The sequence below is a fragment of the Nycticebus coucang genome, chromosome 3 (assembly GCF_027406575.1).
Source record: "Nycticebus coucang isolate mNycCou1 chromosome 3, mNycCou1.pri, whole genome shotgun sequence".
NCBI classification, from domain to species: Eukaryota; Metazoa; Chordata; class Mammalia; order Primates; family Lorisidae; genus Nycticebus; species Nycticebus coucang.
In genome coordinates this window covers 33744016-33816104 of record NC_069782.1, presented here as the reverse complement: position 1 = coordinate 33816104, position 72089 = coordinate 33744016, and positions in this window count along the sequence as shown.

Sequence of the window (72089 nt, the reverse complement as noted above, 5' to 3'; positions counted from 1 at the left end):
TTCTAGCCTTGACTACATTACAGTGCATATATAAGTAAAACTTAAGTTGCTTTTCTGGTAGATTAAAGATGGACCTGTATCTCTCATTTCCCCCCTTGCGGAGGGCAGTCCACTTTGCCTCCCTCAGCCCTAGGACTGCATATCCCATAAAATGCAATACAGATGACACTGTACCAGGTCCCTGTCTAGCCATTAAGAGTAGAAGTTACTGGCTCCTCTCACTTGGAAGGCTCAATATTGGAATGCTCTCTCTCTGAATTCAGCCACCATGGTGTGAGAAGCCCAAGTCCCAAGGAGAGGCCACAGTTCCCAGCCAACAACCCACAGCTTCTCGCAGCCATTTGAGTGAGCTCCTTGGGACTTCTAGCCCCAGTGACTCTCCAGATGACTGAAGCCCCAGTTAACATGATGGGGTACAGCAGCTGAGCCAGTTAACACAGAATAATAAGGCATTATCAAATAGTTATTTTTTTAAGCCAGAATCTTTGAGATCTTTTGTTATAATAAAAACTGTTTCCTAATAGATTGCAATGACATGGGGAAATGTTGATTTTAAGTTATAATAGATGCAAAAAGCAACGTGTGGTTATTGCTTAACAACATAATAAAAAGATAAAGATAATATAATTGAATACTTCATTTATACATGTAGAACCTTAAATAATCATCTTGTTATTTCATAATTTTATGATTAGAAGAATATACCATATGCTACTAGTAGTTAACTAATTCATTTCCTTAGATTTCTATTTTTATTTTTTGCAATTAACAGGTAGTGCTAGTTGTAAAAAAATCCTTTAAACAGATAGAATGAATCTGGTGTTTTAAAAATAAGCAATATGCGTAATAATAATTTATCTCAGTTTGGAAGATAAATTTAGAGTACTGTATCATGTGATGCAGTAATGTAATTCAGACAAATAAAAATTATTAGAGGAGTCAACCAAGTTGTAAGTAATATTAATTCTAATTTAGCTTTGCATGGTACCAAGTGTTTTTTTTTTAATATATGGAAAGTATTAGTAAATCAATAAATATTTGATTTTAATGGCAAATCATATTTCTGATTTTAAGACAAAATTACATCTGTTTTAAAGTTAAAATTGTTAATAGAAACAAGTTATAAATTTAAAAAAGTTGGCAGGTATTAGTCCTCTCTTATACATAGTACTATTCAGAATTTCCAAGAGATGTGTCATATGAAATAACAGAACTCCTAGAACGGAGTTTTGTTAACTTCTTCTTCTTCTTCTTTTTTTTTTTTTTTGTTGCGATTTGGCTGGGTTCAAACCTGCCACCCTCCGTGGTATATGAGGCTGGCACCCGACCCATTGAGCCACAGGTGCCGCCCCATTTGTTAACTTCTTATAGAGAGAATAATTTCGTCTATGAAATGAATCAGATCCATATCACAAAATAGAAATGGGGAAGGAGCGGCAGAAGTAAAATTTGATGATTGATGTTGGATCATGGAACACGATCCAGACTTCCTGAGGTCTTGAATTGGTAGGGGGTGGAGTTGGTGCTGTGAGATTAGATGCAGCTGATACCCACTAAGGACGAGGTTCAGTTTAGAGGCAAAATAAAACATGGAGGAAATAGCAACAAGTATAGATTTACTCACGGTAGGTTTTTCACCTGGAAAACCACTTTAATTTTGGAGAATTTTGAATATTACAATACTTTAGATACAGTATATCTAAACCAAATGTATAGCTTTTTAGAGAGTGGGAACTCTAAATATGTTCTATGTATGCCACACTATCTTCTTGAGCACTCCCAGAACTTTTCTAGCATTCAATTAAAATTCGTTAGTTCTCTATTACAGCCTATCATGTACAAGGCATCATATTTGTTGGAGAATGAGAATATTCTGGCCCTCCACAACTACTTCCACTAGGAAAGGCAAACCATACTGCAGGCATGTGTGGGAGTACTTAAGGGAAGAGTCATATTTTGATGTGCTTGAATTGTTAGTAATAATGATTTAATATGCTTAAAACCAATATTCAATTATTAGTTATGAGTAGATTAGGAATTAAATTAGGAAAATGATCGCAGATGATGGGCAAAAGGGAACAGAGTCAGGAGAGAAGTGGATTCAAGAGACTGTAAGCCTAGAGCAAAAGGCACTGTGAGCCCTTTAAGAAACTTAAGAAACTTTTAGTTCCTTGAAAATTGTCCAAACTTCTTTCCAAAAAGGCTGTATTAGCTTGCAATCCCACCAGCAATGTGGAGGTGTTCCCTTCTCTCCACATTGATGCCAACATCTGTAGTTTTGGGATTTTGTGATGTGGGCTAATCTTACTGGAGTTAGGTGATATCTCAAAGTGGTTTTGATTTGCATTTCTCTGATGTTTAAAGATGTTGAGCATTTTTTCATGGTATCTACCCAATCATAAATCATTTTACAACAAAGACATTTGCACCAGAATGTTTATTGCAGCCCAATTCATAATTGCCTAGTCATGGAAGTACCCAAAATGCACATCAACCCATGAATGGATTAACAAATTGTGGTATATGTATACCATGGAATACTTTGCAGCCATAAAAAGGATGGAGACTTTACAACTTTTATGTTTACCTGGATGGAACTGAAGCATATTCTTTTTAGTAAAGTATCTCAAGAATGGAAAACAAAGTATCCAATGTACTCAATACTATTATGAAATCAATATATCATCACCTACACATTTATGTAATGATAAAACACAACTATAGTCCAGAAAGAAAGAGGGGAGAGGAGAGGGGAGGGGAGAGGACAGGAAGAGGGAGGATAGTTGGTGGGACCTCACCTATTGTGCACAATGCAATGGTATATTTCAAAACTTCAAAGAGTAGAGTATAGGGCGGTGCCTGTGGCTCAGTGAGCAGGGCGCCGGCCCCATATACCGAGGGTGGCGGGTTCAAACCCAGCCCCGGCCAAACTGCAACAAAAAAATAGCCGGGCGTTGTGGCGGGCGCCTGTAGTCCCAGCTACTCGGGAGGCTGAGGCAAGAGACTTGCTTAAGCCCAGGAGTTGGAGGTTGCTGTGAGCTGTGTGACTCCACGGCACTCTACTGAGGGCAATAAAGTGAAACTCTGTCTCTACAAAAAAAAAAAAAAAAAAAAGAGTAGAGTATAAATGTCTTACCACAATAAATTTTAAAAAAAGAAAGTAAAAAACTGTCTTGCTGGAAGTGCACCCTTCCCCCAGCATGACTTTGCTGCAGAGGTCACTGAGCAGGTAACAGGGAGAGTGAGTGCTTTGGGGGAGTTAGGGAAAGCAGAATGTTTAAATCTCAGTAAAGACAGCCAGAGTTGCTCTGGACCAGAGAGAGAAAAATATCTTTTCTTCCATCACGTTGGTACATCCAAAAACACTGGTCTGTCTGAGCACAAGGCTTCCTGAGTGTTAACTGTCACTCCCGTGATATGTGTGTGTGGCCTAACTGGGATCTTCTCTGATACCTTGCTCCAGATTATGTTTACAGTCCCATGTTCTGTCTGTGTTATGATCACAAATACCTGAAAGCAATAAAAGTAAAAAGTAAATGCATCCAATTAAAATAGTTAAAGAAATAGTTTAGTTAGAGAAATGCAAGCGCAGCAAGAGCTAATAATGTAATTGTTTACCTTTCCTTCAAGAGATTTTATGATTAAAACAATGGTGTATGAAATAAAAACGGAGCTAGCCAGGAGCTCCAGGCTGATTTGTTGGTCCTCACTGCCGAAGGCAAAACAGCCTCCTGACCTGGCTTTAAAGCTTTCTCTGTGTCTTGTCTTTTCATTTTTCCTTCATCCTCTCATCTCCACCAGCCTCCCACTAAGCATAGTTTGGGGCTGGTCCCCATCATCATAATTCATTAATTTAGTCAACAAATATTTTTTGCTGAGAACTTTCATGTTTTAGTCACCTTAATAGATTCTGGGGATACACCAGTCTGTAAAATACAAAGTCCCAACTCTCTAGAGAGGAAGACAGATTAAAACACAAATACAGTGATGTGGTGCCTAATGGTATTTGGTCAATGTTGGACCACATAGACCACAGAGTCCCTTAAGATTATAATACTATATTATTATTGTATCTTTTCTTTGTCTAGACATATTTAGATACTCAAATGTTTACCACTGTGTTACAATGGTAACGCAGTCATGTGAATGGTACTTGGCGCTGTAGATTGCTATACAGATTTGTAGCCTGGGAGCAATAGGCTATAGCATTTATCCTGGGTGAGTAGTAGGCTGTACCATCGAGGTCTGTGTACATACATTCTGTGATGTTTATGCAATGATGAAATCATCTGAGGACACATTTTTCAAAACATAGTCCCATTTTTAAGAGATGTATGACTATATATAATAAAGTATCAGACAGTGGTAAATGCTAACAAAAATAAGGTTAAGGTGAGGGGGCTACTTTAAACAGAACTAATTAGGGAAATCCTGATGTTTATATTTAAGCAAAAGCTAAAATGAAGTGAGAAACATATAGTTAGTAAATAAATAAATAATAAATATGACACTATTGCAGTTTTTTTAGAAGAAAAGTGATCAGACCCGTTATTTGTATTGTGAATATACTTTTTCATGTAAGAATAAAAAAATAAGAGCAGAGAGTTCGGAGTTATTACAAACAGGAGTAAATGGTGATGTTGGATAGAGTGAGAAGAAATGGGCTTTGCAGATGTAGAATTGATAAGCCTTTCATGCTAATGAGGACTTAAATTTGATTCATAATTACTGTCTTAATCTTTACTAATAGTCTGAATAGCATCATTTTAGCAGGTACTTTACACTGTGCTACTCAATTTACAAGTGGTTTTTCACCTAATGACAAGTGCAGAATGGCTATTTATATTATCCTTATTTTTTAAATAAAGAAACTAGAATTTAGAAAAGCATGAAGACTCTCTTTAAACAGTGAGTCTTATAGTGGGATTCAACTTCCAGAGTCCATACTCCTAATATTTTGTCCTGATGTTCCTCTATTAGACCAAATTCTTAATAGTCTGAGTATTTCTCTGACTAATATTATAAGAAACCCTGAAACTAACTTTCTTCCCCTGTGTCTTTCTGCCTTAAAATATTTCATAGGCTATATATTGGTTAACAAATCCTACCTGTGAGGTTGGGTATTTTCACTAAAATAATTTAAGCAACATCACCATTTACTCCTGTCTTGTAATAAACTCCTAACTCTCTGCTTTTATTTTTTTATTCTTACATGAAAAGTATATTCGTCACATAAATCCCACAAAAACACACCCCCCTCTCAAAATACAAATCAAACAGTCTGTCATTTATTTGACATAAATATTTCCAAAGATTTGTATTTTGTGGCCAACCTCAGAAACTTAGTCTAGTGCCAATTCTCTTTCAGTCAGTAGATAAAATCTGTGTAAAGTTTAGCAAATTTTACATGAGACGAATTAATTTTCTTGTACTTATATTTGTTATTCCCAAATGACTTACCAATTTTAATTATAAATTAAGATATTTTCATTGACAAATAATAGACAATTAGAAATGCATTATTGTTAAGAAAAAGAAATTCATTTGGTAAAATAATATTTAAAGGTGTAGTACAATTTTATAAAATGATACAAGTATTTTATGACAAAAATTATTCATTTCTATTGTAACGTGTTTCCTTTTATTTTGTGACTTTAAAAACAATAATAGCATTAATACGATATTAAAATTTTCAATTATACATCACATTTTCAAACTGCCTTCCCATGAAAGGTACTTCACATTGGAAGAGGAAATGTAAGACATGAATATTTCTAAACATTTTCCAAGAAATTAGATTATCTTTCCCCCCCACAGATTTTATGCTACATTCCAAGTAAATATACATTTAAAAACTCCAAGTCAGAAATAGTGGTGTGTCTTCCTTTTATTATCTGTTAACTTTCAGTTTGCATTTAGTTTGTATTTTAAAACAATCTGCTCTAGATTTGTTTGAGACAATGCTATGTTTTTATTGGTTTTCCTGAGTCATTTTTTAAGTTGTAAAGTTTTTTTCTTCATATAGTTAGAATATATTTTTTCAATTATTGTTGAGAGCAGATATACCTGTTCTAGTAATTTAGTGAAACCTATTCAATGACATATAGTATTTTAGTTTTTTAAAAGTCAAGGCTTCACGAGGCAATTCTCTGAAAGAATTGTTTTATATCAGATTTTATAAATAATTACTCTAAAAATTCTCAAATAGTAGGCCAGTACAATGTCAAAACAAGTTTCAATTGTGATGATACATATAAACTATTTAAATTTGTGTGAATCAACTCGTGTGTTCCAGATAAAGTTCAAATGCTTAAAAAAATGTTATTTTGTGGCTCTTTGTTTCCCCAAACATAATGGCTTACACAAGAGTGTTTTGTCAACTATGCTTTTTCTCTCAAGTATGGAAGAAAGTTAGGTTCTTGCCATTTGGTGTAATTTTTTGCCTTCCAGATATAATTGATGATCCATTAATTTTATATCACATAGAAAGGGTGTAGTGTATTTGAATCATAGCATATGAGAAAATTCTATCCAAGTAACTGCAATGATCCAAGTCTGCTAGACAGAACATTATATAAACTGGGGAAGCAACTCTCTTACTCATGGGTTTGATTTTTCCTGTGAATTGTCAGATGAACTAGGAAGCTGGACTGAGGAAAGGAATCATCATCACCATTTACCTTTGGGTGAGGGCGTAGTTTGTGCCAGACCTTGATCTCACAATATTGTTTTGATTAATTCACTTACTCCTCACGAGCACCCCATAAGGTAAGCTGCTATCATTATTCCAGTCTTATAGAGGAGATATCTGAGGCTTCAAAAGATTGAGTTCCCAGTTCCCCAGGGACTGAGCTGACAGCTAATTGCCTAGATATGTTTGAAGTCAGAGCTTTAATTAGAATAATTTAGAGCCAATTATTTTTTCTCCCTCTTATCTCATTTTTTCGGTTAGTTGTGTTTGAACTATAGATACTGTTTTTCTTCTTAAATCCAAAATGGTTGGATTTGTCATTTTAGTCACACTTAGTTTCTAAGTGTCACATTTGTTCATTATTTTGTTTCATTTTTTCCCCCAGAAAGGTCAGGACTTGGTATTTAACTTTTTTGTGTTTGATTATTTTAGTCAATTTTTATTTTGAGATAATAATTGGCTAATGCAGCAAAGTCATAGCCATACACTTAACTTTTTCTTTAATACTTAGGATCCTGAGGAGGAAGAGTGAGCCACTTTTATTAATACATTTTTACTGCTCTAAAAACTCTCTTACCTTATCTGACAGCAGAAATTCTGGAGACTTGCTGCTTACTGGATATAGTTTTATGTGTCTCGTATATCAACACAAATTTCATTAAAGCATATTTAAGAATGTTTAACCAGATGAGTTGTTTTGAGGAATAAATAAAAATAATTTTTCAAAATACCGAAGAAACTAAGCCATATTCTGAATGTTTTTAAGTGAGCTTTCATGCTGCCTACCAACCATGTAAATTCTTGAGATCACACGTCTCTCCCTCCTGTTTTTCTCTATTCCAGTTCAACTTTTAGAGAGAATAGGCTGTAACTGCTCTTTCTAATATTCCTTTCTGTATGTGGATGCATGTATTATGTATTTATCTTTTAATACTAACCAACTCCTATCTGGCTTCATCTTCTGATACACTGAAACTTTTGTCAGCATCAATAAGCTTAGAATATCCAAACACGAGGGCCCCTCGCTGTTGTTGTCGTTTTTCCCTCCTTGCTTTCTGCCCTTTGACATGGTTGAGCACGACTAATTTTGAGCATCCCTGAATAACTTTGTTCTAGGAAGTCTGCGGTATCATTCTTTCCTGGGCTTCCTTCCACACAGCCCTTGCATGGCCCTGGTGGTCTGCCTTCATTTTTCTTACTCCGTAGCTATTAGTGTTGCATATAGCCACATCCTAAGCTTTTATTCTTTTTTCCGTTTTACCCTCTCCATGTGGTAACTCGTCCATATCCAAACATTTTATTAATGTTTATAAACCAGGAACTACCAAATCTGTATTTTTAACCCAGACCTAATTGCTTAGCTGCAAATGTTTAGTGGACCTCTCCATTTTAAAACTGGAATCACTTTAAACTCAATATTTTCAAATCAGAATTTAACTCTTCTTCCAAATCTTCTCTTTCTCTGAATTAACTACCTGGGTAAATTTTTCGTAGGTGTACATACATAACTCTTCAACGCAGACACAGGAAAATCCCTAGGAATTTTTTAAAATCATTATAGTTACTCAACACATTTTTTCAATTTTTCCCTGTTTAATATATTTTACAACAGCTTCAAACTACTAATCACTACTAATACTGACTTAATTCAGAATCAGTTGAGTTTAGAAAACTCTTTAAAACAAGTAGAAAATTTTTGGAAACAAAATGGCTTATAAAAGCCCCTATATATTAGATAAAAGCACATTTGTTCTGATTGAGCTGGAGTGAAAGATGAGTCGGAGTGTTACTTGTTGTCTATCCCCCTCACCTCCTGTTGAGAGTTCTAAGGTAACTCTGTGGAATCCTAGGGCTTAGGACAAATATTTTTAATTAAAAAAATTATAATTACAACTGTAATAATAATTTCCTTAAGTATAATAAGCCAGACTGTATGATTCCTTCATAAGTGACACTCTAGAGAAGGTACAGTTACAGGAATGGACAATGGATAGTTGGCTGCCGGGCCTTAGACAAGAAGGGAAGTACTAACTATATAGGAGCCACACAATAAAATCAGGCTGACGGGACTATGTCTGTGGAACCATGGGGGATGAAATCATTTTTCCTATTGTCAGGGAAAGAATTTATAAATAAACAAGGAAATGACTAGAATGAACCTAATGGTAGTAGAGTTGGAGATAACACATTAACTAATCATATATGTGTATATCTATTTCTGAACTATTTATTTATAGATAAGTGTTATCTTTGTGCTAATTTAATTGTTGAATAATGAAACTTTAATATACATTATAAAATAGGTAATGACAGCTCTCTAATTTTGATCTTTTGCAAAATTGCTTTGTCTATTCTAGTTCCTTTGTTTATATAAAGTTCAGAACAAATTTGTCAATTTTTACAAAATAATCTCACTGTAATTTTGGTTGGGATTGGATTATATGTTTAAGCCAATTTTGGGATAGTTGATATCTTAATATTGAGTTGGCAAATATGTGAACACATTATAGCTCTTCATTTACATAGGACTTCTTTAATATTTTTTATCAGGATTTTGTAGTTTTTAGCATATAAAGCTTGCAATATTTGTTAGGTATGTAACAATTCATTTTTTATTTTTAATACATGTCTATTTGTTACTGATTATTTTTAGTCAATTTCATGATGTTTAATAGTACCTAACATAGTAACAAATGACTTTTGCATATTAATCTTGGATATTGCAAGCTTGTGAAAGTCATTTATTTGTTTTAGTAGCTTTTGTGTAGCTATCTGGGGATGTTCTAAATTCACTATCATGTCTTCTGCACACAGTATTCCTTTTATTTTCTGTTCAGCCTTATTACACTGGCCAAGACCTTCAGTATGTTGTTAAACAGGAGTTGTGGCAGCATCTATCCCTGTCTTATTTCTGATCTGGCGGGGAACGTTCAATCTTTATCACGTAATATGACATTAGCCTCAAGCTTTTGTAGATGCCATTTATTGGGTTGAGTACATTCCTTCCTACTCCTAGAGTTTAACATGAATGGGATGGTGACTTTCTCAGATGCCTTTTCTGCACCAATTGAAATTATCATCTAGTATTTCTTATTTAAAATGTTGATACAGTGAATTACATCGATGGATTTTCAAATGTTGAATTAGCTTTTCTTTCTTAAGAAAGGACTCCTTTTTTCATAATGTGCTTCCTTCAATTTGCTAATATTTGCGTTTTGTTGAGCATTGTTGCTTTATATTCATAAGAGATAGTGGTGTGCATTTTCCTTTTCTTATAAAGCCTTTATCTAATTTCAGTATCAGGCTAATGGCCTGGTCACATAAAACAAATTGGAAAGTATGTCCTCCTCATCTATTGTAATGGTACATTTGAAGAGCTGCGGATTTGGGGAGCAGCATTAATAGTTAATTTAAAAACAGGATGAATAATTTTGATTTGTTTCCTTGGCTGTTGTTGATTTGATAAATGCTACCAATATTGTCCGGTTGGTATTGTTTATTCAGGGAGTCAATGTCAAGTTTGAAGCGATTGAAAAATGAATCTCTATGAATAGTCTGCATGAAAGAAACTGCAGGTGAAAATATTTGCAAACAGCTTGTGAAAACTCTAACGCAGTATTGCCTAAAGGGGAATATGGCAGCATGAGTTAGAACTGATGTGTGGAGGAGAATAAGACTCAACTGGAGAAATACAAACTTGAGAAAATGGGAAGCATTTAAATCATTTGATTATTTATTGTATTATTTGTCAGCAGATATTTTGTAGAAAACATTTGAATTTATAATGTGTTATTGAACCAGTGGCCTTATTGGTGAACTTCACTCCTGTAAACTTAATCATTGTAATGCCATGAATTTTTGTCAAAAATAAAACCTGAATACCTTGTCTTATGGCTTAGCAGGGTCAAGTGTTACTGCAATTTTTTTGAGCTCAAGGCCAAGATTGAAATTTTCCTGAACAGAAATTCACATATTATTTTTGGAAATTAGCTTTTGCTGTAGATTTGGTAATATTTCTTAATGAAGACAAGTTAAAATCACAAGGAAACATAACACATGCAAAATTTATACTGAGGTAGATTCATTTTCATGACAACTAATGTTGTTTGAGTCACAATTAATGTCAAGCTGCTATCAAACGTTAAAATAAGCAAGGTCTAAACTCTGACAAAAATTTGTAACAGGTGTAGTTTTTGAACTCAAACTGCATTTCCAATGGGTTTTTCTGATGTTAATGCAAATGCAAAAAAAAAAATCCACATTTCAAAATCCATTTAACTGTGCAATGGAGGAGCTTCCACAAAACTTTCCATTGGAAATAATTAATCTGCAATGTAACGGCCTGCTTAAAAGAAAATGTTAAGGGAAGAGTCTGAGATAATTCTTGAAATGCCCTCCAAATGATGACTATACCTGTTATTAATTAAAATCACATGTTAATGGATAAATATTGGTATTTGGCAGTAAATACCCATGTGAAAAGAATTTCAAAAAAGAAATACGTAAAATATCTTTATAAATCAACATGAATAGATGAATATATCCAATAGATTTTGGTGACAGGAAACACTAACTTTGAATCTCATTAGGTGAAATGTTAACTCCTCTAAATGTATTATATTATATTTTATTTATTTATACAATTTTTAATTGATAAAATTATATATATTTCTAGTGTAAAACCTATTTCAAAAATGTGTACACATTATGGAATAGTTAGATCAAGATAATTAACATACGATTACTCCACATATTGATCATTATTTTGTGGTGAGACACTTAAAATCTGCTCCGTTAGCAATTTTCAAGTATACATACATTGTCATTGACTGCAGCTACCATGCCATAAATTCACTCCTATCTAACTGAAATTTTGTATCCTTTGGCCAACATTTCCCCAGCCGCCCCCCCCACCCATATCTAGCCCCTGAAAACCAGCATTCTACTTTCTGATTCTGCGTTCAGCATTTTAAGATTCCACATACAAGTGAGATGATGCACTGTTTGCCTTTCTGTACCTTCCTAGAAGTTTTCACTTAATGTGCTGTTCTCCAGATTCATCCATGTTATTGTAAATGACTTTTAATTTTTTTTTAATTTCAAGTTAAGGCGAGGGTACAAACAATTAGGTTACAATATTGGCATTTGTTAGGAAGAGTTGAATTTTGTACTTTTTAAAGGCTGAGTAGTATCCAGTTGTGTGTGTGTGAGACGACGCCATACCTTAGTTATTGTGAAAAATACTGCAATGAACATTGGAGTGAAAAACTCTCTTTGACATATTAAATTAACTTCTTTTCTATATGCACTCAGTAGTGGGAATGCTGGATCATGGTAGTTCTATTTTTAATTTTTTAGGAATCTCCATATTATTTTCCATAATAGAAGTAGTAATTTACATTCCCACCAACAGTGTGCAAATGTTCCCTTTTCTCCTTACCATTGCTAATACTTGTTATCTTTCATTTTTTTGATAAGAGCCACTCTGACAGGTGTGAGGTGATAGCTCATTGTGGTTGTAATTGGCATTTCTTTAATGATTAGTGATGCTGAACATTTGTTCATATACCTGTTGGCTATTCATGTGTATTCTTTCAAGGAATGTCTATTTTAGATCTTTACATATTTTTGAATTGGGGTATTTGTTTTCTTGCTATTAAGTTGTTTGTGTTTCTTATATATTTTGGACATTAACTCCTTATTAAATGTACAGTTTGCATATTTTATTCTATTCTATAGGTTGTATCTTCACTGAATTGATTCCTTTGACGTACAAGAACTCTTTAGTTTAATATTATCCTGTTTTGTCTATTTGTTGTTTTTGTTGGGATTATATTCAAAATAACATTGCCCAAATCAATGTCATAGAGATTTTCTCCTACTATTACACTCTCCTCAATAATAGGTTTGTATTATTAAAAAGGCTGTTCTCAATTATTATTATATTTCATTGTCAATGAAAATTTGTAAAAAATTTATTTTCTCTCTTATTACATTAATATCAACATAATGATACTTGCCTTTGCTTCTTAACCTATGATTCTAAAATAGTTACCTTTTCCTCTTTATGGAAAATTTTTGTCTACTCCTTTATGGGTGAATAATTAAAGGCAGACCTAAAACAAAATAAAACAAAGTTATATTTTACTTTGAAATACCCACCTCACTATCCTACCAATAAGATTCAGATCTATAATCAGAATTATAGTTAAAATTATGAAACTAATGAGGAATAGTTAGTTATAGTTATATAACTCATAATTATAGTTAAAATTATGAAACTAATGAGGAATCTTATTGGTAGGATAGCACAATAGAGAGGGAATGTTTAAAATGTAAACCAGGAAGAAGATTTTTTTTTTTATGCCAAAGGAATTATAATTCTTTTTTCTAACCTATATTACAATTTTTAGCCATGTCTTTTGAAGAGGTCTAGAAATATATTCTAAGGGTGACAAGCAGAGGAGTAGAATGCAATTTTATATCAGGGTGAATTTATCAATACGGAAGATTAAATATGCTAACTTTAGTAACTAAGAACACTTTAAATTGCTAGGCAGTTGATTGAACTATGACCTAATATGGCTGATACTAAATGAAGATGAGAAGCTAGAAATTCTCTGATGTGATAAAGAAGAATAAATTTAAAATATATAGGTGTAGAAATACTATATTGAATTATTATGTACAACTCTCCCTTTATTCCCAAATATATCCCCTGTGAGGGCTGAGAGGTCACAGTCTTCATTAAATGCCAAACTTAAAACATTTTTACAGGATGCTTATGTATGGGCCATTGTGGCTATGATCTGCAGTTTGGGACTAAAGCTAGAAAATGCTATTGAAATTGGTTCCCTGATTTCAATGAAAATTATGGTATCAAAATTATGGTATCATAGAGAGTCAGTTGGCATCACTTAATCAACAGATGCCAAGTGGTGTGGTTCCTATTATAAGCAGTATGGCCAGGACAGTAATCAGAATGGTTTGACTCTTAGCAGGGTTCTTAGCTGGTAGGCAACTGATTACAGTGACTCCCAGAACTTAAATAGGTAGGTGACCTTCCAGTTGTAGGAAATGGAGCCCTGAATTGAATCTCTTAAACAGAGATTCGTGGCCCTTTGTGGAGTTTCACAGTCAGAAAGTCCTGTTAATAAAGGGAAAGTGAAACATGGTGTGGAGCAAGATGGCTGAATAGAAACCTCCATCAATTACCCCCCCACACACACACACACCATGAACACCAAATTCAGCAACTATCCAGGACTTGAACCACATTCAGAAGAACCAAAAATCATGTGAGCAACCACAGTACCTGGTTTTAACATTGCATCAAGGAATGAGGTACAGACGCTGGCAGGAATAATAGTTTTGCTTTGTCTGTGCCGCCAATCCCTCCCCCACCCCCACCCCCCCCAACCCTATTCCCAGGCAGTGACCTGAGTGGAGACAGAATCTCAGTGCCCTGGGGAAGGAGAGTGAGGTACCGTGGGACTTCGCATTGGAACTCAGGGCCTGCCTGTTGTAGTGGAACACAGCACAGGATGGTATCCTGCCAGTCCTCATATAGGATCCATTTAGACCAGAGGGAGATCTGTCCCCAGACCTGAGTGTTGGCTAAAAGTGGCCTGGACCTTGGAATAAATTTGTAAGACAGTCAAGGAACAAAGGCTGCAGTCCTTGGGCAATTCCTACAGCTGTGCTGGCTCAGAGTCCGTGAAATTGAGGTGCACTTGACCCAGTGAGACACCAGCAGTAGTGGCCAAGCCAGGCCTTGTTTCACTCTTTCACCAACTACAGGCAGTGAGGCTTAGGGAGAATCTTCTACCACTTAGGGAAAGGGAAGAGTTTAGAGGATTTTGTTTTGCAACTTAGGTATCAGCTCAGCTACAGTAAAATAAAGTAACAAGCTGACTTCACAAGCCCATGAGTCCAGGCTTTAATTCTTGGAAAGCATTTCTACACCCACCTTGGGCCTAAGGAAATTCACCACCCTGAAGGGAAGGACTCAGTTCTGGCAGGACTCACCACCTACTGCTAAAGAGCTCTTGGGCTCTGAAAAACATCAGAGGTAGCCAGGCAATAGTCACCATGAGCTTAGGGTGAGACTGAGTTGGATTCAGGTGTGACTTGGCACAGTCTTCACTAGGGTGGTGATCTGAGGGAGTATACATACCACTCCCCCCTCAACTCCAAGCACAAAGAGTGAGGGAAGAGAGTGGGAGACCTTCCCTGATTACCCATGCAATTGTCCTATTATTTTACCCAAGTCTACCAAGGCAATACCACAGGAATGTGTTAAGAGCTACAACATTGCTAAGCTTGGGCGACTCCTACCATGGAAATGGTTGTAGTGACTAAAGACTTAGACAATGACACTTACTTCCCTTTGAATATCTGGAAAGCTTTCTCCAGAAAGCCAGGTTCAAACAAGTCCAGACTGCAAAGATTAAAATAAATACCTAACTTTTCAACACCCAGACATTGACCGACATATACAAACATCAAGAATATCCAGGAAATCATAACCTCACCAAATGAACTGAATAAGGTACCAGTGGCCAATACCAGAGTGATGGAGTGTTTGTCATTTTAGACAAAAAACACAAAATAGCTAAGCAAACATCAAGACAACATAAAGAAAGAATTCAAAAGCCTATTGGAGAAATTAACAAAGAAATTAAATAACAAAAAAAAAATCAAGCAGAAATTCTAGAGCTGAAAATTCAATCGACAAACTGAGAAATGCATCAGTGTCTCTCAACAGTAGAATTAACCAAGCAGAAGAAAGAATTTGTGAATTTAAGGGTAGGCTATTTGAAAATATACAGATGGGCCATGGACAGTGGCTCACACTTATAATCCTAGCCCTCTGGGAGGCCAGGGCAGGAGGATCAAGATATTAAGCCCTGGCCTGTAATCCTAGCACTCAGGGAAGCTGAGGCAGGTGGATTGCCTGAGATTACAAGTTCGAGACCAGCCTGAGCTTGAGCAAGACCTCATCTCTAAAAATAGCTGGGCATTGTGGCCGGTGCCTATAGTCCCAGCTACTTGAAAGACTGAGGCAAGAGAATTGCTTAAGCCCAAGAGTTTGAGGTTGCTGTGAGCTGTAACGCCACGGCACTCTACCAAGCAACAAAGTGAGACTTTGTTTAAAAAAAAAAAAAAAATTAAGCCCTTGTCAGATGGGCAGTATACAAATATTTTCTCCCTTTCTGTGGGTTGTCTTTTCATTTGATTGTTTATTTTGCTGAGCAGAAGCTCCAACAACTCAATAAGAAAAAATTAGATACCCTGATTTTACAAAGGGCAATAGATCTGAATAGATATTTCTAAAAAGAAGACATTGAAATGGCCAACAGGTGTATTAAAAAAAGTCTCAACATCATTAGTCATCAAAGAAGTGCAAATAAAAACCACAATAAAATACCATCTCACCTCAGTTAAAATGGCTTTCGTGAAATAGACAGGCAATAATAAATATTGGTGAGAATGTTGAGAAAGGGGAACATTTATACATTATCGATGGGAAGGTAGATTAGTGTTTTCACAATAGTATGGACAGTAAGATTGAAGTTTCTCAAAAAAACTGAAAATGGAACTACCATATAATCCAGCAATTCCACTGCTAGGTGTATGTACAAAACAAAAAAATTCAATATATTGAAAAGGTACCTGCATTCTTGTGTTTATTAAAGTGCTATTCACAATATCCAAGATTTGGAATCAATCTAAGTGTCCATCAACAGATGAATGAATAAAGAAAATGTGGAACATATCCAAAGAGAATATTAAACGGCCACAAAAAGAATGAAATTCTGCCCCTTGTAACAACATGGACAGAACTGGGGAACGTTATGAAGTGAAATAAGCCAAGCACAGAAAGGCAGTCTTACATGTTCTCACTCATATGTGGGAGGCTAAGTATTAAAAACAATTGATCTTAGAGAGACAGAGAGTAGAATGATGGTTACCAAAGTCTGGGAAGGGGAGCAGTGAGGGAGGATGAAGTGGGGATGGTTAATGGATGCGAAAATACAATTAGAAAGACGGAATGAGCAATATCGATAACACAAAAAAGTGACTATAATGAAAACTAAATTATGGTATCCTTTAAAATAACTAAAAGAGTAGAATTGGAATATTTTTAATACAAAGATATGATAAATGCCTGAGGTGATGGATACTGCAATTTCTCTGATTAATTCACATTTGTGTGCCTGCTTCAAAACATCATATGTACCCTAAATATATACAACTATTATATACCCATAATAAGTAAAAATAAAATAATTAACAATAAATAATAAAAATGGAAATGCAAAGATATATATGTATATATAAATAAATATACAAGACTAAAATGGCAACTCTTGAAGCAGAACACAAAAATACTTACTTAAATCTTGCGCTAGCCAACTCCCCCAAACCCGTAACCATTTATTGAGGTCATTACACCTTGAACTAGGATTTGGAAAAAGCTTCTGGAGTCCCTTGATGTTTCTGAGCAGGACATTTCAGCTCCAGAGGTGGCTGGAGTCCTTTCTCCCCGATCTCACCATGAGTGGCTCCTGAGAAGATGTCTCTAGTCTGCCATTTTCCTAAATTTTCTACTTTAGATGACCCTGTCTTTGTTTTCTTATCCTCCCAAATTAAAATAACGATGAAATAAAAATGACTTCATTGGTTGAAGTTGTTGATGTCCTTCCCCATGTGAGGCCATGTTGGGCCACCCTGTGCACTACCCAAGCCTGGCACTCCAGGCTGAAAGTGTGAAAGGTGCAAAACCAAGAAAAGCCATTCTACAGGATAGTACAGAGTGCCAAATGTTACAGGAGTGAGCATCAATCAAAGGTCAAAAACTCTGTAAGGAGAATTGATTACCAGAAATCAGAAAACTGAATGCAGAAAACCAATTGAAAAGGTAAAAAATGTAGCTTCATGTAATAAATGGGGCTAAGAGTTAGAGCCATGAACAAGTTAGAAAGAAATTAATGGGGCCCTCTATAACTGCCATGAATTCTCCAAAATAAATCCCGGGGTTCATTTTTATTTGGGTTATTAGTTCCCAGGAGATGAGACTGATTTAAACATGCAGTTTAGGTAGAATGGAGAGAGAAAAAACTGATTTAAAATGTCCATTTCACTTTGAGAAACAACTTTTTTTTTTTTTTTTGCCACATCCACATCTGTCAAGGTTATTGATGGTCTAGATCAAGTTTGCCCTCTGAAACCTTTCACAATCCCCCAGTTAGATATGATTTCTCACTACCTACTTAAACATCCTATGTATTTTATTTTTGCTGTTTGTAAAGAATACAAGTTGGTCAGCACAGAGATATAGCAAACTGGGTTTCGTGTTTGAAATCTTACAGAAACTTGGCTTGACATATATTAGGCTGCTTAATGTGACACATTATGTATAACTTTCAGTGAACTGGCTACATGATAAAGTACTAAAGACATACATTTATTAAGAGAAAAATGATAAGAAAGATTGTCACCCAATGCAAATATACTCCTCCTGGAAGCTATATTTTATCTTAGTAGCTAATACATTCACATACCTGCTGGGTCCTTTTCTGTTTGCTTTTGAGTCATAAATTATTTTTAAAAAGCTGGCATGCTTCCTACTGTCAGAGTTTACACATTAAATTATAATCTAGAACATTTCCTTTACTTCGACTGGTAATATTTAATTCAGCCCTCCAAGCCACTGACATTTCTCAGTTTCTCATGTAACAGCAATGCTATTGAGATTAAGGCAGAGGAGAGATAGAATAGACTATCATATTTTCATCTTAAAGAAATGATGTTCTAACATAAATGAAATGATTCCAACATTTCTATTCCTGAATTTTTCTATTCTGAGATTTGGTGTCTTTTGATGAGAGTGGTACTACTTGTAGTGTCTCCAGAAACCTGCAAATAGACTTCCCTTTCTTGTTGATTTATAACTTAACTGTGTCCTCCAAAATGAACATTAGGCATCTAGTGTAACTTTTTTCTATATATATAACTTTTTACTTGACTTTTCTATTAGGAAGCCCCACAGGTACCTTAAACTTAATAAATAAACAGAATTATTGTGTGCGTCCCATCCTGCCACTTGAGTAAAGTCTCTTTTCTGGAATCTGAGAGTTAGTCTAATTCTCTCTCCTTTATTTCTCACATCCAGTTAACCACCAAATCTTCTCATGCCAAGTTAAAAAAATAATTATAAATGAAATACAAACTGCAGAGATTTTAAATGGTCAATGTATATGTAATACCCCCTTTTCCTTATCCAGTATGGAAGCAGTTCAAAAATAGAGTGTCAGACAGACTATTGGCATTATCTTAATTGCTGCTCAAGTCTTAAAGTAGCATGAGGGGTAAATGGTTCAATTAGAATGTCCTGGTCACCTGTGCCTCTTCTCACTCTGTACCTCTCATCTTTATCTTAGGAAAGTTCTCCTGTGGGTAACTGGTTTTAATCTCAGGTCTCCTCCTCCCACTGGCTGTCTGGTGGAGAAAGGAGGAAAGACATTCAAGGTCATTAAATATGGCCCAGTGACTTTCAACCATCAGTAGACTCTGACGACTTCTTCATAGGGAGGAGGCAAGAGACCAGGGGTGCCCGTGAGAGAAGTCCATCCACTGGAAATGGGAGAACCAGGAAATGCTGTAACTTTGCTGGAACAAGAGATGTGAGGAACACAAAGGGAGTGCGAAGTGACAGAAATCAATAGAGGAGAGTGTGTCAAAAAGGAAATCAACAGAGTACAAATGCAACCCATATACATGATCCTCTCTGCCTAGAATTCATGGCCTTTCTAACAAGCTCATATATCTCCTTGAAGGTTTAGACAAAGGATGCTTCTGTGAGATGGTCTCTGGTTTACAGTAGACAGAAGACAGTTAATTCCCTGTTACCTGTACTTGTATTTGCAAGTGGCCATTCACTGGTTTATTGGCAACTTTTCCAAGTATTCATTTATTCTGTTCCTACAAATTCTCTGGTGAGATGATTGAAAATATCTGATTTCTTATTTTTTTTATTTCCAAGATAGGGCACCAGAGTATCATTATGGGTTGCACCTATCTATTCCAACTCTTTAAGTACAAAACACAAGAAAGCTTCCCACCATCTGAGGTGTGCATACTCAGGTTACTAGTTGTGTAGATCATCTGCCGGTTCTTAAGTAAAACACGCCATGTTGATTTTAAATTTCAAAATTGGATATTTTAAGTAGTTTCAATGTCTGTTCATTTTCTTTTTCTATGTTTATTTATCAGCTATGTCACCTATCCTATACAGCTATCATTTGGGGTATTTGTCAGAGTACAGGTGCTCCCTGACTGATGATGAGGTTTTGTTCTGGTAAAGCTGCCCTAAGTCTAAACATCAGAAGTTGAAAATGCATTTAGTATGCCTAACTTACCACACATCACAGTTTAGCCTAGCCTACATTAAATGTGCTTAGTACACTTAGCCTACAGTTGGTTAAAATCATATATCACGTGGGGCAGTACCTGTGGCTCAAAGGAGTAGGGCGCTGGCCCCATATACCAGAGGTGGTGGGTTCAAACCTGGCCCCAGCCAAAACCTGCAAAAAAAAATCATATATCACAAATCCTATAATCATAACATAATAATAAAGCATTGAATATCTTATGTAACTTATTGAATGTGGTACTGAAATTGAAAAACAGAATAGTTATATGGATATATGAAGTACGATTCATTCTGAAAGAGTACTGCTCTTCCACCATTGTAAAGTTGAAAAACCACTGAAGTCAGAAAGTACTTGTAGTTTATTAAAATTAATATATCTAAATGTAATCTATCCAGTTTAAGCTTTGTGGACTTTGACTATTTGTTTTTCACATGAAGAGGCATAATTGTTCAGTTTCCTATAAAGCTGAATGAACCTATTTGCTCTTGAATTCTTTTACCTCAAAATATTTTGCTTTTGCATAATGTAAATTATTTAAAATGTTGCATTTCCCCTTTTTTATACTTACAAGTTTATTTTGTTAATTCATTTCTTTCACATTTTCCTTAAATTTGTCATTTTGGGTTACTTTTACAATGCTTTATATTGACAAAATCTTTTTTTTTTTTTGAGACAGAGTCTTATTTTGTCACCTTGGTAGAGGGCCATGGCGTTATAGCTCACAGCAACCTCAAACTCTTGGGCTCAAGCGATTCTCTTGCCTCAGTCTCCTGAGTAGCTCACTATTTTTTAGAGATGGGGTCTCGCTCTAGCTCAGGCTGGTCTCAAACTTGTGAGCTCAGACGGTCTGCCTGTCTTGGCCTCCCAGTGTGCTGGGATTACAGCGGTGAGTCCCACGACTGGCCAATTGACAATATCTTTATTTAACTCCTTGTATTGATAATCACAAGTCATCTTGGGCAGCCACCTAGACAGTAACTGGGTACTCTTTTAAAACACAATGCAAAAATCTGTAGCTTAATGGAATACTTGATGTAAATTTAAAATGATTCTTGCTTGCCAATGAAAATGTCTTAGCAGTCAAAATACTTTTCTTCCTACTTTGTAGAATCATAACTTTTCATTTTTTCCTCAAAGTTTCTCCTCAGTTTGCAAGTTGTTACTTTATTATGCTTTATCTTATGACCTTCTGTTTCCTAAATGTCAAACTATACCTGTAATTCCAATCCTAATAGAAACACAGATTTTTTTTTTTTTTTTTTTTTCCTGCCACAGTTGGCAGCCTCTAACAGACCTCCCAATGATTCTGGCTTCCTGGAACTCACACCCTGTCTAATCTCCTCTTCTTTAGTATGAGTTGATTCTAGTGGCTCACTTCTAATGAATAGAATGTGGCAGAGGTGATGGAATATACATGATTAGGATGCAAAGAGTGTGCCTTCTGCCATGGCGTGTCTCTCACTTTCTCATGTGGTCACTCTGAGGAGGCCAACTGGTATGTTGTGAACTGCCCTATAGAGAGACTCAAGTGCCAAGGGACAGAGGGAGGCCTCAATTCATCAACAAGTAAACTGAGGTTGTCAGTCCCACACCCCGAGGAACTGAATCCTGTCAGCAACCACGTGAGGAAGCTTAGAATTATTTTCTACCACAGTTGAGCCTTTGAATGAGACTGTGATCTCAGTTGATACTCTGGCTACAATCTCATGAGCGGCCATGAGCCAATGGCACCCACCTAAGTGTACTTGGATTCTTGACCTGCAGAAAGAATGAGATAATAAACAATTGAGCCAATTTTGAAACAATATGTTGTGAATTAACAAGTTGCTAAAATATCTTGCTGCATATATTTTCTGATATTTCTGTATGAAGAAGATTTACAAGTATATTTTTATGATCATTTCACCCTATAAAAGGGGAAGGTTTAAAAATTATAAGATGTTGGAATATGTTAAGGTACATGATATACCATTTTGAGTAGAAGGGGTAGCTATGAACTTGCAGTTTGCAGCAAATAATGCATTTCATTGCCCCAAATTTTGTAACCTAATATAAGCAATGAGCCAACAGGATGTAGACTTCCCACACCTCACAAGCTAAAGTGCTTAAGTCAATGAGAAATCAGCTCTTACTTCTTAATGACATTCCTGAGAAAGATGAAGCAAGGAAAACATGGCAAATGTTTCTATAAACAGAAGCTGGAGGAGTGAGAATGAGGAGAGAGCTCTGGTTCAGAACCCTAGTCAAAGGCCAACCCTGTAGGATTTGATCAAATCAACTCATCACATATGATTCTGCTTCTTGGTTTTGTCACAAAACAAAATCAAATAGTGGTTGAACCACTTTCCAAGAGAAATGTGTCACCATCCACTTTTATCTTAAGATAACTTGCTCCAGCCAACGCTGCAATATACATTGGGGCAATTACTCAGTTTCTACCCTGTGTCTGAGATTGTGTGGCTTTTCTTTCATTCTTTTTTTTTTTTTTTTTTAAATAAAGACACTTCCCAGGGTGATTAATCCAAGATAGAGATGTCTGCTCTAAGTTCGGTAAACCCAATTCTTATTCTTGGAAATATGAAAATAGAAGAGAACCACATAGAGAAAAAAAGTCATTGAAGCTGGGATAACTAATGTTGATACTGGAAAAAGGACTTGGCACTTTCAGAAGCTGAAGACACAGAGTAGCCTTTGTTCCTAGCATTTGTCTTTCACATCTGTATTCTATATTAGTAATCTAACGATAGATTTAACTTTCTTTCTTCAGTTAGAGTAATTGTTGGTTGTTTAAAAGTTAGGCCTATCTCTACCCTATTTAACCACTATATACCCATTAAATAGACTTTTGCTTGAAGGTAGAAGTCTTCTAGGTAGAGAAGCACAAATGTGTAATTTATTCTCCCCACACATATAAGTTAACAAAACAAAGATAAACAAATTATTTTTTATTGCTAAATTCATTATGAATTTTGATGAGCTTGGATCTTGACACCAAATATAGAATTTAATATTTGGAAAAACAGTCTGAAAAGCCAAGCCCATCAAATCTCAAATCCATTCTAAAACCCAGTGGAATCCTGAGACCTCTTAATTCATCAGGCACTGTTGGGACCAGACATTAATAAGGTTTCACACTGACTTCCTGACCATGGCCAGTAGCTTTTGTGAAGTCTCTTAGAAGGTGGCCGCTCTCACGGAGTCTTTGACTAAACTGTGGAGTCTCCATCAGAAAAGTTCTTTTATTACTCATTGATTTGGGGCCATCTAGAAGGCACAGTAATATTTCAGTAAAATGTTGCCTTGTAACAAATATGTTATAATTTAGTCATGGGGAAAATTAATTCATTCTCCCTAGAAAAGAATGCAGTCCAATGCAATGATTAAAAGCAGGAGATTTTGAGTTATTTCAAATCTTAAGTCTCCCAGCTTTTGGATTCTCCTTGATTTTAGAGAGACTGGTTTCGGTCATCGTGGCAGGTTTCCATATCAGTGTTAATGCTCTGAGGCTCACAAGGTTTTGCTTCGTGGATGAATATTTATTTATGTCTGTTTGGTTAACTTTGCTAAGTGGCCGAGCAGCCGTTTCCTCCTGGTTACAAAACTAGGTTGGGTTGAATTAAAATGACATGGACATTTCGTTTCTCCTTCCACTTTTGCCATTACGTGGGAGAGAAAACAACTCTAGGCATTTATCCAACAAATATTTATTCAACCTTTACCATATGCCAGAAACTGGAGATAAAGTTGTTGACAAAAACATTATGATTCCTAACCTCACAGAATTCATGGTGAAGGAAATCCAAAATGATGACCCATACTTTGCAAACATACCCAAATTGCAAGAGGTCCTATCTCCAAGTAAAGGATATTTAGGGGTACTCTCTATTTTCTTCCCAAGAGTATCTCACTCTTGATTGGGGAAGATAGCTACCAAAGCTGAGCACCTTCCTTTTATTTTCATAAAATATTAAAATTCCATTTTAGAGGCTGTAGTAAGGGATTTTGGTAATTTACTAATTTACGTATAAAGGAAGACTTCTTTACTATTTTTGGTTGCCCTTGTTTTTGTGGTTAGTATTCTAGGCAAACAGGAAGAAATACCAGCGTTGTTCTTAAAAGTCAAATCTGGGAGGGGGCCGAACAAAATGCCCAAACAGAAATCTGGAACCATTGTCTCTCCACACAAACACCAAATTTAACAACTATCCGTAAAAGCAAGCACCTTCAGAAGAACCAAAAATCAGGTGAGCAATCACTCAACTAAATTTTAATAGTACAACAAGGAAAGAGGCACTTAGGTGGGAAGAGAAGACAATCTTTCAATCCCATGCCACTCTGCCCATACCTTAAGAGTATAGTGCCAGCATGCCCCAACACTGGTTGACAAATCTCAGCCTGGGACCTGGACTAAATTCGTAAGCCAGTAGGGCTACAAAGGCTACAGACCTTCAGAAATTACTGGGGCTGATGGCTCAGAGCCAGTGGACTCATGATGATGCATGTGCCCCAATGAGACACCAGTAGCTGTGGCCAAACCAGTGCCCGTGTCACTCCTTTTCCAACTATAGATGGCATGACTGAGGGAGAGTCTTCTTCCACGTGGGGAAAGGAAAGTGAAGAGTTTAGAGGACTTTGTTTTGCAACGTGAGTACCACCTTAGCCACAGTAAAATAAAGTATCAAACAGATTCCTGAAGCCCCTGAATTTAGCCCTTAGTTCCTGGATGGCATTTCCGGGGATGAGAAGGAAACATACTGCCCTGCAAGGAAGGGTCCAATCTTGCAGGACCCATAGGATTCATACCTGACCACTGAAGAGCCCTAGGGCTTTGAATAAACTTTAGAGGTAGTCAGGGAGCAGCACCACAGACTTTGGGTAAGACTAGACATGCTTGAGGTGTGACTTGGTGCTTGGTGGCTGTGAGGGAGTAGGCACTCCTCCCACAACTCCTGCAGCCCAGAACAGAAAGTGAGGGAAGAGAGTGAGAGACTTTGTCTGATAATCCAGAGAATTATCCACCATATCTTACCCAGGTCTACTAAAGTGGTACCACCAGGAATCTGCAATAATCACAGCATTCCAGGGTTTGGGGCACCCACAGCACTGATATTGCTTCAGAGATCTAAAACTTAACCCACAAAAAACAATTTCCTGTGAATATCTGGAAAGACTTCTTAAGAAAGATTTAAAGAAGTCCAGGCTATGAAGATTAAAATAACTACCTAACTCTTCAATGCCCAGACATTGACAAACATACACAAGCATCAAGATTATCCAGGAAAATATGACCTCATTAAACTAACTATGGTACCAGTGATCAGTCCTGCAGTGCTGCAGGCATGTGACCTTTCAGAAAAAAATTCAAAATTGAAACCCTGAAGAAGCTCAGCGGATTTCAAGACAACACAGAGAATTCAGAGGCCTATAAAAGAAATTTATAAAAGAGAATGAAGTACAAAAAAAAAAAAAAAAAGAAGAAGAAGAAAGAAAGAAAAAAGAAAAGGAAGGAAATGAAAGAAAAAAAGAGGAAATTCGAGAACTTAAGAATTCAATTGACAAACTGGGAAATCCATCAGAGTCTCTCAACAGCAAAACTGGCCAAGAGAAAAAACAAATAGTGAGCTTAAAGATAGGATAATTGAAAATACAGAGTCAGAAAAGAAAAAAAAAAAGAATGAGACATGTTTACAACATTTAGAAAATAGCTTCAGAAGAGCTTTTAGAGTGAACTGTTCTTCAACGCAGTTATCAGGAACATACTTTGGGGATGGGACAGTGTCTTCATTCAATAAATGGCACTGGGATAACTGAATATCCATATGCAGAAGAATGAAACTAGACCCTTATCTCTCACCATATAAACATGTCAAATCAAAATGGATTAAAGACTTCAATTTAAGACCTGAGATTATGAAATTATTAAAAGAAAACATTAGAGAAACTCTTCAGGACATCAGTCTTGGCAAAGACTTCTTGAGTAATGCCCAAAATTACAAAAGCAAAAGTAAATTCGACAAATGGGATCATATCAAACTAAAAAGCCTCTGTACAGTAAATGAAGCAATCAACAAAGTGAGAAAACAACCCACAGAATGTGAGACAATATTTTCAAATTATCAATCTGACAAGGGATTAATAACTAGAATACAGTAGAACTTCTGTAAATTGACCATCCAAGGGATTGTAACAAACTGGTCAACATACAGAGGTGGTCAACATAAGAAACTAAACCTCCTGTAGTGATGTGTGCATGTGGCACATGTCCAGTCTATGAAAATTAGGTCAATTTAAGGAGGTGGTCAATGTAAGGAGATGGTTAACTATAGAGGTTCTACTCCGTATGAGAAGCTCCAGTATCTTAATAGAAAAAATATCAAATAATCTGATTAAAAATGGGTCAAAGGTCTGAATAGACATTTCTCAAAAGAAGACATATGCATGGTCAATGGGTATTTGAAAATCTGCTCAAAATTATTAGTCCTCAGAGAAATGCAAATCAAAACTACATACACTGAGATGATGTCATCTCACTCTAGTTAAAATGGCTTTTATCAAAGAGATAGTCAATAGTAAGTGCTGTAAAGAATGTGGAGAAAGGGGACTCTCTGACATTGTTAGTGGGAATGTAAATTAGCACAACCACTAAGGACAATGGAAGCTTCCTCAAAACACTAAAAACAGAATTACCATATGACCCAGCAATCCCACTGGCTGTGAACATAACCAAAGGATGAGAAATCAGTATATCAAAAAGACGTCTGCACTCCCATTGCAGCATTATTTACAATAGCCAAGGAGTGGAATCAACCTAAGTGTCCATCAACAGATGAATGGATAATGAAATTGTGATACATATACACATGGAATATTATATAGCCACAAAAATAATGACATCTTGTCATTTGCAACAATATGATTGGAACTGGAGAACATTACGTTAAGTGAAATAAGCCAAGCACAGAAAGGCACATATCACATGTTCTCACTCCTATGTGGGAACTAAATAGTAAAACAATTGATCTCATAGTAGAATGATGGTTACCAGAGGCTGGGAAGAATCGTATGGAGGGGAGATAAAGTGGAGATTATTAATGGTTAAGGGATGCAAAAATACAGTTAGGTAGATAAAATGAGTGATATTTGTTACACAACAATGTGACTATAATAAACAATAAGTTAGGATATACTTAAAATAACTAAAAGAGAACTGGAATCTTCCTTCCACAAAGAAATAATAAATGCTGGAGGTGAGGGATACTTCAATTACTCGGGCTTAATTCTCAGCGTACGCCTGTGTAAAAACATCACATGTACCTTACATAGATAATATACCCGTTATGTACCCATGATCATTTAAAATTTAAAAGGTCTAATTTGATTCATTTGCACATTTGAAAAGTGAATGACAAACTGTACCTGATAATCTTTATCATCGTTCTTGGTCACTATCTCAAGGGCCATTCAAGAACGTTTCATATAAATGCAGAAACAGGTTTTAAATTCTGTAAGTAGGTTTAAAAATGTCCTTTTGATTTTCCCCTGAGTACATAACATATTTGTAAAATATTAGATAATGATAATAATAACCAATTTTTAAAAGTATCAGTTTTAATCTATTATACAAAAATGACCAGTTTCACACTTTCATGTGTATCTTTCCAAAATTTTTAGTAGACATATACATGCATAGGGACATATACTTCCTTGCTTTCTCCTTTTAATTTAATTAATTAAAATTATTGTTATAAAACTAATTATTTATAATTATTATAAAACTACTTTGTGGGCAGCACCTGTGGCTCAAAGGAGTAGGGTGCCGGCCCCATATGCTAGAGGTGGCGGGTTCAAACCCAGCCCTGGCCAAAAACTGCAAAAAAAAAAAAACCAAAAAAAACAAAAAAACTAGTTTGTAACCTGAGTTTACCCTAGAATTTTGTATCATGGACATAAATTAGATTTCAAAAAATACCCACAGCATTATTTTGATAGCTGCATCACTGTCTATTTTGTGTTATAATTTATCTGCTCATGTCCCTTTTCATTTAACTTTCCTACGGATCTTGTTCTTAGGAACTCATTCAGGTATTCCCTAGTCCCTTGTAAGACTCGAGTTTTGTCATAAATTTTTCAATTATTTATACTTTTAAAATACTTACGAGGGACTCCTCAACCTAGGAGCATTTGATTAAATATCCATGAAATCAGAGATAATTACAAATCAGTATTGTGTACATTGATTTCATAGTATTCTTTTTCTTGTCCCTGTATAACAAAACATTGGTAATCTGGATTGCATAGATTTCTCTGGTAAATTTCCACTAGCTTAAAACTGCTCCTCTTCCACATTTCTTAATATTTACTCAAGAAGGAGTGTATTAACTCTGAATTGTTTCATGAGAATAGCCAGAATTAAGGGGAAAATGACATTCTTATCTACTCATTTCCCAGGCTGCAGCTAGGAGAAAAGAGATATTTCCTTTAACCACTGCCTCCATTCCACTCACACAAACACACACCAAGGCAAAAATATCAATAATTTATCACTGAACGACATTTAATTCCCATCCTCAACTTTTTGCTGCTTTCATTATGGTCTTCTTTAAGAAGAGAGAGGAGAGAAGAAAGCAAGGAGGTTCCATAAACTCTCCTTAATAATTGGGTAATAAAACTGGCTAGCATTTGTTCAATTTTTTACATAGTGCTAAAAATTGGTATAAGTCTTTTCCATGTGTTAACTAATTTAATAATTATGCCAACCCCATGAGGAAGTTACCATTATTATTTGTACTTTATAGATGAAAAAACTGAAGCATAGAGAAAATTAGCAATCAAGGTCAAATAACTTGTGAATGATGGGATAGTGTTGCAATCTAGATAATCTGATTTTAGAGCCTGCCCTCTCAACCAATTTGCTATGTTTTTGTCTAGTTTTATCAAATCATTGAAATGAAATGACTGCCTGGCAACTCAGGTGTTTAAATTTGTGATAGGATTGAACTAATAACTTTGTATTAGGATTAATTGTTAGAATCAGAATACAGATAAAATCGATTACTGTTAGTCCCATAGCCTCTGTTCTAGCTCTATAACCTCAGAGTGTGTTGTCAGTGCTGCCAGGCACTGTGGAGGCCAATGTCCTTCTAGACATTGATGACCTTAGTCTTCCAAAACTCCTAGATAGTGGTCCTGCTGCTGCCAATAGCATTTGACACTGTAGTGAATCTTCCACAACTGCCATTTTATCTCACTGATCTAAATGTTGTCACTGTCCCCACCACATCTTACCACAGATTCCAGACTCCAGGTGCCAGGATGGGCCCAGTGAGTTCATAATCTTCACACTACCTGAAGCAAAGGGTTTTTTTTTTTTCCCCCAGATTAATATAAGGGCATACATAATTCAGTTGTTTGCATTTATTAGGTAAAGTTCAAATTGTAGTTGAGCCCCTTGTCCAGGAAGTGTGCTATACACCCATACATTGTGCCTGTTAGGTGAGACCACACCAATCCCCCTCCATCCTCTCCTCTTTCTCCTCCCTTCTCCCTCTACCCTCCACTTGAATTTAATTCCGTTTTTCTCTCGCGTGGGTGTGTAGTTGATCACCTACTAGTTTCACATTAGTGTTGAGTGCATTGAATACTTCCTTTTCCATTCTTGTGGTACTTTACTAAGGAGAATGTTCTTCAGGTTCACTTAGGTAAACGCAAACACAATCAGGTTAAAAAGGTTCTGCACAACTAAGGGCACAACAACTGCAGCAAACACACAGCTTTCAGAATGGGAGAGAAGATATTTGCTTGTGTTTTCTTCCTTTAGAGTTGGGGTTCTCTGATGGGGCCCTCCTATAATTCCCCCTTGAATGCTCATGATGCTCTCTTCCCTTAGAGAGGATTTCACCTTCAATCACAGAAAGCTCCATCATTATTCATCTCTTAGTTCCTAAGAATTAACTTCATTCTTTCTCTAAAGTTCCACCATTAGCCTTTCCTTTCCTACTTTGGTATTTGCTTTTATTAATCAACAGTTATCATAATAATGATAGCAACAAACAATCTCAAAACCCCAGTGGCTTATAATGATACAGACTGACACACAATGTGAGATCAGGACTTCTTGTCTACTCATTTCTCAGGTTGCAGACAGGAGAAAGAAAGAAAAGTGGTTTTCCCCTCCACCACCCATTCCCACACAAACACCCTAATGCAAACACACACAAAGCCAAAAGTATTGATAATTTATCACAGTGACACATCTAGTCCTTGTATCCAAACTCTTGGTACTTTCATTATGGTCTCACAAACCCATGAATATGGCAGCCTGATGGAGAGCTGACTTTTCTTATCTGTGGGCTTCTCGAGGCCAACTGTGAAACTTGAGCATCTTGGATTTTTGTACCCCACAGGGTCCTTGAACAAATTCCCTGCGGATACTAAGGGATGTCTGTATATACATGCATCTCACTCATGGGTTTGTGAATCAGCTGAACTTTGTTTCAGCTCATCTGTGCTTGGCAGAAGGCTGTAGTTTGATTTCAGGTGTGCTCCACATGTCTTATTTATGGGTTATGGGCTTCTTTGGGGGCATTCTCTTCTTATGAAAATACCAAAAGTGCAAGTGTATATGCCTGCTGTGATTAATTTGATGTGTCAGCTTGACTGGGCTAAGGGATGCCCAAATAGCCAGTAAAATATTATTTCTTGGTGTGTCTGTGAGGATGTTTCTGGAAGAATTAGCATTTGAATCAGTGGAATGGATTGAGAAAATGTGCTGTCCCTAATGTGAGCATACACAGTCCAATCTATTGAGAACTCTCGTAGAATAAAATGGTGTGGGAATGGGAAATTTTCCCAGCCTCGTCTTGGCTGGGGAAATTATTCTTTCCTGTCTTTGAATATATGACCTCCTGGTTCTTGGGCCTTAGACTCTGGAACTTACACTAGCACCTGCCCTCACACCCTCCTATTTGTAAGGCCGTGGCCTTGACCCACCAGATTTCCTGGTTTTCCAGCTTGCACACAACAAAGGTGAGACTTCTCAGCCTCTGTAATCATGTGAGCTAATTCTTATAATAAATCTTTTCTTGTATGACTCTCTATAAACCTATTGGCTCAGTTTCTCTGGAGAACCCTGGCTAAGAAAAAGCCAAACCATATGAGCACATTTAACACTTCTGTTCATGTTATGTACATTACATGCCACTAGTCAAAGCAAGTGGCTTCACTAGTCTGAATGTCAATAAAACAAGAAAGTATATTTTGCTTGCTGTAGCAGAGACCCTCCAACATCAGGTGACAAAAGTTATGGATGCACATTTCTGTCACAGGAAAGGAGTAGAGAATTGGGGAAAATAATCCAATTCATCACTGAAGGAAATGGAATTAAAGTGTCCTAAAATTCTAGAATTATGAGGGAAGTATAAAAGTTAGTATTTTGTATTAGGTAAGTCCAGGACACATGTAATGATCTCTGGAACAATCAAGAAAAGAATAGTAAAAGTGTATAGATATACATATATACCATTAAAGGTTAAAACACAGCCCCTCTGAAGATCTGTGAATTCTTACATACATATATTTTAAGGAAGGACAGAGCTTACAGTCAGGAGAGAGAAGCTCTATGAACTGGGTGCCTTCAGTTTAGTTGAATCTAATATGGTATCTATATTATGCAACTTCACTTCAGGCCTCCAGGTTTGAGCATAATTATGTAAAATCTTCTTGTTGACAGAACATTCTTTTGCCCTTTAAGGGAGCTAATCCTCTTTTAAAAGAAAACTAAAAATAATTTTTTGTGATACAAGTTTGTGCTCAGACAAACTTCAGCGTGAATATTTTGCCCTACTCTCTCAAACAATTCCTTTGGTGCCTTTCAGAAAAAGGTCACACGTAACCAACAAGATAAGCCTGTGCATATCAAACAGTGAATATTTATGCTGTGTGGAATTTCTGTTGGCACTTCTTCCAGCTTAATGAGTCAAGGGACAAAGAAGTAAAACAGCCGCCTGTGTGTTCTGCTGTTCATTACAAAGCCTCCATATGCATTTGATATTCGCTGGACACAGGTCAGCAGAGAGGCTGAAAGATCAGTCAACATCCATCATGTTAGCTAACACTAAGGATACTGATCAAGGACCACAAGTGACTAGGTTTTGGTTATGCAACGTCAACATATTTTTAAAAAGAAATTTTATTGTATATATTTGAAACCTACAAATATTATGGAATGCGTGAAGATAGTGAAATGGTTCCTATAGTGAAGCAGATTAACATTTCTATCACCTCACATGGTTACTACTTTATGACAAGAGCAGATAAAATCTACTTATTTAACAAAAATCCCTGATACAATGCCATTGCAATTTTAGCATCTTTACTTTACATGTTGTATGTTAGATCTCTAAAATTGTTCATCCTACCTATATGCGCTGTTTTTATTTATAAAATGACTAAAACAGAACAGTTTTCTTTAAAGATATCATTGCAATTGAAAAGCCAAAAATAGTTTAAACATAATGAGGAAAAAAACTGGACCACAAGCTGATTTGTATTTTTAAGATACATATGAAGGTGACTTTAACCCTGCTGAACGCTATAGCTAACATAGCACAAGATGATCTAGTATAGCAGTTTGCGCCCTGTTACCTGTCAGTAGTGATTTTTTTTTTTTTTTAGACAGTTAAAAAAAGAAACAACTGTCACCTGGGCTAGAGTGCAGTGGCATCATCACAGCTCACTGCAAACCTCAAAATCCTAGGCTCAAGCGATTCTCCTGCCTTAGCCTCCAAGTATCTGGGACTATAGGCACGTGTCACTACACTTGCTGATCTTTTCCTATATTGTGTAGAGACTGGAGTCTCTTGCTAAGGCTAGTTTAAACTTCAGGGCTCAAGCAATCCGCCTGCCTCAGCCTCCCAGAGTGCTAGATTTACAAGCATGAGACACCCCTACATCTGGCCAGTAATGTTTTAATGACCATGAGAAATCACTTGGTCTTGTTTGCTTCCAGCCAAGAACTCGTCTCAGTTATCTTTCATACATAGATGTTTAACCAAATCAAACACATTTCGGGTCTCAGATATGTTAGTACGTACATTTTTAGCTTGTTCTGAAACTTTACCAACTTCCTCTCCAACTGTGACTTTCCATCTAGGAATAGAATTCCACCTTTTAGAGTAACCTAACTGTGCTATCTCCTGTCTTGCTGTAGACTACAGAGCATCATGGAATTGTAAATTTAAGATTTTGAATCTCACCTTGACTTTGGCTCCATGGCAAATCTTTCATTTTTATTTTGTAAACTTCCCTTCTCATTCCCCATATTCACTTCTCCCATCCCTATGCACTTTTCTTAAGCTCAGCCTGATCTCACCTAAACTCAGTAGGTAACAACGCCTCTAAACAGAAAAAAAGAAGTGTTCATTAGAGGTAAACCCCTTCACCTTCTTTATCCCCCCACCAAGCTTTATATCGCTTTTATTCTTAGGGCAAGAAGGACTTTCTACTTGGCAGTGTATGTTCACTTGGAAGAAAGGAGACGAGGGAGGGGAGCAAGTGAAAGAGGTGGGTTGGAGGGAGTTAATCATGCTCTTCCTCAGCTCAGTTGTTTTGGCTTCTTGCCTATCAGAAAAAGTGCAAAAAATCTTTTTGGCTTATTACATATTGTCTTTGACATTCTGTAGCTAATTTTTCATTCTGGTGGCATTATGCCACTCCCCAATGTTTAGCCTCCTCTTCTCAAGAAACTTCTTAGTATTTCCTGTCCAGGCCAGGCTTGTTGACAAATATAAGGCTTCTGATATGTTCCCCATCTGAAATGTATCGCCAGAAATAGTCTACCGAGCTTTTCCAACCCATCTCAAATGTGACCTTCTAAGAGGGAAGTCTCGTCTTAAGTCTTCAGGCAGCACTTGAAACCCTTTATGCTCCCACACCACATATTCATACTTCTATTGTACTTAATTTTGAATTGCAAACTATCTGGGCTTCAATAATCGGTTGTTTCCCACTGCATCCTGTTAATACAGAGGTACGACAGGTCTGTATCTGTCGTCTTCATTCTTTATGCCCCAGACCTAGCAGATGTTTAACATATAGTGAAGGTTCATATATGTTTATAGTCTCAGAGAACACATTCATGCCTCTATTTTTCACTAGAAAGAGAAGGGGTCATTTCTTATTATTTTTTCCCTGGAATCTATGTCTGCAACTGAACTAATCAACTGTCGGTGATTCCATTCTAAGTCTATTTCTTTGAACTAGTTTTACGAACAATAATTAATTAAGAACTAAGAATATAAAAAAACACCCTTCTTTGAGGAGACTTTGTCAATGCCTCATTAGTCACACATCTGAATTCTTCTGTCTTTTCCTCATGGACAATTCTTGATTTTGACTCATTGAAATATTACATTACTCAGATCCTGACTAGATTAGAATTGTACAACTCATTCTATTTTTTTCAGTTCTATTCACCACAGTAAATTCTATGGGGATTTACTTTTGAAAGTAACACAGCAATGAGAAGAACAATCCGCGACATAATGGAGCACGCTCCGACTCACTAAACCCTCCCTGGTCTCAGTTGTTCTGGCTCCTAGAGCTGTCCTCTTGGTAGCTTGACCAGTAAGTTGCCTTAGTTTGGCTGAGTAACAATGGGCTAATGACATACAGAATCAAAGGAAACTGTTTCATAGGAAAAATCTGATCTCCTTCTGCTATACAGCCTGTGCAGGTTTGCAAGAAATACATTTATTTTTTTTCCACAGTATGGGAAATTTTTTTCTTATTGTGTGGGTGGATTTCTCTAAAGAAAAACAAAAACCCTTCCATATATCTTGTGAATTTGCAGGATAATTATTTCTAGAAACATAACATTTGCTCATCCCTGTGGAAGACCCAGAGGCAATGCTACACAAAACCAAAACTCTGACCTCCTCCAGGAGCTGACAGCTTTGTGAAAGATACAATGTCTTGCCTTGACATTTTTCTTCTTTCCCTTCTTCTCTCCCTTTTTCGTTCCTTCCCTCCCTTCGTTCCCTCCATCTGCCCCTCCTCCCCTCCCTTCGTTCCCGCCATCTGCCCCTCCTCCCACTCTTCATTTTTTTCTGGAGAATTCTATTTGTGCATTAGTATATATTTATCTTGGGGGACATTTCACTATGTTATCTACTTTAACTCCTTCAATCTTTATTTAACACTTCGCTTTTTTTTAAACTTCTTCGGAAGAAAATGACTCATCATCTGATGAAACCAATTTCCTTCCCACGGTCCTAGAGCCAAAGTACAATGACCAGCCCCAATAAAAAAATTGACTAACCCTCCATCTACGGCTAAATTATTGTCTAAAATTGGGAGATAAAAGCAAGGCAAATAAATAGAAAGAAGCAAAAGTGTATATTCGCTTTATAGGGAATGTCTCGATTTTCCACTCAATTTTTAGAAATAAAAATTGTTGAACAAAAGGTTTAGGTGTTCTCAGAGAAAGTGTCAGTAATTTTTGCCTTGGGTGACTTGAATGCCTTACCAGCATTTCTTCCTCTCATTCACCAGCTTAACTGTGTTATCTTCACACACTGATGTAGTATATCACTTGAGAGTTCTGTCACAAGTTTATTACTAACGACACTACTACTGATAGTAACAATAATTTTATGCTTTAGAAACCAGAGATAAACCTGCCACACGTCTGAAGTCCCAGCCACTTGGGAGGCTGAGGCAGGAAGATCTCTTGAACCCAGGAGTTTGAGGTTGCTTTGAGCTAGACTGATGGCAGGCCTTCTAACCTGGGCAATGGAGCAAGACTCTTGTCTCAGAAACTAAACTAAAACTAACTAACTAAATAAATAAATGCTAAAAATAACTCACTTCTTTTCTTTTTTCTTTTCAATATCCATTTCTGTTCCCTCCATCTTGCAATACTTTCCCGAGAGAACAGTTGGAGCTCTCATGTTCTGACGGCCCTTGGGAGGGCAAGATTTAGACTGGTAGATGTGTCACAGCTGAAAATATTTTAAGTGATACATGAACAGCCTTCAACTTTGGAAAGAAAGTATGTAAGTAATTTGGGAGAATGAGATAATGCCTGAATGAGGCAAATGTGAGATAAGAGAGCAACCGGGGGGGTTTAGGGTGGGTGCCTGGAAAAAGAGAGGAAGACCAAAAGAAGGGTTTCTTTAGTGATTTTAATTAAAGCGGGACTTGCCAATTTTTTTGATGTTGACTTTTGACTTTTGCTTCCATTCCTTTAATGATCATTGAGCTATTAATTTTTGTTAATGTTTTACTTGGATCAATTGTGATCAATTTCCCAACAATTTTTCTCTATATTTCAATATGCAGGTACCAGGTTGTGGGTGGTAAGAGCATAGTGTATAAGACATCTCCAGCATTTCCCGACAGGAGAGTTGCAGAGAAGATCTGTAGGGCTCTGGAGCAAGGCTGCAACTTCTGAAGCATTGAAAGGAGAGCCTATTTAGCATTCAAAGAGTAACTGTTGCAAAGTCTAGGAGAGACTGTGCTGCACCGTGGGATATGAGGTCATGATGCAACTCCTTTTGTTCTGACTCACAGAGTTATAAGGTTGAGCAGGTGCAGCAATGATCTGTTAAATTATGAAAATAGTCTATTTGGGAGTGGGTCTGAACAAACAAGTGTCCGAGACCTTCACATCACATACATCACAGCAATGAGTATCCTTTACGGCACGCTATGTGTTTCCTTATAATGAGGTAAAGAAGGAGGAATATTCTGGGCCTTTGTCTTTTCCTGGATTTCCTAACATTGTTTTTAGAATTTTAGGGTTACGATAGCTCTTTATTTGGAAACATAGTTAAATATAAAGTCAAGGGTGTATAAGACATATCATAATAAGATTTTAAAAAACAGTAATAGTTGATGGATGTATCAAATGCCTTTTTCACCTGTGTGAAGATGATTAAAGAAAGTTTTTTCCTTTTAACCTATTATCAGGGAAATTATATTAATAGCTTTCTTAAAATTAATTCTTTCTTTCATCGCTGAAACTAATCCCCCCTTTTAATATGGTATTATTCCTATCATTGGCAGGTGAGTTCTATTTGCTAATCTGTTCTTTTAGAGTTATGATGATATTATGTTTGAACCGTAGTTTTTGTTTTTTTAATACTCTTTGTTATGCAGACTTTATAATTTTTCTTTGTTTCTCTATCATCTGAAATATTTTAAATAGCATCAAACCTCTGTTCCTTAAAGCTGTGATAGAATTTGGTAGTGATGAGTTGAAATATTTGCATTTTTACATTTATAAACTTTCTGAGTGCATTAAGCATGTCCTTTCAGTATAAAAAAGTACTTTTATTAGAGACACAATTCATTTCTTTAGGAAGTTAAACAGAGTTAGATGAAATCTTTACTCCCAGAAAAGACCTTTATAATAAAGGCATAATGCCTAAGATTAAATAAAATATATGCTACTAGAAGGACTTCTAAAACTCAGAACTCTACACATTTGTTCTGAAGTTCTAGATTTACCTGGCTCAGTGTTTTGTTTTTTTTTATCAGCATGGTGAATACACTGACTCACACAAGCTATGAAAAATGATCATCATTGAAGTTTTCCAAATATTAGGAAGCAAGAATATGTATTTGTTGTATGTAGCAAGCACTTTGTTCTTTTCTTGTTTTTTTTTTTTTTAACTCTTTCTCTTATCTTTTTTTATTGTTTTAGGTAATTTGAGGGTATAAAGCATTAGGTTACAATGTTTGCATTTTTTGGAGGCGGAGCAAGATGGCAGCCGAGTAACAGCTTCCTTGCATCTGGGCACCGTGAATCTGGGGAGATAGGACTCCGGGCATCTCTGGCTGGTGGGAACTGCCTAGCATCACTCCTATGAGGATACAGGGAGTCAGAGAGAGACTTTTGGACCCCAAGAGGAGGACTAAAACAGTGGAAAACCGGCAAGTGGTCGCGTGTGTTCAATCCGTCTAAACCCACCCACAACTGTAAGTTCAGTAGCAGCGAGACTGCAAACCAGAAAAGCCTTACCTGTGAACTGTTTTGATGTCCTTGGACTTGGCACTGAGTTGAACTGCCCTGGGGAAGGCCTGAGCGGGACTGCGGAGAACTTTTGCCGTTGTCTAGGGCCCCAGTCTGAGCCACTGAGCCAGACGGAGCTAATAGTGTTTGGCGGTGGGTCACACGGAACCATTGCCAGTGATCTGCCCAGGCAAGCTCCGCCCTCAGGGTCGCAGAGCTAGAAACGGGTGGGAGCTTGTAACCCAGCAACCAAGTAGCCTAAGGGTGGGGTCTGAACCGCCTTGCAGCCCTAACCCTCAGGGGCAGAGTGAGACCAGTTTTGGCACACTGGGTAAGTGGATACCCACTTCAGCAGTGATTCCAGCCAGAAAGCTGGGAAAGCTTCTGCTCAGCAAGTTTATAAGTTCAAAGTGCCTTTTAAGTGGGCTGAAGAGAGATTTAGGGTGTCTACCTGCTGGGGTTTGAGAAATCAGCAGCCTCCAGTCGTATCAGAACTGTGACTAACTTCTCATACCCCAGAAGACCACGTGTTGCCCAGACAATATTCAATAACATATACAAACTGCTTTGTTTTGGGTTGTGTATTTTTTTCTTTTTTTTTGTTTGTTTGGTTTTTTTTTTTGTTTATTTTGACGTTGTTGATGTTCTTTTGTTTTTTTAATTTCAATCTTTTCCATACAGATCCCTTTTTCTTTCTCAATTTTTCTAGTTTAATTATAATTTCCCATTGCTGCCTTTTTTAATAACTACAACTTCATTTTTGCTAGTGTTTCTACCCCTATCATTTGGTTTTTCACCCAATTGTATCCCCGTAAAGTTTTCTGTTTGCTTGTTTTGGTTTGATTTATAGCATGTTTGTCTTTCCTCTCTACTTGGTGGAGGTGGGGTACTGTGTCTGATCAGGTTAGCAAAGAGCTGCTGACCTCAAGGGAACCACCAAACTGGGCACCCCCAGAAGGTGGGGTTTTTTAAGGTTGTGTCAAAGTACCCTACTGTACACCTATATTGCCCTGTCTCCCTCTTTCTGTACCTCTCTTCTTTTTGTCAATATTCCTTATCCGCACCCCCTCTCCTTCCTCTATCTTTCTTTTTTTTCTTATCACTCGGTCCTTCTTTCTTTCATCCCTTTTTTGCTCCTCAACCTTCTCACCCTTCTGGTCCTGTAACCCTTAGTCCACAGGCACAAGAACTTAAAGAGCAAGAGGAAGTGAAAGGAAAATTAGGGCAAGGAAACAGATAAAAGAAATCATTCATGAGGAAGAATCAGCAGAAAACTCCAGGCAACATGAAGAACCAGTCCAGAACAACCCCGCCAAGGGACCATGAGGTAGCTACTCCACCTATACAGAAATGTTAGGAATGACAGAAAGGGAATTTAGAATACACATGTTGAAAATAATGAAAGAAATGATGGAAACAATGAAGGAAACTGCTAATAAAGTGGAAAATAACCAAAAGGAAATCCAAAAACAGAATCAAATCAGAGATGAACGATATGAAGAATATAAAAAGGATATAGCAGAGCTGAAGGAAATGAAAGTCAATCAGGGAACTTAAAGATGCAATGGAAAGTATCAGCAACAGGTTAGACCATGCAGAAGAAAGAATTTCAGAGGTAGAAGACAAAGTTTTTGAGATAACTCAGATAGTAAAAGAGGCAGAAAAGAAGAGAGAGAAAGCAGAACGTTCACTGTCAGAATTATGGGACTTTATGAAGCGTTCCAACATACGAGTTATAGGATTCCAGAAGGGGAAGAAGAATGCCCCAGAGGAATGGAAGCCATACTAAAGAATATTATAAAAGAAAATTCCCCAAACATCACCAAAGATTCTGACACACGGCTTTCAGAGGGCTATCGGACCCCAGGTCGCCTAAACTCTAACCGAGCTTCTCCAAGACACATTGTGATGAACCTGTCCAAAGTCAAGACAAAAGAAAAGATTCTGCAAGCTGCCAGGAGTAAGCGCCAGTTGACCTACAGGGGCAAATCCATCAGAGTGACCGCAGACTTCTCTAATGAAACTTTCCAAGCAAGAAGACAATGGTCATCTACCTTTAATCTACTTAAACAGAACAATTTTCAGCCCAGAATTCTGTACCCTGCTAAGCTAAGCTTCAAAATTGATGGAGAAATCAAATCATTTACGGATATACAAACATTGAGGAAATTCGCCACAACAAGACCGGCTCTATAGGAAATACTTCAACCTGTTCTGCACACTGACCACCACAATGGATCAGCAGCAAAGTAAGAACTCAGAAATCAAAGGACTGAACCTAACCTCCACACTGATGCAAAAGATAAAACTAAGCAATGGACTCTCACCAAATAAGACGAATAGAATACTACCACACTTATCGATTATCTCCATAAATGTTAATGGCTTGAATTCCCCACTGAAGAGACATAGATTGGCTGACTGGATTAAAAAACACAAGCCATCCATTTGCTGTCTGCAAGAAACACACCTGGCTTCAAAAGACAAATTAAAACTCCGAGTCAAGGGTTGGAAGACAATTTTTCAGGCAAATGGAATTCAGAAGAAAAGAGGAGTTGCAATCTTATTTTCAGATACATGTGGATTTAAAGCAACTAAAGTCAAAAAAGACAAAGATGGTCACTTTATATTGGTCAAGGGAAAACTACAACAAGAAGACATTTCAATTCTAAATATTTATGCACCCAATTTAAATGCTCCCAGATTCTTGAAGCAGACCTTACTCAGTCTGAACAATATGATATCTGATAATACCATCATAACAGGGGACTTTAACACACCTCTTACAGACTGGACAGATCCTCTAAACAGAAATTAAACAAAGATATAAGAGATTTAAATGAGACCCTAGAACAACTATGCTTAATAGACGCATATAGAACACTCCACCCCAAAGACAAAGAATATACATTCTTCTCATCACCCCATGGAACATTCTCCAAAATTGATCATATCCTGGGACACAAAACAAATATCAACAGAATCAAAAGAATTGAAATTTTACCTTGTATCTTTTCAGAGCATAAGGCACTAAAGGTGGAACTCAACTCTAACAAAAATGCTCGACTCCACACAAAGGCATGGAAATTAAACAATCTTCTGTTGAATAACAGATGGGTGCAGGAAGAAATAAAACAGGAAATCATTAACTTCCTTGAGCATAACAACAATGAAGACACAAGCTACCAAAACCAGTGGGATACTGCAAAAGCAGTTTTGAGAGGAAAATTCATCGCTTTAGATGCCTACATTCGAAAAACAGAAAGAGAGCACATCAACAATCTCACAAGAGATCTTATGGAATTGGAAAAAGAAGAACAATCTAAGCCTAAACTCAGTAGAAGAAAAGAAATCTCCAAAATCAACTCAGAGATCAATGAAATTGAAAACAAAAGAATCATTCAGAAAATTAATGAAACAAGGAGTTGGTTTTTTGAAAACATAAATAAAATAGATAAACCATTGGCCAGACTAACTAGAAATAGAAAAGTAAAATCTCTAGTAACCTCAATTAGAAACGATAAAGGGGAAATAACAACTGATCCCACAGAGATACAAGAGATCATCTCTGAATACTACCAGAAACTCTATGCCCAGAAATTTGACAATGTGAAGGAAATGGATCAATATTTGGAATCACACCCTCTCCCTAGACTTAGCCAGGAAGAAATAGAGCTCCTGAACAGACCAATTTCAAGCACTGAGATCAAAGAAACAATAAAAAAGCTTCCAACTAAAAAAATGCCCTGGTCCAGATGGCTTCACTCCAGAATTCTATCAAACCTTCAAGGAAGAGCTTATTCCTGTACTGCAGAAATTATTCCAAAAAACTGAGGAAGAAGGAATTTTCCCAACACATTCTATGAAGCAAACATCAACCTGATACCAAAAGCAGGAAAAGACCCAAACAAAAAGGAGAATTTCAGACCAATGTCACTCATGAATATAGATGGAAAAATTCTCAACAAAATCCTAGCCAATAGATTACAGCTTATCATCAAAAAAGTCATTCATCATGATCAAGTAGGCTTCATCCCAGGGATGCAAGGCTGGTTTAACATACGCAAGTCCATAAACGTTATCCACCATATTAACAGAGGCAAAAATAAAGATCACATGATCCTCTCAATAGATGCAGAAAAAGCATTTGATAAAATCCAGCATCCTTTTCTAATTAGAACACTGAAGAGTGTAGGCATAGGTGGCACATTTCTAAAACTGATTGAAGCTACCTATGACAAACCCACAGCCAATATTTTCCTGAATGGAGTAAAACTGAAATCTTTTCCTCTTAGAACTGGAACCAGACAAGGTTGTCCTCTGTCACCTTTACTATTCAACGTAGTGCTGGAAGTTCTAGCCAATACAATTAGGCAAGACAAGGAAATAAAGGGAATCCAAATGGGAGCAGAGGAGGTCAAACTCTCCCTCTTTGCTGACGACATGATCTTATACTTAGAGAACCCCAAAGACTCAACCACAAGACTCCTAGAAGTCATCAAAAAATACAGTAATGTTTCAGTTCAGGATATAAAATCAATGTCCACAAGTCAGTAGCCTTTGTATACACCAATAACAGTCAAGATGAGAAGCTAATTAAGGACACAACTCCCTTCACCATAGTTTCAAAGAAAATGAAATACCTAGGAATATACCTTACGAAGGAGGTGAAGGACCTCTATAAAGAAAACTATGAACTCCTCAGAAAGGAAATAGCAGAGGATATTAACAAATGGAAGAACATACCATGCTCATGGATGGGAAGAATCATCATTGTTAAAATGTCTATACTTCCCAAAGCAATCTACCTATTCAATGCCATTCCTATCAAAGTACCTACATCGTACTTTCAAGATTTGGAAAAAATGATTCTGCGTTTTGTATGGAACCGGAAAAAACCCCGTATAGCTAAGGCAGTTCTTAGTAACAAAAATAAAGCTGGGGGCATCAGCATACCAGATTTCAGTCTGTACTACAAAGCCATAGTGCTCAAGACAGCATGGTAGTGGCACAAAAACAGAGACATAGACACTTGGAATCAAATTGAACACCAAGAAATGAAATTAACATCTTACAACCACCTAATGTTCCATAAACCAAACAAGAACTTACCTTGGGGGAAAGACTCCCTATTCAATAAATGGTGTTGGGAGAACTGGATGTCTACATGTAAAAGACTGAAACTGGACCCACACCTTTCCCCACTCACAAAAATTGACTCAAGATGGATAAAGGACTTAAATTTAAGGCATGAAACAATAAAAATCCTCCAGGAAAGCATAGGAAAAACACTGGAAGATATTGGCCTGGGGGAAGACTTCATGAAGAAGACTGCCATGGCAATTGCAACAACAACAAAAATAAACAAATGGGACTTCATTAAACTGAAAAGCTTCTGTACAGCTAAGGAGACAATAACCAAAGCAAAGAGACAACCCACACAATGGGAAAGGATATTTGCATATTTTCAATCAGACAAAAGCTTGATAACCAGGATCTATAGAGAACTCAAATTAATCCACATGAAAAAAGCCAACAATCCCTTATATCAATGGGCAAGAGACATGAATAGAACTTTCTCTAAAGACGACAGACGAATGGCTAACAAACACATGAAAAAATGTTCATCATCTCTATATATTAGAGAAATGCAAATCAAAACATCCCTGAGATATCATCTAACCCCAGTGAGAATGGCCCACATCACAAAATCTCAAAACTGCAGATGCTGGCGTGGATGTGGAGAGAAGGGAACACTTTTACACTGCTGGTGGGACTGCAAACTAGTACAACCCTTCTGGAAGGAAGTATGGAGAAACCTCAAAGCACTCAACCTAGACCTCCCATTCGATCCTGCAATCCCATTACTGGGCATCTACCCAGAAGGAAAGAAATCCTTTTATCATAAGGACACTTGTACTAGACTGTTTATTGCAGCTCAGTTTACAATCGCCAAAATGTGGAAACAGCCTAAATGCCCACCAACCCAGAAATGGATCAACAAGCTGTAGTATATGTATACCATGGAATACTATTCAGCCATTAAAAAAAATGGAGACTTTACATCCTTCGTATTAACCTGGATGGAAGTGGAAGACATTATTCTTAGTAAAGCATCGCAAGAATGGAGAAGCACGAATCCTATGTACTCAATCTTGATATGAGGACAATTAATGACAATTAAGGTTATGGGGGGGGAAGCAGAAAGAGGGATGGAGGGAGGGGGGTGGGGCCTTAGTGTGTGTCACACTTTATGGGGGCAAGACATGATTGCAAGAGGGACTTTACCTAACAATTGTAATCAGTGTAACTGGCTTATTGTACCCTCAATGAATCCCCAACAATAAAAAAAAAAAAAAAAATGTTTGCATTTTTTATGTAAAGTCACTCTTATAATTGTGTCCTCCCCCAAGAGGTGTACCACACCCCCTAACATTGTGCCCATTAAGGGGGAGCACCCTCTGCCCCCCTTCCTCCCCTCTCCCTGCTCTCTCGTTCCCCTGTCCTCCACCTTGAATTGATTTGAGTTTTTCTCCTATGAGGGTATGTATCAGATTATCTACAGGCTTCATACAGGTATTGAGAACACTGGATTCTTGCTTCTCCATTCTTGTGACACTTTACTAAGAAGAATATGTTTTAGCTGCATCCAAATTAGTACAAAGGTATAAAGTCCTTATCTTTTCAAATGGCTGAATAGTGTTCCTTGATATGCATATACCACGTTTATTTATCCATCCCTGGGTCGATGGGCATTTAGTTTGTTTCCACATTTCAGGGATTGTAAATTGAGCTGCAATAAACAATAAAAAACTGGGCTATTTCAGCCAACTATGACCAGAAGAAAAAAATGAAAAACCAAAAGGGGAAAAATAAATACTCGGTAACAAAACCAGATATGTCATCTCTGCATCTCCTCAGAAGATATTGGGGCTGAAGGAGGGGGGAGTGATTATATTTATTACACGTCTTCATTTATACATCTATACTGGTTAGCTAAGTAGATACCTTGTAATTGGTTATTGAGTGATTCTGTTTTTATAACTTGCCAAGAAATTTTATAAGATCTCCATAACTAGGTGATAGAGAAGAGTAAGAATTGAGAGGCAGAGAAATCACTTTAGAAGTAACTATAATATTTGAGTGAGAAAAAGTCCATAAATATTAATAGCAGGTTTCATTCTTATGAACAGATCACCTTTGTTCTGCTTAATTACTTGTATATTAAAATTACTTTGATGTTAATATCACCACCTCTACTTTGTATTTTATCAAGCACCTTTACTCCTTCATTTGTAATGTTTTGAGATGGTTTTTATTAATCTAGTTTACAGAATGTAGTTTGAGGGCGGTGACTCAGTGAGTAGGGCGCCGGCCCCATATACCAAGGATGGCAGGTTCAAACCCGGCCCCTGCCAAACTGCAACAACAAAAAAAATTGGTCTGGCTTTGTGGTGGGTGCCTGTAGTCCCAGCTACTCAGGAGGCAGAGGCAAGAGCTGGAGCCTAAGCCAAGAGCTGGAGGTTGCTGTGAGCTGTGATGCCACGGCACTCTACCGAGGGCCACAAAGTGAGACTCTGTCTCTAAAAAATAAAAAAAAAAAAAATCTAGTTTGATTTTGTTTTGAAATTGTACAAGAGGTTTACATATCAATAGATTTTAATTCATTCGTACTTATGGTGTGTGACTACTAGATTTTATATCATTATCTATTCTTATCCTCTTTTTTCTTGAAGTTTTTAGTGCTATATTCTTTCTGTTCTGCTTTTGACATATGACTTAAAATTTTCTATGTTCATCAATTCACGAATGGATTAATAAATTGTGGTATATGTACACCATGGAATATTATGCAGCCTTAAAGAAAGATAGAGACTTTACCTCATTCATGTTTACCTGGATGGAGCTTGAATATATTCTTCTTAGTAAAGTATCTAAAGAATGGAAGAAAAAGTATCCAATGTACTCAGCCCTACTATGAAACTAATTTATGGCTTTCACATGAAAGCTATAACCCAGTTATAACCTAAGAATATGGGGAGAGGGAGACGTGGGAGTGGGGAGAATGGGCAGAGGGAGGGTGATTGGTGGGATTACACCTACGGTGCATCTTACGAGGGTACATGTGAAACTTAGTAAATGTAGAATATAAATGTCTTAACACAATAACTAAGAAAATGCCAGGAAGGCTATGTTAACCAGTGTGATGAAAATGTGTCAAACTGTTTATAAAACCAGTGTATGGTGCCCCATGATCATATTAATGTACACAGCTATGATTTAATACTAATAAAAAAGATAAAAATAAAAATAAAAGGTTAACAAAGATAAAAAAAATTTCTATGTTCAATGCTTTTACAATTCTCAGTCTTTCAGAAGACATTCTGATTCAATTTTTCTAGCTATTAAGATTTCCTAAAAAGGCACCCTATTGTATTTATCTAATTATCTAGATCTATCACAGAACAATATACATTTTTTAATTATGTTTCCAAACATACACGAAAGTAGAGTGCATAAGAAATTCTCACATATCTCTTCCTTAGCATCAACAATTAATATTTTTGCATTTTTTCTATTTTCCCCAGCTTTGAGTAAATAAAGTTTCAGCTATCATGACTTCAAACTCTGAAATTGTTTAATGTACATTACAGGAGATATTTTCATATCTAGCTATAATATCATCACAGCTAAATTAACAATTTTATATTGCCAGTAAGGTCCTAGTCATTGTACAAATTTCTCTCAATTATTTAAACCACAACATTTCTGATTGACTCGATGCATCTCTTTTAAATCTCTGCACACAACAGTTTCCAGCCCTTTCCTCTGACCTTTTTCAGGCCACTGACTTGTCAGAGAAGCCATCCACGTGTCCTGTCAGCCCCCATTCTCTCTCTGGATTGTCTGAACGTTCCTGCATGGTACTGTGCAATTTTTTATTAATCTCTCCGTGCTCCAGAGAATTTAGATTTAAGGCTTGATTAGATTTAGAATTTTTTTTTTTTTTTTTTTAAGTGAGAACATCTCAAAGGTCATTCTGTGTTGATCATATCGCCTCCGTTTCTGGCTTTTGGTGACTCTGAGGTTGTTTACTCTGTGTGAATAGTGCAAGATTGATCTTTACACTTTACATTTCTCCATCAACTTTTCATTTATTATTGTTTTTCTAAAGAACATATTCATTGCTGACCTTGCCTAGAGTTATTCACTTCTTAAATAACTGAAAAATGTCATTTTTAAAATTACATCATTGGTCTGCTTATATTACCTGGAATTTCCTTAGAAGAACATTTTCCTCACTTAATAGGCCTACTTGCTTTTCTTATCACAAAGCTTGTATGGAAGGGCAGGACAAAAACCTAAAGTTTTTCTTTAATTATCAGTTCACAGGGAAATGAGTCAGTACCCCAGCTACCTCCAATAGTAAGACAATCAATGGTGTTTACTTCTCTTTATGGAAGATGAAGATGAAGATGTTGGGGACATTTGCTTCTCTGCTTTTTTTTTTTTTTTTTCTAGAGACAGAGTCTCACTTTATGGCCCTCGGTAGAGTGCCATGGTCTCACACAGCTCACAGCAACCTCCAACTCCTGGGCTTAAGCGATTCTCTTGCCTCAGCCTCCCAAGTAGCTGGGACTACAGGTGCCCACCACAACGCCCGGCTATTTTTTGATTGCAGTTTGGCCGGGGCCGGGTTTGAACCCGCCACCGTCAGTATATGGGGCCGGCGCCTTACCAACTGAGCCACAGAGGCTGCCCTGCTTCTCTGCTTTTTTCTTTAATCTTAACAATTGAGTTGTAAAAGATTTTTAGAAGATGAGCTCTAGGCCCTATAATCTTAGCACTCGGGGAGGCCAAGGCAGGTGGATTGCCTGAGCTCACAAGTTTGAGAACAGCCTGAGCTAGAGCAAGACTCCGTCTCTAAAAATAGCTGGGAATTGTGGCGAACACATGTGGTACCAGTTTCTTGGGAGGCTGAGGCAAGAGAATTGCTTCAGCCCACGAGTCTGAGGTTACGCTATGACATGAGCTATGACGCCATGGCACTCTACCAAGGGTGGCAAAGTAAGACTGTCTCCAAAAAAAAAAAAGAAGATGAAGTCTCACTTCTCTGCATTCAGCTTTTGAAATCTATTTGAAACATTGTTTACATATTTATTTGTCTTTTGTTGCTTTTGTTGAATTATACCATAGTAAAGCCAGCAAAAAAAACAAAACCAAAAAGGACTTTGGGCATGGCATACAATTCTGCACTTCTGCACTCATCATGACTCCTGAGGACTTCCACATTTTATAGCCCAAAACACAAGGGGAGAGGGTTAAAATTTTAGATATTTGGTATCAAAACCAAAAAAAGATTTTTGTCCGAACTAAACTTTAGAAAAATAAAACTAGAAATATTTACATGTAAAAAAAGTAATAATTTCAGGCAATGTCCACATTGCTAATGTTCTAATTTGGGTTGTCTTTACCTGTTGTGTTTATACACAAGTAATACTTAATTGTATATTTTCTATCCCTGTAGCTTGCACACATAAGTTACTGCCATGCAAGCTCAACAAATGCCTTCCCATTTTATTCCTGTGTTTGAAGTTTGCTGTAGTTTTTTTCATATGCCTTTTATTAGATTAAAACATTTTCCTCTATTCCTTGTTTCCTAACAGTTACTCTCATTAATGTATGTCTAATGCTAATTTTTCTTAGTTAAAATAATTATGTCATTTTTTTCCCTTTAACCTTTCAAAGGAGATTGTTTATGGCAAATTATATTAATTCTCTAATGTTAAATTTGGTCATTCTAATTTTAATATACATTTATGGTTTGGATTTGTTATCTTTTGATTGGGACATTTCACTTAATTACATTGGTCTGCAATGGTACTTTTTGATATGATGTCTGTTTGGTTATACTCTCAGTCCTGGTACCCATTTATAGTGAGTTGTAATGTTTTCTTTATCCTCTGAAAAAAATTTATGTAAAATTGGAATGAAAGGTTCTGGTATTTCCTTTGAAGGAAATATTTAAATGATGAATTCATTTTGTGCTAGAACCATGCCTTCCTGGTTGCTATAGCCTTAGAGCGTAGCTTGAAGTGTGGTAAAGTAGTGCCTCCTGATTTGGTCTTACTGTGCAGGTTTGCATTGGCTATTTGGGGTCTTTTCTTTCCCATTTTATTCCTGTGTTTGAAGTTTGCTGTAGTTTTTTTCATATGCCTTTTATTAGATTAAAACATTTTCCTCTATTCCTTGTTTCCTAACAGTTACTCTCATTAATGTATGTCTAATGCAAAGGAAATACCAGAACCTTCTTACTTCCGTAAGAAGTATCCATTTTTTTCTTGATCTGAAAAAAATGAGATTGGAATGTTAATGGGGATTGCATTGAATCTGTAAATCACTTTGAGTAGAGCAATTTTAACAATGTCGATTTGCCAATTCATGGGCACGATATGTTTGTCTCTCTATTTACATCCTGTGTAATTTCCTTCCTCAGTGTTTCATAATTCTCTCTTTAGAGTCTTTCACTTTCTTAGTTAAGTATATTCCCAGGTATTTTATATTCTTTGTTACTGTCGTGAAAGGCAGCATGTCTTTGGTTGGATTCTCAGTTTGACTGTTGTCAGGAGAGGTACTGATTTGTGGACACTGGGTTTGTAATCTGAGACTTTGCCAATTTGTTTTTCAATTTTAGGAGTCTCTTGGTTGAACCTTTGGGGTTTTCTAGATATAAGATCATATCATCAGCAAGGAGAAATAGTTTGACCTCTTTTTTTCCCCATTTGGAGACCCTTGATATCCTTCTCTTGTCTGATTGCTCTATTTTATTTGCTCTATTTTAAAGCATAAAATATTTTATGTTTTAGAGCATATAAATTTGCTCTATTTTAAAGCATAAAAAAGGGCTCAGCATCCATAGCACAGTGGTTACAGTGCCAGCCACATACACTGAGGGCAGAGGGTTCAAACTTGGCCTGGACCAGCTAAAAAACTACAACAAAAAAATAGCCAGGTATTGCGGCGGATACCTGTAGTCCCAGCTACTTGGAAGGCTGAGGCAAGAGAATCCCTTAAGCCCAAGAGTTGGAGGTTGCTGTGAGCTGTGATGCCATGGCACTCCACCAAGGGTGACATAAGGAGACTGTCAAAAAAAAAAAAGCATAGACCTGGGCTGAACAACTGCTTCCTGGGTCAAAATGGCAAAGAAAATTACCAAATATTTAATCCCAAATTCCTATGGTTATAGTTCATTAAAAAATATCTTTGTTTTCTTTACTTGAATTTGACATCTTTATATGCTGTAACATAGAAGGTTACTAGTTAGTGATCTTTCTGGGTTTCTGGCCACAGATATCCTTGCCTTGGGTCATATTCTGGGAGAGACATAGTTAGCCCGCTATAATCCCTGTAATAAATCACTTGGAAAATGATCAGAGATCACTGTTCTGAAACTGTATTTCATGTTAATAATCAATCTCTTTAATAGTTGATTCTCATCTCTGTATTCCAGGAATGTGATGGAAACGACCTACCATTGAACAGCTTAGAAGTCAGCAAACTATGGACCTTGGGACATACTATCTGTTCATTCCAGAGTTTTGCTCTAGACCAACTTTTATGTTACTCCCTAAACTTTTAGAATTTGTCAAGTAGATGCTGTAAATATGAACTCATAGAAATCATTTTATTCTTTCCTAGAGTACAACAAGAAATGAGGTAATAACCATAAATTATTGTCTCTTCCTTGAACTTGTAGGTAGATTTTTGTAAATCAAATTTTTTTATACTTTTTCTAAGGGTCGTGCTTTGTAGAGTACAGGGTTTATAGAATATTTTCTGTTCTTTGTGATGTATGAAAACATCAGTTTCTAGATTGCTTCTTTTATGTATGAAAAGATATCAATAGCAAAACATCAAAAGTCCAGTTAAAAAATGGGCAAAGGGCATAAGCAAATCAGTTAGAGAAAAAAAAAATACATATCAAGGGTCCTTAAATGCATGAGAATATGTCATCCTTTTACATAAGACTAAATTTGAGGTGTGACATATGAGATGGCATTTTACATCTGTAAGATAGGAGAAAATCCTACTGACTTGCCCTTGGTGTGCCAGTCTGCAGAGGAAGAGGCATTTCTTTGTAATGCTGGTCAAACTGTCAAATGATATAACCTTTACAGAAGGCCATCTGGCAATACCTCTCAAAATAAAATATGATCTGATATTATGATCCAGAAATCCTACTTCTAGGAATTGATCCTACAGAAATAGTTACAAATGTATATGATGAGGTGATTTCAGTGTATATGCTGCAGAAACCTGTGTCCACTACTGAACAATTGCTTTCCATATAAAACAATACTATGCAGTTTTTAAAAAGAACAAAAGATCCTCATGTACTTGTGTGGAAATATCTCCAAGATTAGAGTTAACTAAAAAAAAGCAAGTCTCATAATAATGCATATGAAAGGTAGGTTACCTTTCATGCATGGGAATAAGAACAAATACACATTGACATGTGCTTATTTTTGCCTATGAAGCATTAGAAGGATACATAATAAACTATTAATAATAAAATACATTATTTATAGAAAGAAGGAAAAGTGTTGGATGGGGATGAAAGTAAAGTTTGTTATACCATTTTTTATTTTATGTAACTGCATTAATCATTTAAAAATAAAATAAAATATAAAATCCATAACTCCAAATCTGTGGCCTTATACAATCTCACTGAATTTATCTCATGGAAAAAAACAACTTAAAACGAAGGATCTAGAAAATTTAAGTTGTTATGGGTCAAATGGCATCCCACAAAAAATGCTATGTTGAAGCCTTGAACCCCAATGTACCATGAATGTGACTTCTATTTGGACAAAGAGTTTTATGATGTGATCAAGTTAAAATGAGGCCATAATGGATTAGCGTCGGCCCCAATCCAATCAATTTCTTATAAGAAGAAAAGAGAGCCAATGACAGACACAGGAGGGAAGACCATGTGAAGACAGAGGTAGAGATCACAATAATGTAGCTGCAAGCTAAGGAATGCTAAGGATTGCTGATAGTTACCTGGGCCTTGGAAGAGGCAAGAAGAAATCCTCTTCTAGAGTTTTCAGAGAGGGCATGGCATTGCTAACACCTGACTTTTGGACTTTTGTGTCTAGAACTATAACGAATTTCTGTTATTTTAAGCCACCCAGCTTGCAGTAATCTGTTACGGTAGCCCTAGAACTCAGTCAAGACAAAAAAATAAAAATGGTATATGTATCATTTACCAAATCTACATTTTCAATTATAGCCATCCTTTGAAGGATGTCCAAACTTTGAGAGAATCATGCATGAATCAAAATTCAGAGAATAATGAATGGGAAGCTGGTGCCACTATTGCTGTCTTGTTTTATTGTACTCATTTTTAAAAACACCACTTTACCCATTTTTGAGGGTTTGGTGTTAGAAGTATTTGCTTTTACCAAAGTCTTTGGTCAGTAGGGTAGAAAATGTGTACTAAATGTCTCTTAATAAAAATAATATGTGAATGATAATGTCAAACAATGCAGATGTTTATACAGCAATCTTTCCTTCTCCTGCCTTTAATGTACCCTCCAGAGATAAGCAGATATGAGATAAGCATTATAATCCACATCTTTTATATCCTTCTAGAAATGTTTTATTGATATGCAACCTTTTTTCAGAGATGTGTTTAAATACAGCAATAGTTCTGGTGATCTATTTTCTTTGGTGTTTTTTGGGTATCTTTTTTTAAAATTTCAGAGTAATATGAGGGTACAAACAATTAGGTTACAATATTTGCATTTGTTAGGTAGAGTGCCTGTGTAGTTGTGTCCCACACCCAGGAGGTGTATCATATACCCTTACATTGTGCTCATTAAGTGGGAGCACACTAGGCTCCCTTTCTCCTCCCCTCTCCCTCCTTCACTCTTCCCCCACCTTGAATTGAATTGAGTTTTTCTTTGTGTGGGTGTGTATTAGATCATCTACTGTCTTCATATTAGTATTGAGTACATTGGATCTTTGCTTTGCCATTCTTGTGATACTTTACTAAGAAGAATGTGTTTCAACTCCATCCAGGTTAATACAAAAGATTAAAGTCTCCATCTTTTTTTAAGGCTGAATAGTATTCCATGGTATGAATATACCACAGTTTGTTAATCTATTTGTGGGTTGATGGGCATTTAGGTTGTTTCCATATCTTGATGATTATAAATTCAACTCTGACAAACAATCTAATGCAAATGTTCTTAAGATAAAATGTTTTTGTTTTTTTTTTCCTTCTGGGCACCTAGTAATGGGATTGTGGGATTGTAGTACCACTTAGTTTACAGTACCACTAACAGCATAAAAGTGTTCCCTTTTCTCCACATCCACGCCAGCATCTGCAACTCTGGGACTCTGTGATATGGGCTATTCTCACTGGGGTGGGTGATCTATCTCAGGGGGGTTCTGATTTGCATTTCTCTGATGATTAGGAATGATGAGCATTTTTTCATGTATTTGTTGGCCATTTGTCTGTACTCTTCAAAGAAGGTTCTGTTTATGTCTCTTGCCCAATAATAGATGGAATTGTTTGCTCATTTGGGTATCTTTTATATCAAGTCTTACAGAATCTACCTCATTCATTTTAAAACTTCATAATATTTTATTGCAAGGCTGCCATAATGAACATACCAAATCTCTATTGTGGCCATGTAGATAGTTTACAATTACCAGTTACACGGCAATAAATGTTGTTGTGTGTGTATCCTTAAGGATGTGTACTTATATATATTGAATCACAAATTTATGAAAAGAGAAATGTCAGTTAAAAAATTTTTAGCTATTCTCAAATAACTCTCAGGGGGGAAATGTTAATACATTTCCATATTGCCTAATTTCTATAGATAATTCAAAGTGAATGAAACTACTAACCAGAAAATCACAAGAAGATTGATTCACTTAATTTTTAAACCAATTCAATAACGCTGAGGTAAAATGTTTTAAGGATGAAGAAGAGATAATCATGTCTATAGATTTTGGACTTAATATTCTCTTTCCATCGATAGTCAGAAATATCTAGAAGTAACCTCCCAGGGAAGCATTGAGAAGTTGTTTTGTTAAAGGTATTCTTCAGAAGGTGACTCACAGGAAAATAAATGTGGTGAAATCTCTATATTAATATTTACATAAATCTCTCATGTGGCAAAGAGAAAGATATACCTAAGTGAAACACCATTATTAAAGTCAATTCTTATGCCTTAAATCTGAATCTTTATGTTTAACTTGGACACACAGAAATGGCTATGTTCGTATATCACCTCTAGAAAAAGTCCATAATGAATTGTCTCTGCAACTAACGCAAGAAGTAAAAGATGTGTCCTGGGTGGCTAAGAATCGCACCAACTATCCCTATCATGAGGGACTGACAGTTAATATCAAAACCACATTATTATTAATATATAGCACTCAGTTACTCGTATTTTGGAATGTGTTTATGTCCAAGTTTATATATAATTGTATGGTCACCCTACATGTAATAGGCCATGGATACATATCAGTTTCTCTTATTCTAAAATTCTGTTAATTATGGGTTGCACTTCACTTATAAGACTTTCTGTGTCTTTGCTAAGCCTGTAGGCAAAGATCTCATTTTGGCTATTTTTCAGGAGGAAATAAGAAAATCCAATGAGTACTGAGCATACAGCTGCTACAGGGAACTGAATTTGTTACAAAACAATGCTTGAACAAGATGGATGTTGGAAAGACCTGCCCTGCTTTTTCCATCTCCTGAAGCTGTAAAAGGATAAGGACAATTCTGTAAAATATGCTTGCTTGGATTGTATATAAGTGAGTATGATGTTGAGAATTGGAAGGGTGATATATGTTCCCTTGTCCCAGGCCTTCTTACTATCAAAGGTTTTTTTGTTCTTCCAGTCCTGAGCACTCGTGGTGGGAATACATGACTCCATTGGATTTGGCCAGCTGGCTTGAGTCTGTGTTTATTTATACTTGTCCTGTTTACTGCTCTGAAGCTGGACCCTAACTTCTTCTGCCTTATCACATTTTCAGGCAGAATTCCTGTAACGGTTCAGCTCTGCAGCTCACTTTATTCCCATAAAGTTCTCTGTATCTGGTCCATAAATAGCCTGTATCTGCTTGAGTTTCTTTGGAAACTCTTTTTCACTCTTGTCTCTTCTCCACTATGAGGGCTTCAGCTTTAATTTATGTTTTGCCAAAATATTCCTACTATTTCTGGCCTCCCTGAAAAAAAACAAACACAAAAACAACCAACAGCTTCACTCCAATTTCAACCAAGCTTTATGCCCAGCCAAACACAGTGGTGGATTATACTGGTTGAAGCCATAGTTGACAATTTTAAGCTTGTATAACAAAGGGGTAGGACCATTTACATTTCTGGAAGGTAGGATTAGGCCCCTAAACTTACTTTCCTCCAAATTCCTTCTATGCGGAGGCCTCTGTTTTCTCAAAATTATTAACAATGGATTCCAGCTATCAAAACAAGTATGTTCAAATAGTAGGTATTATGTAACAAGGAGGAAATGATCACTCAAATACTTTAACTTTCTAAACAGTTTATGGTGTATTATGAGATAGTAGGAAGATTATCAGAAGTATTTTAACTATAACTATTTGCTTTACCAAACTTTGTCTTTCGGCAATAGGCAGAATAACAAACATCTGAAAATGTTGCCATCTGTGATTTATTGTCAGTTTCTGGTTAAGAATTTGATTAAAGACAGTGCACAGATTATGAATGTGTAAATTGTTTTCCTGTTCTTTTTCTTTTCTTTTCTTTTTTTGAGCCAGTATCTCATTTTGTTGCCCTGGGTAGAGTGCTGTGGCATCACAGCTCAAAGCAACCTCAAACTCTTGGGCTTAAGCGATTCTCTTGCCTCAGCCTCCCAAGTAGCTGGGACTATAGGCACCTGCCACGAGGCGAGGCCCGGCTAGTTTTTCTATTTTTAGTAGAGATGGGGTCTTGCTCTTGCTCAGAGTGGTCTCGAACTCCTGAGCTCAAAGCAATCCACCCACCTTGGCCTTCCAGAGTGCTAAGATTACAGATGTGAGCCATCACACTAGGCCTGAATTTGTGAATTGTTTTCATACACTGAATGTTATCATGGTGAACTGAACGTCTAAGAACTCAGTAGCCACTCAGAGCAACGGTGAGGAGGCAAGGACTTAGCTGGCCATTTATAAAATATATGACACTGAATGGCTGATCTGACTTCTCCGAGGCTCATAATGTCTCATCTATATTAGTGAAAGTTAGGCATTCTCTCTTTCAAAGGCTTAAATAGAGAAAAATACATCAAGGCAACTAGCACAATGTTGATCAGAGTAAACCAAAATGTTGTGTTGGTTACTTTTCTGATAGGTTTCAAAAAAAAAGCTATTCATCCAAAGAGCAAATTATACAAAGTGAACCTGTCAGATGCTTTCAAATTTCTGCTGTATTTTCTTCTTTGTTATTTCTACACTATAACTCTTGGCAGTGACATGTGATAAAGACACCAGAATGATACCAAAAAAAAAAACTCTGAGAACCTCTAGATAAAAATGTCAGAACATTCTTACAAATAAAACAATTTGAATAAATATCTAACTAACCAGTAGTAGAACTGATCCTTAATACCTTTTGACAAGAAAGAAAAGGTTAATGAATGAAGTGAGAATGACCTCATCTGGACTGTTTGTTTAAACAACTTTTGTCTGGCAGTCTCCAGTGCCTTTCCCTTCAGTTCCTACTAAAATATGGATGAAGATAGTGGTAGAAAAATGTTACAAAAACAATCCTATACACTAAGGTCCATACTATCTCAGATTTATGGAAAGTTCTTAAGTTTTGTATTTTTGTTAAACATATAAGAGTTGATATGATTAGAAAGAAAAACAAAACTTAGTGAAGTTCCATCACTGCTCACACAGATTTCACCTCATAAAGAGAGATGACACTTTGCACCTATGCCTCCACTGTAGGTTCAATGATTGAATACCCAACGTTATTAACAACTGGAATATTGAGCTACCTTTCTTCTATCATTTAATTATTGGATTTTGGGATAACCAGAATAGTGTCATTTCACTTCCATTTTTTTTTATTTTGGCCTCATCACCTCCATTGTTTTGTTCTCATGACCTCTGTTTTATTATTGTTTAGCCAAAGAAAGAAGATCCCAGAAAGTCAGCTGGGATACGCAGAAGTCTAGTAATAAAGCATTACTGTTTAAAAGATGAACTTTCCACAAGTAAAATGGTATAGCAAGAATTGGAGGCCAGCAGAAATTCCCACACCCTGGGAATTGCATTAATTTATATGGATTATCATTCAGAATAAAAGCGAACAGGAAATTTTCTGTAGAATCAATAGCAGTCTTAGTGGTATGTAGACAAACTAGGAGAATATCCTTGAAAGGAAATGAAAATTGATCCAGGAACTGTTTATATATTAACCTTCTCTCCAGATGTAGATTTGAAAGAGAAACTTAACCATTATCCAAGAATGTACAAATTGGACCAGGAGTAATCCATATAAACTGTCTGTTGACAAATATGAATCTGAAAGGATTTGGCTTCATTCAATGGTGGCTAACGAAAAAAAAGCAAGAGAGAGTAATGTAAAAATACTGCAGGGCAAGGGAAAAGAAATAATAGCCAAAAACTAACAGGAGAAGAATATTTCTGAAAACAAGATATGATCTATTGAAAGAAATTCTCAAGAGAACGTAAGAAGTCTTAGCTTCTTTGTAATCGGAGCAAATAATTATAAGGAAAAAAACATATGGTTCTTTAAAAGGATGTAATCAAGAAGTAAAATGGCTAAGTAAGGACTACGTATGGATGACTAGGTAAGGATTTCCAAAAAATAAGAAAAACGTTAAAATCCATTGTCGAGTGAAAGAAACTAAAATGATATTGCAGAAAATTAAACCAGTGTGTAAACTTTTAAAGCTCCCCCGGAATGTAGAGGGCAAGAACAAAGAAAAGTATGATAGAGAAGATGAAAGACAAGGAGTAAAAAAAAGAGTCAAAATATAGAAAATAGATTTAACTGCAAAAAACTCAAAAAATTATTACTCATGCTGACCCAGCCAAGTCAGCATAAGTAATAATAAAAAAAAAAAAAAGAAAAAATAATTTTCTGAGTCAAAAATGATCTACAAATGTGTTCAAAGAGATTATGTTTCAAAAAATTCAATAAAAGTGATATACATTAAGATTTAAGAAATTTTGAATTGCACCAATAAAATTTCTCTTTTTATTCAGAAAACAAAAAAGTAATAAGCAACCAAGAAACAAAATATTTTTTTCCTGCCTTTTTTTTTTTAATTTGAACAGATTTGAAAATGCAGTTTTGTTACATGGATATATACCATAGTGGTGAAGTCTGGGCTTTTAGTGTCCCCATCATCCAATAGTGAACATTGTACCCATTGAGTAACTTCTCATTCCTCACCCACATTATGCTCCTACCCTTCCCAGTCTCCAGTATCTATTATTCTACACTCTACGCCCATGTGTACACGTTATTTAGCACCCATTCATAAGTGGCATTTGACTTCTGTTTCTGAGTTATTTAACTTAAAATATGGTCTCCAGTTTGACATGTGAAAATCATGCAAAAGACATGATTTTACTCCTTTTTTTGTGACTGGGTAGTATTCCATGGTGTGTGTGTGTGTGTTTGTATACACATACTACATTTTCTTTAACTACTCGTCTGTTGATGGATGGATAAAGGTTGATTCCGTATCTTTGCTACTGTGAATAGTGTTGCAATAAACATGAATGTGGAAATCTTTTTGATATAATGATTTCTTTTCCTTTGGGTATATATATATATAGGATTGCTGGATTAAATGGTAGGTCAATTTTTAGTTCTTTGAGAAATCTATATTGTTTTCCATAGGCAGGGGTCCTTAAACTGTGGGCCACATGAGGCGGTGTGATTGTATTTGTTCCCATTTTGTTTTTTTATTTCAAAATAAGATATGTGCAGTATGCATAGGAATTTGTTCATAGTTTTTTTAAAAAACTATAGTCTGGCCCTCCAATGGTCTGGGGGACAGTGAACTGGCCTCTTGTTGAAAAAGTTTGAGGATGCCCGCTAGAGGTTAAACTAATTTTCATACCCACCGACATTGCCTTTTCTCTGCATCCTGGCCTACATCGTTGTTTTTTGACTTTTTGATAGTATCCATTCTGACTAGGTAAGCTGATATCTCATTCTTGTTTGAACTTGCATTTCTCTGGTGAGTAATGATGTTTAGCACTTTTTCATATGGTGTCTGGCCATTAAGCAACAAAACATAACCCTCGAAATGGGAATTAAAATCAGAGTACACTCAGACTGTTTATAAATTCTAAGTATCAGAATAATAAGCAACATCCAATGATAAACTTATTGTTTGAGTGCCTGTTTCATGTAACATGCTTATAAATTATATCTCTTTATTTCAAACAACCCTGTAAGGTAGGTTATATATCCTCATTTGGAGAAACTGAGATTCAGAACTATAAAATGACCCAAATACTACAAAAATAGTTATTTAACTGAAATCTACTTGATTCCAAAATGTGCTCTTTTTATTGTAGTATGCAGCCTGTATGATACTTAGGAGAAAATGGCTTTAATATAAAATTTAGTACCCTGCTAAGTTATGTTTAGCAATGAAAAAAAAAGAAAGACATCATCAGGTAAGCAAAGTATAATTTCAAAGTTATATTTGAGAGAAGGTCTCTGAATTAGATGCCTGAATTCTCAGTGACTGGGAATATCCAAAAGGTTCAAATAGTAACAAAGGTAAAGGTCTGAAAAAGGGCAATGAAATGTTTTTACGAGTTGTCTTTTTAAAACACCTACTCTTTGGGGGAGTTAAACCTTCATTCTGTCCCTGAGGCTAGTAATCAAAGGGGCAGAAATTTTTTTTTTTGCTATTTGTTCTAGTATCTTAAACCATAGAAGATGGCTGAATATAATTAATAGTCTGGACAAGAGTCACAAGATCATCATCACAAGCGATAAGGTCAACCAAAAATATCAATTGTAGTTAAATAACAATAGCTCTAAGTCATGGCATATGATGCTAGTTACATAGAATAGATCTGAGCCCAACTATAGAAAACTCTTCATTTAAAAAGCCCCATTTTCCTGCTTTAAGGTAGGATGGTGGTCTTTGAGACACGAGTCCACCATCAATGAACTTCTCTTTCCTTTCCTTCGAACCACTTGTCCTTGTTCTTCCGTCTCACTGATTCAGCCTCAAGAAGAAGTACTGAACTTTTGGCAACAAAATTACCATTGCTTTTAGAAGCATACCATGACCTTGTTAGGTGTTAAAAACCTTGGGAAAAAAGGGCTTAAAATGACCGTGACTCCCTTGGAAGTTTCAGCAGAAGTTACTTAGGAGGACCTTATTTCATTGAGTGGATGAGGGATGATGGAGAGAAAAAGAACCATCTTGTTTCAAAAAGATAAAACACAGTAAATGCAGAGACAAAAAAAAAGAATATTGGAGAGAGGTGATCAAAAAGAAAATGTACTTTGAATACTGTCCCAGTATTTCAGGAGCAAGCTTCATAGTTGTGGTTAATGTAACAATGTGTTTGCAAATTTTCTTTGGGGCCAGATTGGACGAGGGTCTGCAGTGTTGCCACTGTCACCTTCCTGTGGAATTTGCCTCTTTTATTCCAATTATGAATGGGGATTGTTGGATAGAAACTGAAGGCATAGGGAATTCTTGTATAGATGAGAGTAGTTTTTATTTTCCTTGGTAGAGTGCCATGGCATCACACAGCTCACAGCAACCTCCAACTCCTGGGCTTAGGCGATTCTCCTGCCTCAGCCTCCCAAGTAGCTGGGACTACAGGGGCCCGCCACAACGTCCTGCTATTTTTTTTTTTTTTTAATTGCAGTTGGGCTGGGGCTGGGTAGTAGGGAGCCGGCCCCATATACCAAGGATGATGAGAGTAGTTTTAAATTTGTTCCTCTCATAGTGTGGGTTAGCTATTTGGATGGATGGGTCAAGAAGGGATAACTTAACTGAGTATGATGAACAGACACCCAGGAATGGGGATGATAAATGAAGCAGTGGTGCTAGTGTGTGAGGCAGCGGCTGAAAGATCTAGAGCCTCAGCCAGACCTCCTTCTCCACAACATATTTGTGAGAAAAAGGAATCTACTTAGTCTTCATGGGAGAAAAATGTAAACTGGATACATCTTTTTGGTGGCTTTTGTTTTGCTAATCCTAGGACTGCTTTTTATGCAAAAAGACTCTTTGGGATTTCCTGTCCTTGCCTTCATGATAGGAGTAGAGTCAAGCCACACCCTTTTCACCTCTCATTCATTTACCCACAAGCCACCCCAAAAGCACTAGTGGCTGTCCATACTTAGTTGCTCTTGAAAAGAAATCATGTCATTTCTCCCCTTGAACATAGAGAGCTTTGTATAAATAAATACAGGGCCATCAGTATATGAGTATCTTTGTGAACTATACCAATACACCGATTCATCTGATCACCGTACACTCCCATTTAGATGACCCAGGAAAGGAAGAATTCAGCGATAGACGAGATAAATATACTACGGACAAATTTCTGTGATTGAATGAAATGCTACAAGATTAACACATGGATATTGTGTGACATTGAACAAATGATTTGGAATACTCTGAAATGTTAAAAAAACAATTAAACAAAATGACTTTCTAAGATTATCTTTGGAAAGGCATTGGTGTGGGTCTGAAATTTGCTTGCCTATTTATTTATTTTTGGATAAGCCATGCTTTTATAGATTCACTTCAATGAAGTCAGTTGCTACGTAGTTTCTTCCCTAAGATAATTTAATTGACAAATTATTTTCCTGGTGTTTTATTTTCGAACCAGAGAAGAAACAGAAGAGAAACACATGTTAATGTCATAACAAGTGAGATTCTGCAGCTGAGCAGAACGTCATCCCTTGGCTCTCAAGGTGGAAGAGAGGGTAAGATGATTGCAGTGAAACTACAAATGAGACAAACATGATTCTTTATATCCTAAAAAAAAAGTAAGTAAAAGCATAACTGAGAAAACACTATAGCTCTCTCAGAGGAGCAGGCTCTGGTTGTAAAGAAGTTACCTAAAAAAAATGGAAAGCAATCAAAATGATGTTAAATCCCACCAATCGCCCTCCCTCCGCCCACCTCCCCCCTCCTTCCCCTCCCTTTCTCCCTTCCCCGTGTTCTTGGGTTATAACTGGGTTACAGCTTTCATGTGAAAGCCATAAATTAGTTTCATAGTAGGGCTGAGTACATTGGATTACACCTGCGGTGCATCTTACAAGGGTATATGTGAAACTTAGTAAATGTAGAATGTAAATGTCTTAACACAATAACTAAGAAAATGCCAGGAAGGCTATGTTAACCAGTGTGATGAAAATGTGTCAAACGGTCTATAAAACTAGTGTATGGTGCCCCATGATGCATTAATGTACACAACTATGATTTAATAAAAACAAACAAACAAACAAAAAAACCAAAATGATGTTAAAATTGGGCAAGAAAAACAGGATTGCAGAAAAGTGATAGTGGGTAGGGGGCAAGTCAAGAATATTGAAAGGAATAACAAACTTAGTATCAGTTTCCCAGCTCATTTCTAGGAAGAAACTTAGAACATCTTAGGATAGAAAAAATATATGGAAATATACACGTAAATTGAAGCACTACACAGAGAATTCGTTCTCAGCGTCTGTGCAATCATAGATATAATTGATTGGAGGGAAGTTTCCAGAATAGTTCTGATTTTGAATGTTTTGTTTCATTGATAAATTACTTAATTTAGCAATGTATTAATGATTTTGTAATAGCTGACAGGGGAAGTGTCAGAGGGATGTTAGAGGACAAGTAAGTAAACAAGGTTAGATTACTCAATACTCTCTCAGGTTTCAGATTGCTGTTTATTTCCTAACACATAGAACAATTCTTTCTTTTTTTTTTCTTTTTAAAAGACAGAGTCTTGCTCTGTTGCCCAGGCTGGAGCGCAGTGGTTTGATCATAGCTCATTGTAGCTTTGAACTCCTGGCCTCAAGTGATCCTTCTACCTTAGCCTCCAGACTAGGAGGGACTACAAACCAGCACCACTACATCTAACTAATTTTTTTTTTTTTTTTTACTTATTTTTTAGAGATGGGGTCTGCTATGTTGCCTAGGCTGGTCTCAAACTTCCAGCCTCCCACATACCTGGGATTACAGGTGCTAGAAACTGCACCTGGCTACATAGCATAATTTCATTTGCCTTTTACCCTCACCATTTAAAAATGTTTTAAAAATCTGATATTAAAATATTGGAAGGACTTAAAATATATACAGGTGGTTTAGTTGGGAAAATTCTTTAAGTACTATTAACAAAATTGTTTGGCTTTCATTAACTTACTGAGTGCTGTCACAATAAGATATTTGCAGTAATATTCTAACATAAAAGTTTAAACTATTAATTGTCTCTACTAAATCTGATCACGCTATACATGTGATGAAAGAACTGGCTGGAAAAGATTGAGTTAGTTCAGTTTTATTTTATTTAGCAAGACTAGCATTTAATGTAGAAAATCTTTACTAACACATTTGGTGAGGGCCCATTTTTTATTGTGAAAGAGATTCATCACAGTAAGTATTACAAAGCTCATAAAAATCAGCCAGCTGGCAGATTTTTATAAAATTGACTGAATAAGGGATAGAAGGTCAAACAGAGTAGAATGTTTCCATCAGATTTTTCTATATTTTTTGGACATAGATCATTGAGTGGTTATTAATATTTTGTACTAGAAAGTTCTTAAATACTTTAATGATAGTGATGGGCCCTTTCCCCAAGAAAAACACATGTACCCACTAAAGAAAAAATACATGTGTCCATGAAGCAGCCTCCCAGCAATTTGAGTCCATCCTTGGACTGCTTGGGGATCCTGAACGATAGGTTAAGAGTTTTCATTGTATAATAACATCCAAAATATCACCATTTTTTTTTGCTCATAAATAATTAAAATTCACCATTAATTTTTCTTTCCTACCCTCCACTCCTGTTTCCTTCCTTTCCCAGCAAGAGATCTATTATTTTTTGTTTACTAAATTATTTTTTATTAAGTCATAAACACATAGATCATGTATACATTAATGCATTTATGGTGTACAATGTGCTGATTTTAAATACAATTTGGAAGGCTTACATCAAACTAGTTAATATACCCTTCACCTCATTTACTGAATTATTATGTTAAGACATTTATACTCTATGCTTAGTAGATTTGATATGTACCTTTGCAATATGCACCATAGGTGTAGCCCCACCATTTACCTTCCCTCCATCATCCTGGGCTATTGTTCTAATTTATCTTTCATATGAAAGTGTGAGTAAATATAAATTGGTTTCACAATAGTACTGAGTACATTGGATACTTTTTCTTCCACCCTTGAGATACTTTACTAAGTAGACTATGTTCCAGCTCCTTCATGTAAACATAAAAGAGGTAAAGTCTCCATCTTTTCTAAGGCTGCGTAATATTTCATGGTGTACATATACCACTTGTTTATTAATTTTATTTATTTATTTATTTTTATTTTTTTAATTTTTTAATTACTAAATCATAGCTATGGACATTAATGTGATCATGGGGTACCATACACTGGTTTTATAGACCGTTTGACACATTTTCATCACACTGGTTAACATAGCCTTCCTAGCATTTTCTTAGTTACTGTGTTAAGACATTTATATTCTACATTTACTAAGTTTCACATGTACCTTTGTAAGATGCACTGCAGGTGTAATCCCACCAATCACCCTTCCTCTGCTCATCCTCCCTCCTCTCTCCCCTCCCTCTCCCCCTTCCCCATATTCTTAGGTTATAACTGGGTTATAACTTTCATATGAAAGCCATAAATTAGTTTCATAGTAGGGCTAAGTACATTGGATAGTTCTTCTTCCATTCTTGAGATACTTTACTAAGAAGAATATGTTCCAGCTCCATCCATGTAAACATGAAAGAGGTAAATTCTCCATCTTTCTTTAAGGTTGCATAATATTCCATGGTGTACATATACCACAATTTATTAATCCATTCATGGATCGCTGGGCACTTGGGCTTTTTCCATAACTTAGCAAGCATGAATTGGGCTGTAATAAATATTGTGGTACAAATATCTTTATTATAATGTGATTTTTGGTCTCTTGGGTATATACCTAGTAGAGAAATTATAGGATTGAATGGCAGATCTATTTTTAGATCTCTAAGTATTATCTAAACATCTTTCCAAAAGGAACGTATTAACTTGCATTCCCACCAGCAGTGTAGAAGTGTTCCCTTTTCTCCACATCCATGCCAACATCTCTGGTCTTGGGATTTTGTGATATGGGCTAATCTTACTGGAGTTAGATGATATCTCAAAGTAGTTTTGATTTGCATTTCTCTGATGATCAAGGATGATGAGCATTTTTTAATATGTCTGTAGGCCATGCGCCTGTTCTCTTCGAGTCCTTTGCCCAGCCTGTGATGGGATCACTTGTTCTTTTCTTGCTTATACGTTTACATTCTCTGTTGATTCTGGTTATTAAACTTTTGTCAGAGACATAACCTGCAAATATCTTCTCCATTCTGAGGGCTATTTGCTTGTTTTACTTACTGTGTTCTTGGCTGTGCAGAAGCGTTTTAGTTTGATCAAGTCCCAGTAGTGTATTTTTAAAGCTGCTTCAATTGCTTGGGGGTTCCTCCTCATAAAATACTTGCCCAGACTGATTTCTTCAAGGGTTTTCCCTGCACTCTCTTCTAGTATTTTTATAGTTTCATGTCTTAAGTTTAAATTTTTTTTTTTTTTTGTAGAGACAGAGTCTCACTTTATGGCCCTTGGTAGAGTGCCGTGGCCTCACACAGCTCACAGCAACCTCCAACTCCTGGGCCTAAGCGATTCTCTTGCCTCAGCCTCCTGAGTAGCTGGGACTACAGGCACCCGCCACAATGCCCGGCTATTTTTTGGTTGCAGTTTGGCCGGGGCCGGGTTTGAACCCGCCACCCTCGGTATATGGGGCCGGCGCCTTACCGACTGAGCCACAGGTGCCGCCCTTAAGTTTAAATTTTTAATCCAGTGAGAGTCTATTTTAGTTAATGGTGAAAGGTGTGGGTCCAGTTTCAGTCTTCTACAGGTTGCCAGCCAGTTCATCCAGCACCATTTGTTAAATAGAGAATCTTTTCCCCACTGAATGTTTTTAATTGGCTTGTCAAAGATCAAATAATGGTAAGTAGCTGAATTCATCTCTTGGTTCTCTATTCTGTTCCAGACATCTACTTCTCTCTTTTTGTGCCAGTTCCATGCTCTTTTGATCACTATCGATTTGTAGTATAGTCTGAGGTCTGGTAGCGTGATTCCTCCTGCTTTGTTTTTATTTCTGAGTAATGTCTTCGCTATTCAAGTTTTTTTCTGATTCCATATAAAACAAAGTATTGTTTTTCAAGATCTTTAAAGTATGACAGTGGAGCTTTAATAGGGATTCCATTAAAATTGTATATTGCTTTGGGTAGTATGGACATTTTAACAATGTTGATTCTTCCCAGCCATGAGCATGGTATGTTTTTCCATTTGTTAACATTTTCAGCTATTTCTTTTCTTAGAGTTTCATAGTTCTCTTTATAGACATCTTTCACATCCTTTGTTAGATAAACTCCCAAATATTTCATCTTCTTTGGCACTACTGTGAATGGAATAGAGTCCTTAACTGTTTTTTCAGCTTGACTATTGTTGGTATATATAAAGGCTACCGATTTATGAATGTTGGTTTTGTAACCTGAGACGCTGCTGTATTCCTTGATCACTTCTAAGAGTTTTGTAGTAGAATCCCTGGTGTTTTCGAGGTATACAATCATATAAACTGTGAAGAGTGAAAGTTTGATCTCTTCTGACCCTATATGGATACCCTTGATCACCTTTTCTTCCCTAATTGTGATGGCTAAAACTTCCATTACAATGTTAAAGAGCCGTGGAGACAATGGGCAGCCTTGTCTGGTTCCTGATCTGAGTGGAAATGATTTCAGTTTAACTACATTCAATACGATATTGGCTGTGAGTTTGCTGTAGATGGCCTCTATCAGTTTAAGAAATGTCCCTTCTATACCGATTTTCTTAAGTGTTCTGATCATGAAGGGATGCTGGATATTACCAAAAGCTTTTTCTGCATCAATTGAGAGAATCATATGGTCTTTGTTTTTTAATTTGTTTATGTGCTGAATTATACTTATAGATTTATGGATATTGAAACAGCCTTGAGACCCTGGGATAAAACCAACTTGGTCATGATGTATAATTTGTTTGATGTGTTGCTGGATTCTGTTTGTTAGGATCTTGATGAATATTTTTGCATCTATATTCATTAGGGATATTGGTCTATAATTTTCTTTTCTTGTTGAGTCTTTTCCTGGTTTGGGGATCAGGGTGATGTTTGCTTCATAGAACGTGTAGGGTAGTCTTCCTTCTTTTTCTACCTTTTGGAACAGGTTGACTAATATAGGTACTAGTTCCTCTTTAAGGTTTGGTAGAATTATGACGTGAAGCCATCTGGTCCCGGGCTTTTCTTTCTAAGTAGATTTTGTACGGTTGATGCTATTTTAGAACTTGATATGGGCCTGTTCCACATTTCCACTTGATTCTGGCTAAGTCTTGGACGGTGATGTGCTTCCAAGTATTGGTCAATTTCCTTCAGATTTTCATATTTCTGAGAATAAATTTTCTTGTGATATTCATTAAGTATTTTTTGAATTTCTGAGGAATCTGTTGTTATTGCATCTTTGTTGTTTCTGATTGATGAGATTAGAGATTTTACTCTTTTTTTCCTGGTTAGGTTAGCCAAAGGTTTATCTATTTTATTGACCTTTTCAAAAAACCAACTTTTTGATTTATTGATCTTTTGTATAATTCTTTTGTTTTCAATTTCATTTAATTCTGCTCTAATTTTGGTTATTTCTTTTTTTCTACTGGGTTTGGGGTTGAAATGTTCTTTATTTTCCAGTTGCTTGAGATGTCCCATTAAGTTGTTAACTTCCTTTCTTTCTGTTCTCTTGAGGAAGGCTTGCAGTGCTATAAATTTCCCTCTTGGACTGCCTTTGCGGTATCCCAGAGGTTCTGATAATTTGTGTTTTCATTGTCATTTTGTTCCAAAAATTTGTCAGTTTCCTTCTTAATCTCATCTCTGACCCAGTTATCATTCAGCATAAGGTTACTTAACTTCCATGTTTTTGTATGAGTATGCAGATTCCTGTTGTTACTGAGTTCAACTTTTATTCCATGGTGGTCCGAGAAGATGCAAGGACCTATTTCTATTCCTTTAAATTTACTGAGGTTAGACTTGTGACTAAGATGTGATCAATTTTGGAGTATGTTCTGTGGGCTGATGAGAAGTATGTGTATTCTGTTTTGTTGGGATGAAATGTTCTGTAGATGTCTGCTAAATCCAAATGTTGGATGGTTAGGTTTAAATCTAAAATTTCTTTGCTCAGCTTCTTATTGGAGGATCTATCCAACACTGCCAAAGGAGTGTTAAAATCTCCGACTATTATGGAGCTGGAGGAAATCAAGTTGCTCATGTCTGTTAGAATTTCTCTTATAAATTGAGGTGCTTCTGGTTGGTTGCATAAATATTAATAATTGAAATCTCATCATAGTGAGTATTACCCTTAACAAATATGAAGTGACCATTCTTATCCTTCCTTACTTTTGTTGGTTTCAAGCCTATTGTGTCTGCAAATAGAATTGCAACACCTGCTTTTTTGAGATTACCATTTGCCTGAAATATGGACGACCATCCTTTTACCCTGAGTCTATATTTATCTTTTAAGGTAAGATGTGATTCTTGTATGCAGCAAATATCTGGCCTGAGTTTTTGTATCCAGTCAGCTAACCTGTGCCTCTTTAGAGGACAGTTTAAGCTATTCACATTAATGGAGAATATTGATAAGTCTGGTAAAATTTGGGTATCGAGTTTTTTGAAAGTCCAGTGGACATATTTAATCCTTTCACCACTGTGGAAGTTGGAGTTTGACGAAAAGTTTCTGAGTGAGTTTACTTTTGTGGTAGAGGATTGAGCTGATCATTATGGAGGATAGGTCTGAGAATATCCTGAAGAGCTGGTTTGGTTATGGCAAATTTCTTCAACATGTGAATGTCATTAAAGTATTTAATTTCTCCCTCATAAATGAAACTCAGTTTAGCTGTATACAGGATCCGGGGTTGAAAGTTACTTTGCTATAGGAGATTTTTTTTTTTTTTTGGCCAGGGCTGGGTTTGAACCCACCACCTCTGGCATATGGGGCCAGCACCCTACCCCTTTGAGCCACAGGCACTGCCCCACTATAGGAGATTAAAAGTGGATGACCACCCTCTTCTGGCTTAAAAAGTTTCAGCAGAGAGATCTGCAGTCATTCTAGTATTCTTCCCTTTGTAGGTAATGGATTTTTTATATCTGGCTGCTTTCACAATTTTCTCCTTCATATTAACTTCAGTGAAGTTAATTATGATATGGCTGGGGGATGTCTTATTCGGATTGAGTAGTGCTGGGGTTCTGAAACTGCTATCTGAATTTCAGAATCTCTTGGCATGTCTGGAAAATTCTCTTTCATAGTTTCATGGAGAAGGGCCTCTGGCCTTGCGAGGCCACTTTATCACTTTCAGGGATTCCAATGAGATGGATATTACCCTTCTTCGAATTATCCCAGAGCTCTCTGAGAGAATGATCCATTTTTGCTCTCCATTTCTCTTCCTCTTTGAGAGTTCGGGATCATTCAAAAGCTTTGTCTTCAATGTCAGAAATTCTTTCTTTTGCTTGCTCCACTCTGTTACTAAGGGATTCTACTGAATTTTTCAGATCTTTGAGGGCTGCAAATTCTTGCTTCAGTGTGAATTTCTAATTCCAACTTTTGAATTGCTCCTCAAATTTCTTTTTTTTTCGGCCGGGGCTGGGTTTGAACCCACCACCTCTGGCATATGGGGCCAGTGCCTTACTCCTTTGAGCTGCCCGCTCCTCGAATTTCTAATTCCAAATTTTCCTCCATTCTATTAATCTTATTTGCAATCCAAATTCTGAATTTGATTTCTGACATCTTGGCCAGCTATTTATGAATGGGATCTTCAGTTATATCTGCCATATCTTTCCTTGGGGGAGGGGAGGTTGATCTATTCTAGTTATTCATGTTACCAGAGTTTTCCCGCTGATTCTGCCCCATGATTATTTACACTGTTTGATTTTTCCCCTGGAGCTTTGTCGAGGACCCACACAGTGCTATGGCCTCAGAAACTGGGGACCTGTTTGGTGTGGTGGGGCTAAGTGGTTCTGTCTTGTTTTTAGCTGGTCTCTGTCCAACCCTAGTGAAACAGTTAACTCTGGGTTGAAGTCTCAGCTGTGGAGAAATATCAGCAATTAAGTCACCCCGCCCCTGACAGGCAACAATTGGAAAATGAAAATCAAACCTTCCTACAACCACACACCCAGGGCACCACTTGAATAGTCCTCAGGTGATTGGCTCAGTTCAAAAGGTCCAAATCAATTGTCTCAGTCAGCACCTGTCTCAGGTGGGATAGTTTAAAAGGTCTCTGGCAACTAGATCGCAGGGGTCTGGTGACAACTCAGATATGACTTGCTCCAGTGCTCTGTGAAGTCAGGAGGACCCACCCAGCAAATACATTAGTCTGGGAAGGTTGATGCCTTCTTCCCCACCTTGCAACTCTGTCACACCCAGTCACTGATAGCCCCGCAGGGCTGTGACCCAGTTGCCTCTAGTGAACAGATATACCAGGGGTTTGTACCTGCCTGAATCACAAGGAAATTTATATCTGTTCAGCCAGGCCACTGCGCTCTGCCTCTATGCAGCAGGGTGAGGTGAGGCCTGACAACCTTGGGCACTTGAAGGAGGTTGGGGGGTGTTCACTCAATTCCAGCCCCGCCCCTGATTGATGTTACTGACAGAACAGAACAGAACAACTTTGTGGAAATTTATTTCTGTCCCTGCTAAATTCCTTTGCAGAAGAGAAGCTGTTTTGAGTTCCCAGAGCCTGCGCCTCAGGCCCTGTCTTTGCTCCTGCAGGTTTGTATTCGGTTAGTTGTTAGTTCTAGCCTCCTGCCTTCCTTTGTCTATAGGCTGACGATCTTCTGAGGGTTGGGTGCATCTTTGGCTCAGTAAAGTGGTCCTCTGGGTCAGCCCCACCCTGGGAATTTCCCAGCGCATACGTTTTCTAGTCCCTGTGCTCCACCCAGGCTGGTACCACCTCAGGCAAACCCTTTACTCACGGGGCCTGCATTTCTGTCCCAGATCTGTTCCACTGTGGTTGCCATGTGAGAAGATGCCCGGCCTCCTCTGGTTGCCCAGGGAGACAGGGTGTGTGAGTTAAGAATATCGGGAGTGAGCCCTGTTGTTGCCAAAAATGGCTGCTGCTCTGTGCCTCGGGGCACCGCTGCTCTGGTGTGGTTCCCTCTCATCCGACAGTCCTCTCCTCACTCCCGTGCTGCAGCATCAGCACTGACCAGCTGCAGTCTAGGCCCTGTCCACACCCCTTGAGAAATCACCCCAAAATCTGGACCCCTGGGAGACACGTCTCCAGACCTTAGAGTGAGAGTGGAGGGGAGTGCTTTGAGCTCAGAATTGCAGGTAGAGAATATATACAGTTTTATGCCTGGCAAGAGAATGCCGTGGCACCCTAGTTGGGGAAGTAGGTCCAGTTTTTAGAGGGTCTCTCCCATGGAGTGTAGCGGAAGGACCTTTGAACTCTGCTTGTTTGTTTGTGGGGCACTCCGAGCCATTCTGATAGGGGAGGGGACTCCTGTCCACTTGGTGATTTTGTACCTTTTGCTTGTATCCTTGGGATTGCCACTCGCCTTAGCGGTTTTGATGTGTGTTCTTCAACCTTCTCTCTTGGTGCAGCTCTAATCCACC